This window comes from Felis catus, chromosome A2 (genome assembly GCF_018350175.1).
Source record: "Felis catus isolate Fca126 chromosome A2, F.catus_Fca126_mat1.0, whole genome shotgun sequence".
Lineage (NCBI taxonomy): Eukaryota > Metazoa > Chordata > Mammalia > Carnivora > Felidae > Felis > Felis catus.
The window spans coordinates 70,336,318-70,397,265 of NC_058369.1; the positions used below are offsets into that span (position 1 = coordinate 70,336,318).

Sequence of the window (60,948 nt, forward strand, 5' to 3'; positions counted from 1 at the left end):
TTGTGCTTATTAGGCATTTGTATATCTTCCTAGGGAAAGCGTCTATTCAAGTGCTTTGTCCAGCTTTTAAATTAGTTTGTTTCTTTTGAGTCTTAGGATTTCTCCATATATTCTGGATATTAATCCCTTATTATGTGTATAATGTATAAATATTTTCTGCCATTGAGTAGAGGAGTTCTATCTATTACAAATTTGTGATCTCCAAAGAGGCAGCATCAGTAAACAGTTCCTCATGTGTTGATAACTAGTAAAGATACTTCAAATGTGAAAACAGCAATGTAGTAATGCTATAGTATAGTATAGTATAGTATAGTATAGTATAGTATAGTATAGTATAGTATATAGCAATATAGTAATGTCAAAACCAGGAAAACATGGCATTGCCAAAAGCTATCAATATTTCCCCAACAACAGAAAAAAAGACAAATCTGTAATCTAACTGATAAAAAATGTAAAATAGCTCTATTGAATAAACTTGACAAGCTACAAGTAAACTCAGATAAACAGTTAAACAAAATTCACAAGAGGGTACAGGAACAAAATGAGACCTTTATCAAAGCACAGAAATGATTAAAAAGAGAGAAACAAATTCTGGAGGTAAAGAATTCGATGAGTTGGATGAAGTGAAGAATACAATAGAGAACATCTAAGGTAGAGTAAGCAGAGAGAAGAAAGGGGAAAAAATGAGTTAAAGTATGTAACCTTTGAAATCACACAGATATAAGACAATGAAGAGCCAAGAATAAATGAGTGAAGAAACCCTGAGTAGTGTAGGTAATTCAATCAAAATGTCATCTCCAAATAATCAGGATTCCAGTAGGAGAAGAGAGAGAGAAGACAGAAAATTAAGTTAAAGAAATAATAGGTAAACAGTTCTCAAGCCTAGAAAACTTGGACATCGAATTTCAAGAAGATAATAGATCACTGTATTATCTCCATACCAAATGACATTCTGTAAGGCACATTATAATGAAACTATAAAAAAATCAAAGGTAAGTAAAGAATAAATACAAAGGCAGCCAGGAGCAAAAACAGTTTAACCCACAAAGGAACTCCCACTAGACTGCCAGCATATTTCTCAGCAGAAATCCTGCAGGCCAGGGAAGACTAGAATGATATATTCAAAGTGCTGAAAGAGAAAAATTACAGACTGAGAATACAGTATCTGGCAGTTATCTTGAATATATGAAGGAGAAAGAAAGACATGTATAGACTAAAAACCTGAGGGGATTTATCACCAGTAGACCTACCTTGCAAGCAATGCTGAAAGGAGCCCAAGTTAAATCGAAAAATGCCACTTAGTAATAGGGAAGCCCATGGGAGTGTACCACACACTGGTAAAGTGAAAAATATACAGTCAGATTCAGAAAATTCTAATTCTGTAAGGATGATGGAGAAACCACTTAAGTATAGTATAAAGGTTAAGCAAATAGAGGTTTCAAAATACCTATACCTACTATAATTTGGAATTGAATATACAGCATAAGAAGAGGTAAATTGTGGCATCAAAAATATTAAAGGGAAAGAAGAAAAGTGTGAAGCTTTTACTAGAAAAATGAAGGTAAGTAGCTATCAGTAAAATCAACAAGTGGGACTACATCAAAATGAAAAGCTTTTACACAGCCAAAAGAACAATCACCAATATGAAAAGGCAACTTGCAGGATGGAAGAAAATATTTGCAAACTATATATTATGTAAGGTTTTAATATACAAAACATACAGAGAACTTACATGATTCAGTAACAACAATAACAGTAACTACTACAACAAAAATAACTATGACAACTCAATGAAAAAAAATGAGCCGAGGAACCTAATAAACATTATCCAAAAAAGGCATCCAAATGATTAACACATACATGAAAGGACGCTTAACATCACAAGTCATCAGGGATACGCAAATCAAAGTTACAGTACATATCACCTCACCTCACACATGTTAAGATGGCTATCATCAAGAAGGCAACAGGTAACACACATTGGCTAAGATGTGGGGAAAAGGAAATTCTTGGACATGTCTGCAGGAATGTAAATGTGTTCAGCCACTATAGAAGAAGAATGGACCCTTCTCAAAAAAATAAAAAATAGAATTAAAATATGATTTAATATTGACACCCACCCAAAGGATATAAAAACAGGATATCAAAGAAAATATGTACACTCATGTTTGTTGTAACATTATTCACAATAACCAAGATATGGAAATCATCTAAGTGCCTGTCGATGAATGAATGGGGAAAGAAGATGTGGTATAAGTGTATAATGGAATATTATTTAGCCATGAGAAAGAACGATACCCTGCCGTTTGTAATAGTATGGAAAGGCCTAGAGGAAATTATGCTAAGTAAGGTAAAGCAGACAGAGAAAGACAAATAGAGTATAATATAACATATGTGTGGAATCCAAAAAAAATCACATTCATAAAAACAGAGTAAATGGAGGTTATCAGAAGCTGAGGTTGGGAGAATAGGGCAGATGTTGTTTAAATGTACAGATTTGACACCAATAGACAAATAAGTCCAGGAGATCTAATTCATAGGATAGTGAAACAACAATATTGCCCTATAATAACCAAGCTTGCCAAAGACCAGATCTTAGGTATTTCCATCCCAAAAAGAAATTAAAGTTATATGATGAGATAGATGTGCTATCATTACAATGGCAATTAAATTACTGTATATAAATGTCTCAAATCAACACATTGTACACCTTACATGTGCACAGCTTTTTATGTCAAATACATTTCAATAAAAAAGAGAAATGCTAAGTATAGTCAATTAAGGTGAAATGAAAGAAATAGACAGTAGCTTAAAGCCACATGATGGAATGAAATATTAATAAAAGTAAATGCACAGGTAATTGTTGTGAAATGTCATCAAAAAGATGTGGTTTTCAGTTGACCTGTGAGCCAGACTTCAGGCCCTCAGAGGTTTCGCACTTTTCTCCTCTCCTTGTGGTGTGTATTCTAACGGCCTTTCCCATTCCCAGACGCTACTCCAAGGACATAGCCGTGAGATGGTGATTTGGTGTTGAAAACACCTACATGGTACATGTGACTGGGCCCAGTTCCGTTTCTTTAGAAACTTGTAGGGTTTAGTGAGTGGGTGCAGGGATCCATCTGTCTTGCTACCACCTAAGAGAAATCTCAAATGTAAGTTCCTTTTGCTTATTAAAACTGCCACCTACCAACCTGAAGTGGCCTGCCTCTTCCTTTGCTTTCTCTCTGCCTTCTGTATATGAAGACCAGTGTCAGGTGATACCTGGAAACTTCTCAGAGGGTTATGAACCAACAATTGGTAAGTTAGGCAGGAGACCGAAGAATGGGCCTTGAGAAGGAGACATCTGGAGGGGAAATCCCAAGTGGGCCATTGACCTGTCTGTGGGGAGGGAGGACCCTATGTCAGATACTTGTAGATGGCCACACAAAGATGGGATGGCCTCAGAACACCACTGGGTCTAATGTGCTTGTTAAAGGAACTACACCTTGTGCAGTGTGTCAGAGAAAGGAAGCTCATGGTAGCCCCAGTGGGCTGGCCTCTACTGTGGACACTTTGGCCAGCCGCAATGTCCAACTGGAGGCTAAAGCCATGTTAGGAAGTTAAAAGATGAGCTACGATTGGAAGAGGACATGAGAGTGCCCACCACCATGACAGCTTCGGGGCTGGCAGACAAAATCGTAGAGCAGGATGATAGTAGGAGACTTTAGCATGCCATTTTGCAATGCAATCTGCCATGGACTAAAGATCTAGGCACTAATGACAAGGTCATTAGTCATTGACCTTGACTAATGACTAATTAGTCATCCACCTTTTAGTGGAATCTCTATAAAGGTGGAATCTCTATAAAGGTGGAATCTCTATAAAGAAGTGACGAAAGTAAAGAAGAGGATGTTGTGGTAATTGATGAAGAAACAGAATCTCTAATACAAAGGAAAATTTTAAATAACAAGTATCCCCCAAACCTTTAGGAGAAAACTTCTTTCTTTCCAGGTCCTTTGAAGTTGTAAATCTTAACATGTCTTTGAAATGTAAACACCCCAGCAGATAATCAAAACACTGCCCACAGAGACTGAAGAAAATACAAGTGGGGCGGGGGAAGACTCTAACATACAGACCACTATAGCAGCTAGCTTTTCAACTGCATTATAATGACCTCTCAAAAAAAACTTTAATTCTGGCCATTTTTAAGTCTTTTGTTATTTGTGATTTGCAGATAGTAGCTGTTTTACTCTAATGCTTTGTCAAAAAAAAAAATTGTCCTTGCAAAAGTCGTTTAGGAAATTCATTTTTTAAAAAAAAGGCTTTGGTGAGTAAAGGTTTCTGGTAACTAAGGTTAACTTGGCTTCATGTGGAAGGGACAATGATGAACTTTCAAACCCCCCCCCCCCCAAGGCTACCTGAATAGGCAGTCCCGCCATATGTCATGGATGGTAGCTGGGGACCTATTTCTTCTGTTCTCTTTCCCACATAGGTGAGATAGGATCATTATATTGATGATATAATTTTAACACGTAAAGATTTGCCTCTACTCCAGGACACCTTGCGGGCTTTGCTGGAACATCTGCAAAAGAAAGGATATACAACAAACCCATAGAAAATTCAGGCAACAGGCACTCACATAAGGTTTGAGTTATCATCTAGTCAGATAAGACTCATATTGTTCCAGAAGCTGTGATTTATAAGATGCAAGTCCACCCAAACTCTAAGAATGTGAAAGAGGCACAAGGTTATGTAGGGGATTGGGGGTTTTTGAGGACTTTTATTCTCTACCTGGCACAGTGCCTCTATACTTTAACGCATCTGATGAAAAAAGGACATATATGGGATAGGGGATCAGAACAGCAAGCCACCTTTGAGAAAGTAAAAATAATAGTAAGGCATGGGGCGCCTGGGTGGCTCAGTCAGTTGAGCTTCTGACTTCAGCTCAGGCCATGATCTCATGGTTCGTGGTATAAGCCCCTCATTGGGCTCTGTGCTGACAGCTCAGAACCTGGAGCCTGTTTGCCATTCTGTCTCCCTCTCTCTCTGCCCTTCCCCACCTCACGCTCTTCCCCCCACCCCCACTCTCTCAAAAATAAATACACATTTTTAAAGAAATGAATGTTTAAAATGGTACATTAAAAAATAATAGTAAGGCAGATTAAAGCTCTGGGCATTTGTCCAACAGGGCTCCTTTTTGGATTAGACGTGTCTTTGACTCCAGAGGCATGGGTTGGCACTGTGGCAGGGACAGTAAGAGGAGAGAGTACCTCTAGCATTTTGGTCAAAATCTGACATACCCTCAAGAGAACAATGGTTTTTAGCCAATGTACACAGCTCTCCTCCAGGTGGAGCCTCTCACTGTAGAACACACTGGGATGAGAACTTCCATGACTGTGCAGGAGAAGATGAAAACTATTTTTCATCGACCCATCTCTGCTATGGCTCAAACCCCTACTTTGATTAAGTGGCATGCCTGTTTTCAGCAGAGGAGTCCCTGTCCACTGCCCAGTGTCTCTAGATGTGCAGGCACTACCAGGCCCTGTATAGAACCTCCAGATGCCCCACACCTATTCCTAATGGTGGCCCCTGCAGCCGAGAAAGAGTGGGTAGGAGTGATTCCCACTGATACCTGGTATACTGAGGACATCTACTCACATGGTCTGTGATCAGTATTCAGCCCAACATCGGCACCATCTGGATGAGAACAGGAACAAACCATAGCAGCCAGTGGGTTGAAAGCAGCAGTCAGGCTGTTAACCCTTTGCACTGACAGCTAGGCTTTTCTAAAGGTATTAACCAGAGGGCTCAGACAATGGAAAGCCAAGTGCTTTGATGATTATGAATAAGCCCTTATGGAGTCAAAATATGTGGAAAGACATTTGGGTCTGTCTGCCAGAGCCTAAGGCGGACCTCACTGTTTTCACTGTACCAGCGTATAAGACACTGACACCTCCTGGCAGTCAGAAAGCTCACGCTTTAACTACTTGTACTAAAGTACAAGCTTTAACTACTGAACTCCATTAGAATGGGTGCGTAGAAAGAGTGGCCACTGCAATGCCCAGATGGAATGGCATATTGCTAGGAATGCTGAATTACCTTGAAGTACATTGACGTGGGTAACGCAGTAACAGCCTGTCCTGTGAGTTCTAAACAATGTCCAAGGAAACTGCCAAAAGCATCTGGAGCCATTCACTGGAATTCCTAACGAGGAAGACATTGGCCGGTTGATTCGATCAGCCCTCTTCCTCTGAGTGAATGTTCTAAATACACCCTGGTTTCTGTGGTCACTGCATCTGGCCTAACCCAAGCTTTCCCTTGCTGCCATGCAAACCAGGCCGCCACCATTAGGGGATTTGAGAAACTGGAAACTATGTATGGATGCCTTCATAAAATATACACCTTTCAAAAGTGGGAGTCACCTTTCAAAAGTATAATATGCAAAACTGGGCAAAAGAACATGACTCTGAATGGAGGTTTTACCTACCCTATAACTCACAAACGGCAGAGCTGGTAAAAAGAAAAAAAAAGAATATTAAACTAACAAATTAAATTAAATATGAAAGTAACAAGCAAAACCATCTTGGCTAGTGGCCTAAAATACTGCTCCAACCTTAACACATTCGAATGATCAACCAGCAGGGCCTATTAATCCCTATGATAGACTAGAGCCCCCCACCGAGATATCCAGCACCCTAATAAAAGTAAAAGCTGTGGGAAACAGCCTTTACCGTGACCGTACATAAGATTAACTTGCTCTCCTGCTGACAACACCAAGTCCTATGACAACAAAAAAAGGAATTATCTCCTGAAATTTAGAATGGGACATTCCCCTGGGATAGGAAAGTTGCTTTGCACCTTGAGTGCCATCTCTGCTTGGATCTCTGCTTGGATTCCATCGCCCTGCTTCAAGCTGGACTTGATGAAATACACTATGCTTGAAATTGAATATACCTCGAGAGAGGGGAAGTGTGGGCATCTTGGACTGTATATCTCATTCACGATTTACCTTCTCATGCTTGCCGCTGTGTTCCCCCTGGCCGACGTCTATGGTATCCTACAACCAAGCCAAGGTTTTAAAGCTGCCAACTCCATCTCCTCGAGGCCAGGAAGACACTGTGCTTCATTAGTATGATCATTTGGCCACCACTTTTTTCCCTCCACGGGAACAAAGAGGATGTTTGCATATTTTCCAAACTCCTCTTCCCAGGTGTCCCTGTTGGCCTGACCATCCTTCCACACCTTCTCCAAGTCTGGCACATGATCACGATGAGCAGGGGGATTTTTAGCCACAGGGATATGGGGCTCATGGCATTATGTCTGCTGTTCTGCACTTTGGTTGCCAAGGAACACGCCCCTGGGGCCCCTCCAGATCAGGAGCAAGGGCCTTACCACCTAGACAACATTCTGGAAATGAGACCACTCACCTCCTCACCCATTCAGCCCTTCACAAATGTGGGACTGTGACATGATTCCCTTCTCTTGCCATGTCACAGTGCTGCACTGAACATCCTACATGTTCTATTATCCTGATCCAACCTTTGCCAGGTAAAGTCCCTGTCTTCGGATCCCCAGAATGGACTGTGCTGTTAGAAATCACAGGGACACTGCTGTTAATGCGGGGAGGTGCTGTGCATACTCATCTAACAATCTGACCTGAGATCCTAATGTGTTCAGGCATTTCCCACCTCAAATTCTCGTGTGAATGCCAGGATCCTTTTTCCTACTCTGGGCACCCAGGTCTCAGGCTTGCCACAAGTCACTGGGGTCTGGGGATTTGGTCTGCATTCTGGACTCCAACCCTCCTGTTGGCCATAGTGCTCTGTCTGATTCTATGTCCTTCCTGTGTTCTACCTCAGGGTACAAAGGTCACACCCAGGAATGAGAATGAGAACTGTGTGGGGTGGAACATCGATGCAGGCCTGCTGAAGCAGCGAGTGGAGCACCTCGTACCCGCCTTCCTGGGGAGAGATCCCACGTACGTCTCCACCTTCTTGGGCACGTACCCAACTTTTACTACCACCCAGCAGGTCCTGGAAGTGTTGTTTATGAGGTGAGCACCCTGCTCTTCACAGCCCAGTGTGATTCAGTCCTTGAGGTTTTGAGTCTAGGGAAAGTCACCAACTCCCTGAGTCTCACTTTGTTCCTCTGATCGGGGTAGAAACACTCCAGGTCCTCAGTGGGGGCACTGCAGGGAAAGTCACCCTGGCCTGTGAAAGCTCTGCTGGCAGGGCTGTGTCTCTGCTGGGTCATCTTTGTCCTCTTGCCCATGATCAACTTTCTGCCTCATCCCTCACTGTCGCCAGGTGTTGACTTGGGCTGTTTTCCCATTGGAAAAGGAGACTGGAGGCTCTATCTGTGTGTCTGAGTCCTGGCTCAAACCAGTCAACGATACCCAGGATGAGCAGGATGCCCAGACCCACACCAATATGTGTGATGGAGCTGACTGGGGCCCTATCATTCTTCAAACACGCACGAAGCCCCACTAGGTGCAGGCACTTCTGTAGGAGCTGACTGGGATCCAATGCGCAGAGCAGACAGTACCCTCCCCTCCAGAGCTCCATTCTAGTCAGCAGTCAGGGACTCTGGATAGGACAAGATGTAGCATCCACAGGACAGCTCATATGCTGTCCTTCTGGCCTCCTCCAGATACGGATGCTTCCATTCGGAGGCTGAGGAGGATGGCGGACCCCGGGAGCAGGAGAAACTGTGAGTAGGCTGAGCTCAGGCTGGAGGGCCTTCCTTCTCCAAGAGGGCAGTGCTGAGACTGTGCGTGGGAGGGGCTGCAGGACCCAGCATCCCACACGTCTGAGAGTCCTGTGAGAGGGCAAAGTTCTGAGGGCTTTCTCTTGGAAGCAAGGAAAGGGATTCTGTCCTGTCTGGTAGAGGATGGGCTGTGGGCACAGGGAGACAGCAGAGGGCGCCAGAGGACAGCATCAGCTCCTTAGAGAGTCCAACCCCATCCCTTCCCAACCACAGCCTTGCTTCCACCCCCATCAGGGGACCCAGAATAATGGTTTTGGGGAGCATCACGCTCACCACCTTGGGGAACATCCACAGTGTGTGCTTAGCAAGGGTACAGGAGACACAGTGAGGGCTCAAGGAGCACATATCACCCACACGATAGGAGAACGGTGTCAGTGGGAGGACACCCACATGTGCACTGAATGAATGAGGCAGCATAGAGGCACAGGTCGTCACGTTGAAGGCATCAGGAGGGTCCCAGCAAGCCCAGGTAAGAGACAGAGTCCTCTTGTCCCATGTTTGTCCAGATTTTCATGGAGCGCTAGGGTATGCAGTGAAGGCATTGACTCACCCCGACACCACCCCTCCACTCACACACGGACTTGAATTCTAGTGGGAGGTAGGCGTGACACCATGGGTCACACGGAGGAGTCTGGCTGGCTTCCCCAAGATGGACAGACTTTGCCACATCATTGGATAAGGGGTCCCAGTCAAAAAGACTTTGGCCAGTCCCTCTTCAGTGACTAAACTATCTCAAGCAGGACTCCTAAATCACAGGTGGGCAAGGTGTAGGAACAGTCTCTGGACATCCAGGAGCAGGAGGCATAGAGGCCAGGTCCCACAGGCCTGTCCTGAGACATCAGTGGGGGGAACACCCCATGGTGATTGTTCTGGCTACTTTTGTATCCCCAGGGCCATCTCCTCCATCCTGGGCACCTGGCTGGACTACTACCCCGAGTACTTTTTCCAGCCCTCAGATTTCATCAGTCTGAAGGCACTGCAGGAATATGTAGGGGTCCACATGCCGGGCTCTGAGCTGCAGCGCCGCGCCCGCCTTCTCTACTCATGGCGGAAACACCGTGAGCCCAATGAGCCAGAGTCTCTGGGCGAGGAGGACTCTGGGTGGGAGATGTGGGCATGTGGAGGGGACGGGGTATGCCACAGAGAACGTGTTTCCTGAGACTGCAGGTGGGCCAGGCGTAGGGACTAGTCTCAGATCACTGTTCCATTAGCCTGCCGTCTGGGAGATTTCCTCCTGGTGGGTTCTTTGACTCAGATGACAATGTCTGCGGGAGAGGTTTCCTGCCATGGAATGGCAATCACAGTGATGACACTTTCTATTCTTGAAGCCATGGCACCAGCTCCAGAGCCACGTTCAGACGTCCCTCAGGAGCGATCCCCTGCTATCTCTGTGGTGCCCACTGCAGCCTCGCAGCCCAGGCTGCCTGAAGCCACTAGTTCTCCTGGAGCTCAGCGCATACGAGAATCGGAGACCCTCACTGCAGTGTCCCCACTGGGGCAGGAGGTACTCCCAGCTCTGGCTGACAGTCAGGAGCTGGAAGAGCCACCTGCCCCTTTGGTGGCCCCAGAGCATGAGCAGCCCCCAGCCCCAGCCGGCGGGGTCACGGAAGGGCTGGAGCAACCACCTGCTGCAGCTGAGCAACCAGCCTCAGCTCCCCAACAGCGGCTCATGTCAGCTGCAGCCCCAAACAGTAAATTCCCTGACCCTGTCATTTCGTTCTTTGTAATTTTTGTGGTTTGTATAGAGATATTTACTGTCCTTATGTATTGTTTTATAAGTAAAACATAAATAAACTTCAAAATAATTTACTCTGATCCTTTGAAAGTACACATTGAAGTTCCATTATGTACATTCACAGAATTATACATCCGTGACTACTATGTTCTCCTAGAATATTTCCATCACAGACACATGTATACTACCCATCAGCCATGGCTCAACCCTCACCCCGGTCTCTGCAACCACTGACCTCGGTTTCTGCTGCTTTAGCTCCTCTGGGGTTTTCAGGTGTGTGCAATCACACACCATGGCTTATTGTGTCTGGCTACATAACATGAGCGTGATTAATAATTGGTTAAATGTTCAATCAAACTAATATTTTTAGGACAGAGGAATATTCCCCAAAGAACAAAGATTATGGAAGCCTCCTACTTGAAATATCTTCATTATCTGGGATAGGGATCCCATTTAGAAGTTTGACTCAAGAGCTAAAAGCCACAAGAGAAATGTCTGGAGCAGACTGGGTGGCTCAGTCGGTTGAGCGGCCGACTTCGGCTCAGGTCATGATCTCGCAGTCCATGGGTTCGAGCCCCGCATCGGGCTCTGTGCTGACCGCTCAGAGCCTGGAGCCTGTTTCAGATTCTGTGTCTCCCTCTCTCAGACCCTCCCCCGTTCATGCTCTGTCTCTCTCTGCCCCAAAAATAAATAAGAACGTTAATAAAAAATTTTTTTAAAATAAATTAGTCTAAGGTGCATATTAAACAAACATCAAATTCAAATATGAAATCTTCTCATTTACTACTGATATAGGTTTTATACGGATGTTGTTTCTTAAATGAAATAAAAATCTGAATAATAAGGACAGGCGCCAAGGTGGCACAATTGGTTGAGTGTCTTGACTTGATTTTGTCTCAGGTCATGATCTCATGGTTCATGGGATCAAGCCCCAAGTCAGGCTCTACAATGACAGCACGAAGCCCTCCTCAGGATTTTTTCTCTCTCTCTCTCTGAAAATTAAGAATTAGAAAAATAAATACAAATACATATGAATAAAATGATATATACCCTTGTCAAGAAATATTTGCCATTAGACATGGGGTCCCTCCTTCCAGTCCTTTTACTTTGAGTGCAGCAAATTGTGTGTATTTGTGTGTGTGTGTGTGTGTGTGTGTGTGTATCAGTTGTGTGACAGGTTGGGCAGGAAGGGTTTCACGAGTATGCTCTTTAGTACCTGATGTCCCCATAATGCACAGGCTCAAGTTCTGTCCCCTTCTGCATCCTCAGGGGCCACACATCATCATTCACTCTGTGTCTCTACAAGTTGAATAATTGGGCCAATTCCAATATTTTGACTCTCATACTTGTACTGAAGGGTACATGTGTACCATTAATCTCTATTTCTTTAGAATGGTACACCTAGCACAATTTTGGGGACATAATTTGTACACATTTTTCAGGTGTAGCCTGCAGTTTCCAATATCTACAGACTGTTTATGACGTTAGGGCCTTCTTTTGGAAGGGAGCAACCCCTGGGACTGAGTGGATACCTGAGGAATTCAGAGGACAAGTCAGCACTGAGGTCATTGGGGTACCTGGGAGTGACCCATGGGGCAGGGAAGAGCCCACACTCCCTCATTCTGACCTCCTGCACAGCACCCCTGCCCCATGTCCTGGAACACACTCATCCAGGCCCCATCCCGTGACACACCCCAGACCCTTGTGCACCTCCTGTTCCATAGCTCAGTTTCTAAGTAGAGCAGCCATTCCCTGTTTTCAGGTCAGGGGAGGATGCAGGCTGGGCCTCTGCTGCTTGCTTGGGTAACTAACTAAGAGTGTAATTGCTGGATCATAGGGTCGTTCTATTTTCAACTTTTTCAGGCACCTCCATACAGTTTTCCAGAGTGGTTGCACCAGTTTGCATTCCCACCATCAATACAAGACGCTTCCCCTTTCCCTGAATCCTTACCAACACCTATTGTGTCTTGGGTTGTTAATGTTAACCATTCTGACAAGGGTGAGGTGGGATCTCATCATGGTTTTGATTGGTATTTCCCTGATGATGAGTGATGTTGAATATCTTTTCATGTGTCTTTGAGCCATCTGGCTGTCTTCTTTGCAAAAGTGTCTATTCATATCTTCTTCCTATTTCATTTGTAAAAGATTTATTAATTTATTGTGAGACAGAGATACAGAGAGTGTGTGGGTGTGTGTGTGTGTGTGTGTGTGTGTGTGTGTGCACGTGCACGCGCACACACATACAGGAGAGACAGAGAACAAGGGAGAGAGAGAATCCTAAGCAAGCTCCATGATGTTGGCACAGAACCAGATGAGGGGCTCAATCCCATAAGCCATGAGATCATGCCCTGAGCTGAAATCAAGAGTTGGACACAGAACTGTGCTACCCAGCATGCCTCTTCTACCCATTTGTTAACTGGATTCTTTGTTTTGGGGCCATCGAGTTGTGTAACTTCTCTATGTATTCTGGATAATAACCTTTATTGGATATGTCATTTGCAAATATCTTCTCCCATTCCATAGGCTGTCTTTTACTTTTGTTGATGGTTTCCTTCACTGAAAAGAAGTTTTTGTTTTGTTTTTGTCTGTTGTTGTTGTTGTTGGTGGTGGTGGTGGTGTTTTATGTTTTATCTCGAGGAATTCCCAATAGTTCATCTTTGGTTTTGTTTCCCTTGCTTATGGTGATGTGTGTGGTAAGAAGTTGCTATGGCCAAAGTCAAAGATTTTGCTGCCTGTGTTCTCCTCTAGGATTTTGATGGTTTCCTGTCTCACGTTTAGGTCTTGCATCCAGTCTGGATTTCTTTTTGTGTACGCTGTAAGGAAGTAGTCCAGTTTCCTTCTTCTGCATGTTGCTGTCCAGTTTTCCCAACACCATTTGTTGAAGGGACGGTCCTTTTCCCATTGGCCATTCTTCCCTGCTTTGTTGAAGATTAGAAGACCATAGAGTTGTGGATCCATTTCTGGGTTTTGTGTTCTGTTCCACTGATCTTTGTGCCTGTTTTTATGCCAGGACCATACTGTCTTGATGACCTACAGCTGTGTAATATAGCTTGAAGTCAGGTCGGCCAGTCCTGTCCATACGTAATTTTTTTCGAAAATTTGCCTTCACATGCTTCTACAACTTTCTCTTTCATTGAGATTTGGTCCTAAGTTTTTCCCTTTCCAAATAATCTGTCTTATTTCCTGGCAAAATTACATTCTTTTCTTTCCAGAAAAATGTATTCTCACTTCTCATTCCTTTTATGCATGTCTCCTAATTTCTTACATACAAGATTATTTCCTTCAGGGTGCCCTGGTGCCTCAGTTCAATAAGCATCCAACGCTTGGTTTTGGCTCAGGTCATGACCTCATGATTTGTGAGTTCAGGCCCCAGGTCAGGCTCTGCACTGACAGTACAGAGCCTGCTTGGGATTCTCTCTCTCTCTCTCTCTCTCTCTCTCTCTCTCTCTCTCTCTCTCTCTTCCCCACTCCTGCTTGCTCGCTCTCTCTCTCAAAACTAAATAAACAAAAAGAAAAAAAGAAAAGATTGTTCCTTACAATATTCAGTAGTTTCGATTCCATTTATCTGATGAAAACTAAGTAGTAACCAGTTGTGAATTACCACAGGAGAATTCTTTAGGTTAGCAAATTCATGAATATTTTGTAATTTTTAGAACCTGTTCTTTCATAGTACAACTCTTTCATAATGAATGAAACATGTTTCCAATACACCCATATTTACCTTTACATCTCTATAATAAGAAGCCAACAAATGATAAACCTCTGTTTAGCAATGAATGGTTTAGCGTTTTAGCTTCTTTGGAAAAGACTTAGACATGTAGTGACTTTAACTCAATTTACAAAACATTATGAAACCAGCGAATACTTAATAAAATAGGCAAAATCAGTCAGCACTTTCAGGAATCCTTGCTGACAGAGAGCAATAATTACAACATGAATTTAACTAATAAATTCAGGTAGAATAAAAGTGGATTATCTATATCACGTTTGACACTGATAACTCAGGAAGACGTATCTCTCTTCCTTGAAAGAACAATGTTTCGTATGGAATATGTGGCACCTGCACCCCCTGAAAGTTAATCACTTTGTTCCACACTGGCAATTTTACCTGGGGCTCCCATGGGGAAATCCCAAGTGGGCAATTTAACCCCAAAGCAGGCCTGGAGCCTTTTCATGTTGCTTTGGTAGATGCTCCACTCTGAAGCTCATAAGGCTGCGACCCAACAGCCTGGGGTACTTTTGCTCCTCAACAGTGAGGGGAGGAGAAGCAAGATCTGATAGTGGCAGAAATGCAGAGGATGGAGTCCACTGTGACAGTGGAAGCCTTGCCGGTCGTGCAGGAACTAGAAGAGGGGAAGGCAGGGGCAGAGGTGTGCTGGTAGGGATGCCACCAGCAAGGCCAGAAGCAGGTTCAAAGTTTGGACTTGCATTCCGCTGTCACCGACTCCTGTCTCTTCCTCCTGCAACACATGTCGTTTTCTCTACTTGGTTTTGAGCCCTCTGGTGGAGGCAGAGGAGCAGGAAATGGGTTGGACAGCTGGTGCTCGTGCTTGAGGAGATGGATGGAGTGTTTCCAGTGTCAGCCTGCCTTCCTTCTTCTTTTTCTCATTATTCTGACGAGTGGCAAGGGTGTCCGGTGTCGTAGATTTTCACCCGTCCTTATCTTTCTGGACCATAAATTGGGATCCTCCCCACCAGGTATCTTTATGATGGAGTCACAACAAAGCCTGAATGTAGGTGATTTCATCCCAGATCGGGTGAACTTGAAAAACACTTTGTTTAGTTTTTATTTTTCTGCGTTTTAGAAAGCAGTCTTCCTCCACAAGTGCTTGATTTTAAGCCAATTAAGTAGAGCTCATCTATAAATTATTTTTTGGAATACTATCCAGAGGTAGAAAAACTATCGGTCACACTTGTAACACATATGGGCACATACACACAATCCAGATGCAAACAAAATCTAGCCTTTGTTTCACTGATATTTGTGGAGTGAACATTAAAGATCCAACTTCCAATGATCTCCCCGTTATTAAAGCAAATCAAATGGCAAGATAGCATGTCAATTTAGGGACGTATGAATTAGCTATTTTCCAGTTTCCGACTAGAATACGACCAGTTTTGTCCAAAGATGCCAAATGCTGCAGCCACCAGCACAGCAAGTGAAGCCCAGTCTGCTTCTGTGAGCATCGGCTCCTCTCAAGAAGTCAGGGGTTTCACTGACAGGACTACATGGCTTCCTAGTCTCTGGTTGCTTAGTGTTAGAGCTGGGTTTCTCTTAACTCTGTGTAGAAGAAAACTCATTTCGACATGTCAACAGGAGCACGTCTGAGTCATCTGTGACCCAAGTTATTCTTGGTTAGTTTTCCCAGTTAAGTAAGTACTTCCAAAGAGAGGTTCCATATACATTGTATCTATATCCTGTGGAATTCCTGTGGGGGGTGGCTGCTTTTCCAGAAGCCGGTTGGCTTTGAAACACAATTCCCCATTCATTTAGTTTCAGTTTTAGAATAAAGCTTGAGCAAAATCAAAAATGGTAAGTATAGTGGGTTGGGAGGGTGCTGCCTGTGAGTGTCTCTTACAAATGGCCACAATAGACTCTCATGGGTGTCAGGTTCTCCCAGAGAGGGCTCAAACCATCGAGGGGGCTCAGAGCACTGGAAGATCAATCTGGACATGTGCGTCTCTGGATGAGCCAATCACTAATTACATTATGGAATAGGAAGCTCCTCTAGGACTGATACACATCTCAAGGAATATCCTCAGACATTTGCACTAGGCTTTCAGCCAGCAAAAGGTGACATTCAGCGGGAAGGAACAAGTCCTCCTCTTTTATTGGAGAGGAATGCCTTAGTCTCTCATAATTCTAGCCAGAAAATTGCAATCACTATGAAGTCAAATTCAAACAACCAACCCATCCAGGCCAACACCTCTATGGTATTCCCACCTAGAGAACATTAACAGTAACACTTAACACCTGGAATAAAAGTCAAGCCCACCAAGGGAAACTGGGGAGTTCCAGATGTCAGCAGAACTCATGGATACACTTTCAGATGGTGAGAAGTCAGAGGGGCACAAAGAGCCTGTGCTGGTACCAAGCACTGAGTTCCCAAAGACCTCCAGGTGTTCTCAGGCAAGTGTCTGTGATATCCTGCCCACTATGCCAAGAAATGTTGACACTAAATGAACAAATTGGGGCAAACAATGAAAAGAAAATGGGTTTTATCTGAGCTCCAGTTAGAAGAGCTGCTCGGGATACACAATTTTCTCAAAACACCTGTGCTCCACTGAAGGATCACCTGGTGTAAGGGTATATAAATATGCATACATATGTGTAAAGGGTAAGGAATACTCATGAAGAAAGACATTGCAGAAAGTTACAGACTTAATCTTAAGATTTTAGTATATGGAAGGCTATATGAATTTAGACATATGGGAACAGGGAGTTTTTTTTTTTTTCTTATTTTTATGATTGGAACGAACCTTTTTTGTCATTTTTAAAAACCTATCAGATGTACAGTATGTCCTCATGGGAGTAATAGAGCCCATGCTTTGAGGTTTTGCAGGGTTATTTTGACCTTGATCGCTGTTAAAGTATACCTTCCCTGGGAATCTCAGAACAAGGCCCACAAACATGAAAACTGGAGAATTGCTTTTATTATGCCCTTTCCCATGTTTGAATGGAGCCTGCCTATGAGCACACACTTTGAATTCCTCTGTCCCCACAAACCTGTCCCACATTTGAATCCCTTATTCACAGCCACACTTCCTGATCATCTCTTTCGCTCAGTTCTGAACAAAACAACACCTGTGTTCACCTCCCTCGTGGGAAAGAAGTCCTAGGGAGGAGTACCTTGAAGTGGGGCCCAAGCCCACCTCCTCACCCTGAAACCAGCCTCTCTCATCCCTTACCTTCAAAATTGTGCCCTTTTCCTTCCTGGATGCAGGGATGCGTGGTAACCTCTAGAGTGCATTTTAAAGTAGTCAAACAGGGGCGCCTGGGTGGCGCAGTCGGTTGAGCATCCCACTTCAGCCAGGTCATGATCTCGCGGTCCGTGAGTTCGAGCCCGGCGTCAGGCTCTGGGCTGATAGCTCAGAGCCTGGAGCCTGCTTCCGATTCCGTGTCTCCCTCTCTCTCTGCCCCTCCCCTGTTCATGCTCTGTCTCTCTCTGTCCGAAAAATAAATGAACGTTGAAGAAAAAAATTTTTAAAGTAGTCAAACAAATGAATTGTATTTTCTGTTGATTACTTTAGCTCTTAAAATGACTTAATATTGAAATTGACCTGGAACCTTTAGGGTCTCTGGTTACCTCAGGTGGTGTTTCTTGAAACATATCTCAGGAAAACATGTTCCCACTCCCCCACGTTGTTTCAGCTTCCTGCTAAATGTGGTGTTGCAGACCCTGGCACCCAGCGCTGTGCACCCTGCGGCGTGGGGGTGGGGGGATGGGGCGGCTTGGATCCTGGGCCCAAGCAGGTGTGCGGGAGCGCGCGCTCGAGTGCGCGCATGCGCATGGGCCAGGGGCGGAGCCCGGTGAGAGACACAGCTGCCGCTGAAGTGGTGCTGTGAGTCCTGGCTCCCAGCCCGCCTGCCGCCCCAAGCCCCCAAGTGTCTGGGCCAGCCAGGGACTGACGCCCACCTCAGCCCCCGACCGGGGACATGCTGCTGCCTGGCGCCTGCGACCTGGTAGCCATGACGGTCGCAGTAGTGCTCGCGGGAGCGCTGGCGGTAGTGCTGCCGGGCCCGAGTGGAGAAGATTGGGAGCCATGAGCCTCCAGCCCTGGAGGGTGGCGGCCCTGCTGCTCCTGCTGCTCCTGGAGCCAGAGGCCAGGGCGCGGGACGCGCTCCCCAGGCGCCTGGGTCTTTGGCTGCGCTGGTGGAGTGCCAGCACTGGCAGGGGCAGAGCGCCATGCGATGCACGACCCCCACCCCCCCAGCGCCCCCGAAAGACCATCTGGGAGAAGCCTAAAGGTGGAGCAGCTGAGATCCACAGCCTCCCTCCAGGACCTGCCTCAGTCGCGGTGCTGCCAAGGTAGGGATCCTAGTGACAAGGTCCCATGTGGCCTTCCCCCCTGCCCCTCTCTGTCTTCCCCTTCCATTCCCACCCCCCCCCCACCCCCCCGCCCTGTGCTCCGGGCTTCTTCCTGGGCTCCTTTGCGACTTCGGTCTGGAGGACTCAGGAGTGAGCTTTCTGGGTTGGAACCCGGTTCCCTGGAGGAGGAGGGCCCCAGATCATGTAGGGGGTTAGGCTCCGGAGTGGGGAGTGGCGCAGGTCGAGAGGGGGGGGTGTCCTGATTGCCCTTGGAGGTCTGACTGGGTTGGTGGCTGGAGGGTGGAGGTGCTAATGAAGGAAGGAAGGAACGAACGAAGGAAAGCGTGGCCCTGCGATTGTGGGAAAATGTCAAGGCAGGGCCAGGGAAGTCGCAGCCATGAGCAGGAGGAAACATTCCTGCCTGTGAAAATGAAGCACAAGGGACCTGAGATTCCAGAGAAACATTCCAGGGAGAATCAGGGTGGTGGGCCTGAGTTGATGGAGGCCAGCAAGGGACAGTGTTGAAGGGATTGAGAGTGGAAGCAGCAGGTGAACACAGGCCTCCTGCCTCCCCCCTCCACACCCGCTGCCCTGCCCCGCCAAGCTCTGCCCGTGGTGGCAGAGGTGCACCCTCTGATATGCGGGAGAGATCCCACCCTGCTTGTGGCTAAAGAGGTTCCTCTATCATGGGAGTCAATGGGACTACGGGGTAGGAGTCTGGATTAGGGCAAGTGCAACTCCCTGTTGAGCTCTTCGTTTCTGGAGGCAATTTGCATTCAATCAATGAACTCGGAGCCAGTGAGCCAGGAATAAGTGGCGCTTCTGTGTTTTAGAGGGTGGTGCAGACTCTTTCCTACTTGGAGATGTGTGCTGAAGAGAACTGGGTGTTGTGGATGGAGTCCAAAGTCATCTCTTTGGGACATGTTGGGTGGGAACGTTTTCTTCGCACTCTGGCGAGGAAGGTGGATGGAAAAGCTCCTTGTCCAAGGCAGACTTTGGGTTTTGTTGTTCCTATCCGTGGGGCGTGGTGCTTCCCGTTTCCGTGGAGCGCCTCCTGTCTTGCATTCGTTCCGTGTTTCAAGAGTTTCAGTCCTTGGCAATCACATCTCCTCTGGGACTCACCAGGCAGCACGAGGGAGAAGTGACTCGGAGCCCACCGGGTCCCTAGAAACCAGTGCGTGTGTACTGGAGCAGGCAGTGCTCCTCTCTCAGCCTCCTTTGGAAATGAGGTCTTGAGCAAACGGTCTTTCATTGCATGGGTTGTACCTCTCCCCGGTTGTTGGGGGGAGTGTGTGTGCGTGAGTGTGGTGCTGTGGCCTGTGTGGAGTCTGGACCGCGTCAGGGACCCAGTTCTTTGCAAGGAATGCGTTTTGTTGCATGGGAATATCTCATTTCACTAGAGAATTCCAATCGTGTCTCAAAGGCTGAAAACATCCTGAAGGCAGCACCTTAACTTCACTGAAAGCAAAGGCCTAAGAGTAGAGGCCTTCCCACACTTCCATATCGAGCTGACTGGTGCTTTATGTTTTCAGTAAGATGGTGTGGTGTAGGCCAGTTTCACCAGCTGCTGCTCCTAGGTGTCTGTTTTGTCCCCAGGGGTTGAGTTTTCTCTGTCAGCAATTAAGGAGATTATGATTATCGTGAATATCATTATTTTCTTGATTACCATGATTAGTATATTCTGGGTAACCCATCACATGGAGTTTGATACATGAGCTCGATTCCTGAAACCTTTTTGTCACCAAACGCTCGCTACAACAAGGAGAAAGGAAATCACTTTTGTGTGGTGGACAACGTATCTTACCTTTTGTGTACTGTTTTAGTGCTATGTACATATGTTTATTTTTTTTTAAATTTTTTTTTCAACATTTATTTATGTTTTGGGACAGAGAGAGACAGAGCATGAACGGGGGAGGGGCAGAGAGAGAGGGAGACACAGAATCGGAAACAGGCTCCAGGCTCTGAGCCATCAGCCCAGAGCCTGACGCGGGGCTTGAACTCACGGACCGTGAGATCGTGACCTGGCTGAAGTCGGACGCTTAACCGACTGCGCCACCCAGGCGCCCCTATGTTTATTTTTTTTAATTGTTTGTGTATTTTTGAAAGAGAGAAATAGAGCGTGAGCAGGGAGGGGCAGAGAGACAGGGAGACACAGAATCCGAAGCAGGCTCCAGGCTTCGAGCTGTCAGCATAGAGCCTGATGTGGGGCTTGAACTCAGGAACCATGAGATCATGACCTGAGCCAAAGTCAGACACTTAACAGACTGAGCCACCCAGGCGCCCCAGTACATATGTTTAGAGTAATGAAATTATCCACTTAGATCTAAGGAGACTTTTGTGACATAATGGTACTTCAATAAACCATAAAAATAATGGAAAATATAACTTACCTAGTAATCTAAGCACTCTGTCCTTTTTGGTATGAAATCCTAAGTAAAGAACTCATCTTTCAAAAACTGCCAATTCATGATAATTCCTTATTATTTAGGTAGGTCTATTGAATGGAATGGAATGAACTAAGGACTTTGAAATAGAGGAAGCTAGAATTTGAGGTATTGAGTCACATGTAGTCTCTATTTCCCTGTTGACATGGTCTTTTTTTATTCGCATTTATCTTTTTTTTTAAATTTTTTTTAACGTTTATTTATTTTTGAGACAGAGAGAGACAGAGCATGAACAGGGGAGGGGCAGAGAGAGAGGGAGACACAGATCTGAAACAGGCCCCAGGCTCTGAGCAGTCAGCACAGAGCCCAACGTGGGGCTCGAACTCACGGACCGTGAGATCATGATCTGAGCCAAAGTTGGACGCTTAAACAACTGAGCCACCCAGGCTCCTGTTGCATTTATCTTTTGACCTTTAACCTATTTCCCTCCTTCCTGCCCCTCACCTTTCCAATCATCTTTATGTATTGATGGGTTTGTTTCATTATGTTATAAGGATTTTTGTTTTTTGTTTTCCTAGTTTTTCTTTCAGATTCCGCATATATGTGCGAACATTCTGTTTGTGTTTTTCTCTGTGTTCTTTCACTTAGCATAATGCCCTCCAGCCTGTTATAAAGACTATGGCATAATAACAGGTGTGAAGGTATTTTGGGGAGTTAGTGATTTCATGTGTTCTGTGTAGTACCTAGGGGGGTAATTGAGGGAAGTTGCTGGATGACACGGATGTTCCCGTTTAATTTTTTGAGGAAACTTTATATTTTTCCGACTGTCTCTGCACCAAGTTCCAATGCCACCAACAGGGCACAGTGATTCGCTTTCTTCCACATTTTACCCAACAATTGTGTTTTCTTATCTTTTTGATAAGACCATTCAGACAGGTTTCAGGTGATATCTCTTTGGCTTTGGACTTTCATTTCCATAATGTGGAGTGACATGGAACTTCTCTTCATGTATGTGGTGGCCATCTGTATGTCTTCATTGGAAGAATGCCTCTTCAGGACTCTGCCATTTCCATAAATGCTCTTTGCTTTTGCATTGTTGCACTGTAGGAGTTCTTGATGTCTTTTCTGTATTAACCCTTTACCATGCATGTATGTAGTTTGCAAGTATTTTCTCCCATTCACTATGTTGCCTTCCCATTCTGTGGAAGATATTGTTGCTGTGCAGAACTTGATCTTTTAGTTTCATGTAGTCACACTTATTTAGTTTTCCTTTGTAGCTTTGGCTTTTGGTGTCAGATCCCAAAACTCATGTCAAGACTGAGATCAAAAACATTCTCGTGGGTTTGGCATTTGGCTTTGTCCAGCAAAGCCAAGGAGAGCTGAAAGGATTGCTTCAGACTCCATGCAAGTCAAGACAGGTGAGAGGGAGTTTAAGGGACGTCTCCGCGAGCTGCTCTCAGGCTCCCATATTCATTAAGCCTACAAACTATATGCAACACGTCAGCGGGCCACATGCTAGAAAGAACGTAATGAAGACATGGTGCAAACCACATCTAGACAGGAAAAAATATTCCACACGACAACACGATCCAAGGACTTGGTGAGCCCATGCAGAACCCAACCCCTAGATACACACGCACTAGATCAGCCAAGTCTCGCCTGACCCCCAGATACACACCAACTAGGTAAAGTGAGCTGCTGCTGGCTGTTTGCAGCAAGGCCAGAGAGCAGTGATCTGCTCTGCAAAGCGTTCCCTATAATCTCCCAACTCAGGACATCGTTGTGCGATTTCCCACACCTCCTGCCCAAGGTCTTATCCAGGACTTTCTGGTTTCAGATCTCAAGTCTGTAATACATTTTAACTTCGTTTCTGTGTGTGATGCTAAATAGGTGTCAGGTTGTTTTTCTGCGCCTGTTGTTTTTCTGTGCCCAGTGTTTCTGGGCACCACCTATTGAGGAGACTGCCTTTGCCTCAGGTTATATTCTTGGTTCTTTTGTTGAGAATTAATTGGTTACATATGTGTGGGTTTCTCCCTGGGCCTTCAGTTCTGTTCCAATGACCTGTGTGTCTGCTTTTACCCCAATACTGTACTGCTTGGGTTATTGTAGCTTTGATATCTAATTTCAAATCAGAAAGCATGATGCTTCCAGCTGTGGTCCTCCTTCTCAAAATGACTTTGGTATTCAGAGCCTTTTGTGCTTCTGTCCACCTTGAAGGATTATTCTATTTTTGGGAACATGCTTAAGCTTTGATAGGGATTGCACCTAGGGAATGTGTAGATGGCTCTAAGTAGTGTGGACATTTTGAGAATCTTAATTCTTGGGATCCACTAGCATAGAATGTCTTTCTGCTTATTTCTGTCTGTTCAAATTCTTTCTCCACCGATTTCTGGTTTTCAGTAAAGAGGTCTTTCATCTTCTTGGTTAAATTCATTCTTTTCTTTTTAAAATTTTTTATGTTTATTTATTCTTGACACAGAGAGATACATGAAAACACACACACATACACACATAGAAAGAGAGAGAGAGCGCGTGTATGAGTGGAGTAGAGCTGAGAGAAAGGGAGACACAGAATCTGAAGCAGGCTCCAGACTCTGAGCTGTCAGCACAGAGCCCATCAGAAGTCTCAGAACACAAATCATGAGGTCACGACCTGAGCCAAAGTCAGATGCTTCACTGAATGTGACACCCAGGTGCCTGTAGAGTGATTTATTGTCAAGGATTTTCTTCTCTTGGAGTGATTTTAAATTATTTTCTTAATTTCTCGCTCTGATAGTTTGTGATTCATCTATAGAAATGAAGCACATTATGGAAAACGACATACATATCTTAACATGACTGAAATCATTTATAAGGTCTACTGGTAATGTTGTAGAGTCACTGCGGTCTCTCTAGAGCATATCATGCACTCCCAATAAGTGAAAAAGTATCTGGGAATATAGGATGATGTGATCGAAAGTAGATGAGAGTAAGCAGATATATGGAGTGAGGGTGTGCAAATTTTGTGAAATGTTTTGTGGTTGATATAATCCAACAAGTCCATAAAGAAGGTTTGTTTGGATATATGTTTTCTTTCAACCAGACCCAGGGAGCTGTAACATAAATATATGCTTCCCAACACATTGCCACAACACGCCCTGTGCTTCTTGGGAGGTAGCCACCTTGTCTGCCTCACGTTGCCGCCAACCGTGGACATCTATCTGCAGCTGTGTACCCTCCTCGCTCGTGACCCATGACCGCAAGGGCAGCCCTAAGGGACAGGGAACTCGAGACTCCTTCCAACTCCCTTCTCCTTGAAAGGCCGGTGCTTTTCAGCTCTGCATGCCCTTCCCATGGCCCAACCTGGACTGCACCACCAGCGGTCCCATCCTCAAATCCACCCTGCCACCTCGGACTACCGCATGTCCTTCAACTCTGTGGAACCATCTTCCCACCTCCACTACCTCCCAACCCCCATGTTTTCTTCACAGTGTGCCTCAGATCCCAACTCCTCCGTGCCATTTTTCTTTTCTTGGGTTTCAATTGCTTTTCAACGCTTCTTTCTTTTGGTGAGAGAGAGAGAGGGCATCACCCATGCGATTTTGCAGCAAGCATCGACTGAACGTGCAAGGTGTACCAGACCCTGCTCTGGATGGCGAAGTGTAAGTGAACACAGATATATGGAATTCTTTCCATTTAACTGGCTAACTGGGCTGCAGTTTCAATATTTACACTATACTTGCAGTCATGTGGTTTATGAGAGTTTTCATACTTGAAAACAATCCATTTTAAGAGGCACTTCATTGACTTCTCAACCACCAGTCATTTACTTCCTACTGGCATAGATCTTAATGGAATTTCTTTAAATGTTTTTGAATGGTTATTTATTTTTGAGACAGAGGGAGACAAAGCGTGAGTGGGGGAGGGGCAGAGAGAGGGAGACACAGAATCGGAAACAGGCTGTCAGCACAGAGCCCGATGCGGGGCTCGAACCCACGAACCGTGAGATCATGTTCTGAGACGAAGGCGGACGCTCAACCCACGGAGCCACCCTGGCGCCCCGATACTCTCATATATCTTAATACTATATGTCTGTAAGCTCACTAATTACAATTTTTTACTTATTGTTTTCTGAATTCTTCTATTTAAAAGTCAATGGTCCTTCACTTCTTAAAGATATTCAGGGATAGCGATACAACGTCATATTCATTAATACGTAGAGATCGCACACAAACACACACATAGATGTTTGCTCTTCTTATTTCCTTCATACAATGTGTCCCGGAGGAAGAATATTTTCCTTCAGCTCAGGAATTACCTTTGTATGTTTTCTGGTGCATATCTAGGGATGCATTTTCTATGGTTTGTGGGACATAGGTTCTCACAGACCACTACTTAAAAATCCTTGCCTTTAAAGCAAGGAATGAGTGAAAAGGTGGATATTTTAGGCACTCTAGACCAGGCTGATAACATGCTCCCATGTGCATTTTCCTTGTTCTCTTTCCCCTTTATTGCCCCTTGTGCTGCTGGTTGTGCAAGTACCTGATATCCTCGGGAGGGAGAAGGGTAAAATGGAGGAACTCTGGGTTCCTCAGTGATCACATGAAGGACTTTAGTCTCCAATCTAAACACACACCCAGCTCTGTCATGTGAGGAAATCTATGGGGACATGCTTTTTGAAATGTGGCGCGTTCTCTGGTAATTCAGCATAACCTAATACACGTACGAAATGTTAACCCGCAAGATCACTTAGAGATCAGTCTAGTTCCATGAAAATTGGCTGTTTCAGTCAGTAGGGCATGAGACTCTTGATCTTGGAGTGTGATTTCACACCCCAAATTACGACTAGAGTGGACTCAACAGATATACGAGAAAATAAGTATTGGAAAATGACCCAGGTAAATTAGGCTACAATGACTGAGCTGCTAATTGGTGGGTGGGATCCCTTTACCTCCTCAGTCAGCCCCCGGGAATGAGCATCTGAGCATTCACATAGTGCCAGTGCTGGTAAGGCAGCCACATCTTCCCTCTAGGAGTTCAAGGACTAGCCAGGAAGATGGAAAGAACATGAAACATAAATGGGAATGACAAGAGCAAGGACTCCATAGAAAAATTCAAGGTGCGACAACTGGGTCCTGAGCTCCACCAGGGGAGGGTCTGACAAGGCTGTGCTGAGGAAACGTTACTATTTCCTGCCGCAGTGCAAGAACGAGTCAGCCCTGCTCAAGTCCGAGGGAATGTATCCCGGCAGAAGGCACAGTGGGGCACACACTCGGAGGCAGAGGTCATTTTTTCAGAGGGGACGTGTGAAAGGAGACCAGGGAGACTGGAAAGAGCTACAGAGGACAGCAGAGAGGGAGGGTGAGGAGGGCCAGGGCCTGGGGCAGGAGGGTGTTGTCACTACTCTGCTCTAGTGCCGTGGGACAATATTCCCCCACCCTTAGTGGCTTCCCCATAAACTTCCCCCCTCACAGGCCCAGGGGACCAGGAATTCAGCAGGGCTCAGCTGAGCGCTCCTGCCAGAGCCTCTCAGGAGGTTGGGGCTGCTGCCATCACTCAGACAGAACCTGCTTCACTCAACCCCTAAGCCCACTTCAGGGTGGTGGCAGGATTCAGTCCCCATCGAGTGCCTTAGTTCTTCCCTGTCTGTTGTTGTCTCTCAGGGCTAGGCTGTGTGTACCTGTCCATGTCACGACTCAACCCGGGGGTTGGTCCCCACTGTGAGGAGCTGAGAGACAACACAGAGAGTGACAGTGAGCACGTGGCCGTGCCATGCACATTTTATCACCTAAACTTGTTTGGTCTGGGTTCACGGTGCCATCTTCTTTGCAACAGAAATCAAACACTACGTCCATACCACACTCCAGGAAGGAAATCCCACAAGGATGTGTTGACAGGATGTGGGCATCCCAGGGAGCCACTGAGGGGAGGAGAAAGTGAAGACCCTGCTAGGGTCAGTGCCTTGCCCAGAATCACAGACGGGTAGAAAGTCAGAACCAGGCATGACCCCAACTTCATGTCCTCAAAATGGGGTCCTGGATTTGACCCAGGATTTCGGAGGGGGTCTGGAAAAGGGTGTGTTACTGTCACTGGGTGCAGACATGGAGGTGGCGTGGGGGTGAGGCTGAAGAGGAGCGTCACAGAAGACATCCCAGCACGTTCTTCCCTGAGGAGGACCCCCAGGCCAGGGCAACCCACTGAGTGCCACCCTGTCCCCATTGTATGTACCCAGTGGAAAGGCAGGGAATGGCTCGTGGCACACTACTGACAAAGTCTACGTAAAAGAGAGTTCTGTCCTCCTAGGCCCCAACTCCAATCCCTTCTGTAGGCATTGCTTTCGAAAGTAGAGAACCTAAGCTCCTAGGAAATGTTGGGCCATCCTTCCCTAGGTGGGGTTGTGACCTTCTGGGACCCCAGAAAACAAGCACGGGTAAACACACATACACACACACACTCACGCACCCCCTGAGCCAAATGGTCTTCTCAGTGGAGACGCAGAGCCAGGAGGGAGGCATCAGCACAATGTTCAAAATGAAAGGGAAACGTCATTCTCGTATGTATCAGTACGTGCCATGACAGGGAGACACACCTGAGAGTTCTGGTAGGACAGGAAGCTGCTCCCACGGAGAATGCAGGCAAATGGTCCCTATGGAGCCAATGGAACCCTAGTGCACTTGTGGTATGAGACTGATAAAGGAGGCCTAAAACTGGTGACCTTTCTAATGCTAGCAGAGGGCATTTGCATTTGTATAGCATGCGATCATTGAGGTTGCCCCTGGGGTGGAGAAAGGTTTTGCATCTCTATTCTCCTAGGTTTGGGGCTTAGTTTTGTCTTCCCTTGTGCACTTGAAAGAGTCCTGACAGGTCCTGGTGGTACACAGTAAGTCCAGGTCACCTGAGTCCAGAGTCCCTTGGTGGGGCTTGTGGGATGGTGTCCTTCCCATGACCATGAAGTCCACAGACCAGTCTTGTGCTTTTGCTGTAAGTCCCGTTTCTACCAGGTCCAGTCTGGGGGTGCCTCTTTGCAAGTCCTCAGGTGAGGACACGTGAGATGAAGGCTGCCCATTGGGACTGGCCTTCGATGATCCATATATCCATGACTCCCTGCTCTCCTTCCAGGGCTGCGTAGGTTCGTGCCCTTGATGCTCCTTTCGTAGAAAGCCTCGACTGCTTGGTCTCTCTACTCCTCCTCACCCTGGACGGTAGTCCTGTGGCTCCCCTTGAATCCTCAGGCATACGTTTCCTTGCCCACCTCTGCACACTGGCCCTCCAGAGCAGGGTCGGGTACGCCTTGCGCGTTCAGTCGATGCTTGCTGCACAATCGCATGGGTGATGGCCTCTCTCTCTCTCTCACCAAAAGAAAGAAAGGTTGAAAAGCAACTGAAACCCAAGAAAAGAAAAATGGCACGGAGGAGTTGGGATCTGAGGCACACTGTGAAGAAAACATGGGGGTTGGGAGGTAGTGGAGGTGGACAGGCGGTTCCACAGAGTTGAAGGACGTGCCACAGTCAGCGGTGGCAGGGTGGACTTGAGGGTGGGACCGCTGGTGGTGCATTCCAGGTAGGGCCATGGGAAGGGCATACAGAGCTGAAAAGCACCGGCATTTCAAGGAGAAGGGAGGTGGAAGGAGTCTCGTGTGCCCAGTGTGTCTCCCTGTCCCTTAGGGCTGCCCTTGCGGTCACGGGTCACGAGCGAGGAGGGTGCACGGCTGTAGATGTCCCTGGTTGGCGGGAATGTGAGGCAGAGGGAAGAAGAAACACAGAGGCCTAGGATGCAAGAGGGATCACTGGGTTCACGTCCAGCCACCTCCCTGGGAAACCAGCTATGCAACAGGTTCCTGGGTCTCTTGAGGGGTGACAGGGAGGTGTCCACCTTGGGAGGAGACACCTGCCAGTCCCTGTCCCACTGGCCTGGTCTCCGGAGCCCTCTGCCTGGCTCCCAGCTGTCAGGCTGGCGGGCAGTGGGTCAGAGCATCTGGTGGGCACAGGGAGGTGCGGTGGTGCAGACCTTGGCGCCCAGGAGCTGTGCCCCCTGCGGGGGGGGTAGGGGTGGGGGTGGGGGTGGGGGGATGGGGCGGCTTGGATCCTGGGCCCAAGCAGGTGTGCGGGAGCGCGCGCACGAGTGCGCGCATGCGCGTGGGCCAGGGCCGGAGCCCGGTGAGGGACACAGCTGAGGCTGCAGCGGTGCCGTGAGTCCTGGCTCCCAGCCGTCCTGCCGCCCCAAGCCCCCAAGTGTCTGGGCCAGCCAGGGACTGACGCCCACCTCAGCCCCCGACCGGGGACATGCTGCTGCCTGGCTCCTGCGACCCGGTAGCCATGGCATTGGCGGTAGGGGTAGCGGTAGTGCTCTCGGGAGCGCTGGCGGGAGCTCAGGCGGGTCCCGCGTCGAGAAGACTGGGAGCCACGAGCCTCCAGCCTCGGAGGGTGGCAGCCCTGCTGCTCCTGCTGCTCCTGGAGCCAGAGGCCTGGGAGCGGGACGCGCTTCCCGGGCCCCTCGGTGTTTGGCCGCGCTGGTGGAGTGCCAGCAGTGGCTGGGGCAGAGCGCTATGCGATGCCTCCCTGGCGCCCCCGAAAGACCATCTGGGAGAAGCCTAAAGGTGGAGCAGCTGAGACCCACAGCCTCCCTCCAGGACCTGCCTCGGTCGCGGTGCTGCCAAGGTAGGGACCCTAGCGACAAGGTCGCACGTGGCCTTCCCCCCTGCCCCTCACTGTCTCCCCCTTCCATGAGCACCCCCCCCCCCCGGTGCTCCGGGCTTCTTCTTGGGCTCCTTTGTGGCTGCCGTCTGGAGGCCTCAGGAGTGGGCTTTCTGGGTCGGACCCCGGTTCCCTGGAGGAGGAGGGCCCCAGATCGAGTAGGAGATTAGGCCCAGGCGGTGGGGAGGGTCTCAGGTCGAGAGGGGGGGGCTCTGAGTGCCCATGGAGGTCTGACTGGGTTGGTGGTTGGCGGGTGGAGGTGGGAACGTAGGGAGGAAAGAACGAACGAACGAAGGAAGGAAGGAAAGCGTGGACCTGCGCTTGTGGGAAAGTGTCAAGGCAGGGTCAGGGAAGTGGCAGCAGTGAGCAGGAGGAATCATTCCTGCCTGGGAAAATGAAGTACAAGGGACCTGAGATTCCAGAGAAACATTCCAGGGAGAGTCAGGGTGGTGGGCCTGAGTTGCTGGAGGCCAGCAAGGGACGGTGTTGAAGGGATTGAGAGTGGAAGCAGCAGGTGAACACAGGCCTCCTGCCTCCCCCCTCCACACCTGCTCTCCTGGCCTGCCCAGCCCCGCCGCGCCCCGCCCCGCCCCTGGTGGCAGAGTTGCACCCTCTGATGGGGAGGGGGAGATCTCACCCCGCTTGTGGCGAAAGGGGGTCCTCTATCATCGTGGGAGTCAATGGGACTAGGGGGTAGGAGTCTGGATTAGGGCAAGTGCAACTCCCTGTTGAGCTCTTCGTTTCTGAAGGCAATGTGCATTCCATCAATGAACTCGGAGCCAGGGAGGCAGGAATAAGTGGCGCTTCTGTGTTTTAGAGGGTGGTGCAGACTCTTTCCTACTTGGAGATGTGTGCTGAAGAGAACTGGGTGTTGTGGATGGAGTCCAAAGTCATCTCTTTGGGACAAGTTGGGTGGGAACGTCTTCTTCGCAGTCTGGCGAGGAAGGTGGATGGAAAAGCTCCTTGTCCAAGGAAGACTTGTGGGTTTTGTTGTTCCTATCCGTGGGGCGTGGTGCTTCCCGTGTCCGTGGAGCGCCTCCTGTCTTGCATTCGTTCCGTGTTTCAAGAGTTTCAGTCCTTGGCAATCACATCTCCTCCGGGACTCACCAGGCAGCACGAGGGAGAAGTGACTCGGAGCCCACCGGGTCCCTAGAAACCAGTGCGTGTGTACTGGAGCAGGCAGTGCTCCTCTCTCAGCCTCCTTTGGAAATGAGGTCTTGAGCAAACGGTCTTTCATTGCATGGGTTGTACCTCTCCCCGGTTGTTGGGGCGGGGGGGCGGGGGGTGGGGAGTGTGTGTGCGTGAGTGTGGTGCTGTGGCCCGTGTGGAGTCCGGACCGCGTCAGGGACCCAGTTCTTTGCAAGGAATGCGTTTTGTTGCATGGGAGTATCTCAGTTCGCTAGAGAGTTCCAATCCTGTCTCAAAGGCTGAAACCATCCTGAAGGCAGCACCTTGACCACACTGAAAACAGAGTCCTAAGAGCAGAGGCTTTCCCACACTTCCATGTCGAGCTGACTGGTGCTTTATGTTTTCAGGAAGATGGTGTGGTGTAGGCCACTTGGAGCAGCTCAGGCTCCTAAGCATCTGGTTTGTCCCCGGGGGGTGAGTTGTGTCTGTCAGTAATTCAGAAAATTATGATTATCGTGAAGATCATTATTTTCTTGATTACCATGATTACTATATTCTGCATAATCCATGGCATGGAATTTGATAAGGAGCTCGATACCCCTAACCTTTTCGTCACCAAAGCTCACTACAACAAGGAGTAAAACAATCACTGTTGTGCGATGGACAATGCACCTTACCTTTATTGTACTATTTTAGTGGTATGTCCATACGTTTAGAGTAATGAAAGTGTCCACTTAGATCTAAGGAGTTTTTTGTGACATCATGGTACTTCAAGAAACCATAAAAATAATGGAAAATCTAAGTTATCTAGTAATCTAAGCACTGTGTTCTTTTGGATATGAAATCCTAAGTAAAGAACTCATCTTGCAAAAACTGTCAAGACCTGACAATTCCTTATTATTCTAGTAGGTCTAGTGAATGGAATGGACTGAACTAAGGTCTCTGAAAAATAGGAAACTAGAATTTGAGATATTGAGTCACATTACTCTCCCTTTCCCTGTTGACATGGTCTTATTTTATTCGGGGATGTCTTTTGACCTTTACCCTATTTCCCTCCTTCCTGCCCCCCCACCTTTGCAATCATCTTTATGTATTGATGGGCTTGTTTCATTCTGTTTTGAGGATATTTGTTTTTTGTTTTCTTAGTTTTTGTTTCAGATTTCCCATATATGTGCGAGCATTTATATGTGTTTTTCTCTGTGTGAGTTCTTTCACTTGGCATAATGCCCTCCAGGCTATTATAAACACTGTGGCATGATAACAGGTGTGAAGTCATTTTTGGGAGTTAGTGATTTCATGTGTTCTGAGTAGTACCTGGGGGGGGTGGGTAATTGAGGGAAGTTGCTGGATGATATGGATGTTCTCCTCTGAATTGTGTGAGGAAACTTTACATTGTTTGCGACTGCCTCTGAACCAAGTTCCAATGCCACCAACAGGGCCCAATGATTCGCTTTCTTCCACATTGTACCCGACGCTTGTGTTTTCTTGTCTTTTTGATAAGACCGTTCAGACAGGTTTCAGGTGATATCTCTTTGGCTTTGGACTTTCATTTCCCTAATGTGGAGTGACATGGAACTTCTCTTCATGTATGTGGTGGCCACCTGTATGTCTTCATTGGAAGAATGCCCTTTCAGGACTCTGCCAGGTCCGTCATTTCTCTTTGCTTTTGCATTGTTGTGCTGTAGGAGATCTTGATATCTTTTGTGTTTTAACCCTTGACCATGTATGTAGTTTGCAAGTATTTTCTCCCATTCACTATGTTGCCTTCCCATTCTGTGGAAGATATTGTTGCTGTGCAGAACTTGTTTTTTTAGTTTCATGTAGTCCCACTTGTTTAGTTTTCCTCTGTGGCTTTGGCTTCTGGTGTCAAATCTCTAAACTCAAGTCAAGACTGAGATCCAAACATTGTCGTGGGTTTGGCATTTGGCTTTGTCCAGCAAAGCCAAGGACAGCAGAAAGGGTTGCTTCAGACTCCACGCAAGTCAAGAGAGGTGAGGGAGTTTAAGGGACGTCTCCGCAAGCTCCTCTCAGGCTCCCACATTCATTAAGCCTACAAACGATGTACAACACGTCAGCGGGCCACATGCTAGAAAGAACGTATTGAAGATATTCTGCAAGCCATATCTAGACAGGATAAAATATTCCACGCGACAACACGATCCAAGAACTTGGTGAGCCCATGCAGAACCCAACCCCTAGATACACATGGCACTAGATCGGCCAAGTCTCGCCTGCCCCCCAGATACACACCAACTAGGTAAGTGAGCTGCTGCTGGCTGTTTGCAGGAAGGCCAGAGAGCAGTGAGTGATCTGCTCTGCAAAGCGTTCCCTATAATCTCCCAACTCAGGACATCGTTGTGCGATTTCCCACACCTCCTGCCCAAGGTCTTATCCAGGACTTTCCAGTTTCAGGTCTCAAGTCTGTAATATATTTTAACTTCATTTTTGTGTGTGGGGTTAAATAGGTGTCAAGTTGTTTTTCCGCGCCTGTTGTTTTTCTGTGCCCAGTGTTTCTGGGCACCACCTGTTGAGGAGACTGCCTTTGCCTCAGGTTATATTCTTGGTTCTTTGGTTGTGAAATAATTGGTTACATATGTGTGGGTTTCTTCCTGGGCCTTCAGTTCTGGTCCAGGGACCTCTGTCTCTGCTTTTACCCCAATACTGTACTGCTTGGGTTATTGTAGCTTTGATATCTAGTTTCAAATCAGAAAGCATGGTGCTTCCAGCTGTTTTCTTCCTTCTCAAAATGACCTGGTATTCAGAGCCTTTTGTGGTTCTGTCCACCTTGAAGGATTATTCTATTTTTGGGAACGTGCTTAAGCTTTGATAGGGATTGCACCTAGGGAATGTGTAGGTGGCTTTAAGTAGTGTGGACATTTTGATAATCTTAATTCTTGTGATCCACTAGCATAGAATGTCTTTCTGCTTATTTCTGTCTTTTCAAATTCTTTCTCCAGTGATTTCTTCTTTTCAGGAAAGAGGTCTCACCCCTTCATGGTTAAAGTCATTCTTTTCTTTTTTAAGTTTTCTATCTTTTTCTTGACAGAGAGAGATACATGGAAACACACACATACACACACACACACACACACACACACAAACAGAGAAAGAGAGACAGAGAATGAGAGAGAGACAGAGAGAGCGCATATTAGTGGGGAAGAACTGAGAGAAAGGAGACACAGAATCTAAAGTAGGCTCCAGACTCTGAGTTGTCAGCACAGAGCCCCACACAGGGCTCAAAACAACATCATGAGATCACGACCTTAGCCAAAGTCAGATGCTTCACTGACTGTGCCACCCAGGTGTTTGTAGGCTAAATTTACTGTTAAGTTTTTTCTTCTCTTGCAGTGATTTTAAATTATTTTCTTAATTTCCCTCTCCGATACTTTAATATTCATGTATAGAATTGAAGGATGTTATGTACAATGACATAGATATCTTAACATGACTGAATTCATTTATTAGGTCTACCAGTAAGGTTGTGGAGTTTCTGCAGTCTCTCTAGAGCATATCATGGACTCCCAATAAGTGAAAAAGTACCTGGGAACATAGGATGATGTGATCGAATTAAGATGAGGGTAAGAAGATATATGGAGTGAGAGTATGCAAGTTTTCTGAAATGTTTTTTGGTTGATATAATCCAACAAGTCCATACACAAGGTTTGTTTGGATATATGTTTTCTTTAAACCAGAACCAGAGAGCTGTGACATTGACATATGCTTCCCAACACATTCCCACAATGTGCCCTGTGCATTTGGGAGGTAGCCCCTTGTCTCTCTTTTCTGTCCTGGAACCCAGTGCCTGACTCCACCACTCAGTGAATTCATCTCAGAATATTGCATTTGGGAAGTGACCTACGTTTGTCATAGACTTCCTGAGAGGCGCCTCAAAAACATTGGATTTTACAGAGTTGTGTCTGATCTGCCTGGAATCCTCTGAGGATGTGTCGGTTGGAATGGCACTTTCTTTGCTGGGAGATCAGGGAGCCCTGCAGTATTCCTGTGTGCCTTGTGGTGGGTCACCAGAGGGTGCTGTGTGGCTGCTCATGACAGGGACACTGCTCCCCAAAGATGGGGCTGGCAGGTGGCGGGCGTCACTGCTGGAGGAGCCTGAAGGGTGGAGGGGCTTGACTCGCTATCAGAAGCCTGACTGAGTCTCCATCCTGCAGTCTCCTTGAGTTCCTGATGTGCTGTGTAAAGGACTCTCTGGCTTGCCGAGGTCCAGGTGGTTCTTGCTGTTGCCACTCAGTCGTCAGGATGAACACATTCAGGTCATGGTCTTTAACTCATTCACCTGACCTGCACTTAAGGTGCTTTCCTGAGAGTAAGCAACCCAGCCTGGGAGGAGAGCCAGCAAGCAGACAGCAGTGGCCCAGCCTGTATCCTCCACTGGCCTGAAAGCAGGGACTGGCTGCTCTACTGAGAAGCAGAGCTATGGAACAGGAGGTGCGCAGGCAGTTGGGGTTTGTCATGGGATGGGGCCTGGATGGGTGTGTTCCAGGGCATGGGGCAGGGATGCTGTGCAGGAGGTCAGAATGAGGGAGTGTGGTTTCTTTCCTGCCCCATGGGTCACTCCTAGGTACCCTGATGGCCTCAGTGCTGGCTTGTCGTCCTGATTGTTCAGGGATCCACTCAGTCCCAGGGGTCCCTGCTTTCCACATAAGACCCCAACGGAATCAAGAGTCTGTAGATATTGGAACCTGGAGGCTACGCCCGAAAAATGCATATAAAGTATGTCCCCAAAGTTGTGCTAGGTGTACACACCTACAGAAAGGGAGAGTTTCGGTACACATGTACCTTTCTGTACAATGATGAGAGTCAAAATATTGGAATCGGCCCAGTCATTCAGCTTCTGGAGACGCAGAGTAAAGGATGATGTGTGGCCCTTGAGAATGCAGAAGGGGACAGGACTGTGCCTGTCCACTGTGGGGACATCCCATAGTACAAGACCATAGTCCTGGAGGGATGCCCAACCTGTCACACCACTCATGAACACAAACACAGACACCTGCTGCACTCAAAGCCAAAGGACTCTGAAGATGACACCGTATCTTCTGGGCCAATATTTCTTGAAAGAGTATACATTTTTTTCGGCGTATGTACTTGTTGTTTCCTATTTATTTATTTATTTCGAGAGAGCGAGAAGAAGAATCCTGACCAGGGCTTCAAGCTGTCATTGTAGAGCCTGACTTGGGACTTGATCTCAAGTACCGTGCGATCATGACCCGAGCCAAATTGGACTCGGAAACTTGCCCATTGAGCCACCTTGGTGCCTGTCCTCATTATTAAATCTTCATTTTACTGAATACATGTCACCTGTAGGAAACCTTTCAGAACTTTATACTTTATTGCCTAATAGATTAGCATAAATGGAATATTGACGGTTTCATTTGGGTGTTTTTATAATATGCACGTTAGACCAATATCACCATGGCCAGTCGAGGAAAATGAAAGATTTTCAAGGTATTCGCTCTGGTCCAGACATTTCTCTTCTGGCTTCTGCTCTTGTGTCAAACCTCAGAGGGTCCCCATGCCAGATAATGAAGATATTTCAAGTGGGGGCTTCACCTAATCTTTGTTCTTTGAGGACTATTCCTCTGTCATAAAAAATATTAGTGCCATTGAATATTTAAGCAATTATTAATCAGTCTCCTGTCATGTAGCCAGACACAACAGGCCATGTTGTGTGTTTGCACACACATGGAAATCCCAGAGGACCTGAAGCAGCAGAAACCGAGATCGCTGGTTGCAGAGACTGGGGTGAGGGAATGAGCCGTGGGTGACTAGTAGTCCACGTGTCTCTGTGATGGAAATGTTCTAGGAGTACAAAGTGGTCACGGGTGTAAAATCCTGCGAATGTACGTACTGACACTTGAAGTTGTAATTTCAAAGGATTAGAGTAAATTGTTTGGAACTTAGTTTATCTTTTATTTATAGAACACTAATATATAAGGACAGTAAATACCTCTATAAGAACTACAGAAATGACAAAGAACGCAATGACAGGGTCAGGGAATTCATCCTTTGGGGCTGCAGCGGACATGAGCCGCCGTTGGGGAGCAGAGGCTGGTTGCTCACCGGCAGGAGGTAGTTGTTTCAGCCCTTCCGTGACCCCGCCGGCTGGGGCTGAGGGCTGCTCATGCTCTGGGCCAACCAAAGGGGCAGGTGGCTCTTCCAGCTCCTGACTGTCAGCCAGAGCTGGGAGTACCTCCTGCCCTGTTGGGGACGCTGCAGTGAGGGTCTCCGATTCTCGTACGCGCTGAGCTCCAAGAGAACTAGTGGCTTCAGGCAGCCTGGGCTGCGTGGCTGCAGTGGGCACCACAGAGATAGCGGGGGCTCGCTCCTGAGGGACGTCTGAACGTGGCTCTGGAGCTGGTGCCATGGCTTCAAAAATAGAAAGTGTCATCACCGTGATTGCCATTCCATGGCAGGAAACCTCTCCCGCAGACATTGTCATCTGAGTCAAAGAACCCACCAGGAGGAAATCTCCCAGACGGCAGGCTAATGGAACAGTGATCTGAGACTAGTCCCTATGCCTGGCCCACCTGCAGTCTCAGGAAACATGTTCTCTGTGGCATACCACGTCCCTTCCACATGCCCACATCTCCCACCCAGAGTCCTCCTCGCCCAGAGACTCTGGCTCATTGGGCTCACGGTGTTTCCGCCATGAGTAGAGAAGGCGGGCGCGGCGCTGCAGCTCGGAGCCCGGCATGTGGACCCCTACAAACGCCCGCAGCAGCTTCAAGCTGGTGAAATCTGGAGGCCGGAAAAAGTCCTCGGGGTAGTGATCCAGCCAGGTGCCCAGGATGGAGGAGATGGCCCTGGGGATACAAAAGTAGCCAGAACAATCACCATGGGGTGTTCCTCCCACTGATGTCTCAGGACAGGCCTGTGGGACCTGGCCTCTATGCCTCCTGCTCCTGGACGTCCAGAGGGTGGTTCTGTACGTTGTCCACCTGTGATTTGGCAGTCCCGCCTACGAGTGACCTGGTCACTGAAGAGGGACCGTCAAGATTCTGTTTGACAGGAACCCCTTAACCAATGATGTGGTCGTCTCTGTCCTTCTTGGGGAAGCCAGCCAGACTCCTCGGTGTCTCCCCCGCCTACCTCCCACCGTTATTCAAGTCCGTGCGTGAGTGGAGGGGTGGTGTCGGGGTGAGTCAGTGCCTTCACTGCATACCCTAGCGCTCCATGAAAATCTGCACAAATACGGGACAAGAGGACTCTGTCTCTTACCTGGGCTTGCTGGGACCCTCCTGATGCCCTCACGTGACGACCTGTGCCTCTGTGCTGCCTCATGCACTCAGTGCACATGTGGGTGTCCTCCCGCTGACACCGTTCTCCCATCGAGAGGGTGATATGTGCTCCTTGAGCCCTTAATGTGTCTCCTGTACCCTGGCTAAGCACGCACCGTGGATGTTCCCCAAGGTGGTGAGCGTGATGCTCCCCAAAACCGTTATTCTGGGTCCCCTGATGGGGGTCTAGGCAAGGCTGTGAGTGTGAAGGGATGGGGCTGGACTTTCTAAGGGGCTGACGCGGTCCTCTGGCGCCCTCTGCTGCCTCCCTGTGCCCACAGCCCATTCTCGACCAGACAGGACAGAACCCCTTTCCTTGCTTCCAAGAGAAAGCCCTCAGAACTTTGCCCTCTCACAGGACTCTCAGACGTGTGGGATGCTGGGTCCTGCAGCCCCTCCCACGCACAGTCTCAGCACTGCCCTCTTGGAGAAGGAAGGCCCTCCAGCCTGAGCTCAGCCTACTCACAGTTTCTCCTGCTCCCGGGGTCCGCCATCCTCCTCAGCCTCCGAATGGAAGCATCCGTATCTGGAGGAGGCCAGAAGGACATCATATGAGCTGTCCTGTGGATGCTACGTCTTGTCCTATCCAGAGTCCCTGACTGCTGACTAGAATGGAGCTCTGGAGGGGAAGGTACTGTCCGCTCTGCGCATTGGATCCCAGTCAGCTCCTACAGAAGTGCCTGCACCTAGTGGGGCTTCGTGCGTGTTTGAAGAATGATAGGGCCCCAGTCAGCTCCATCACACATATTGGTGTGGGTCTGGGCGTCCTGCTCATCCTGGGCATCATTGACTGGTTTGAGCCAGGACTCAGACACACAGATAGAGCCTGCTATTCCTTTTCCAATGGGAAAACAGCCCAAGTCAACACCTGGCGACAGTGAGGGATGAGGCAGAAAGTTGATCATGGGCAAGAGGACAAAGATGACCCAGCAGAGACACAGCCCTGCCAGCAGAGCTTTCCGCAGGCCAGGGTGACTTTCCCTGCAGTGCCCCCACTGAGGACCTGGAGTGTTTCCACCCGGATCGGAGGAACAAAGTGAGAAGCCAGGACGTTTGGTGACTTTCCTGAGACTCAGAGCTTTCAGGGGCTGAATCACACTGGGCTGTGAAGGGCAGGGTGCTCACCTCATAAACAGTATGTCTAGGACCTGCTCGGTGGTAGCAAAAGCTCTGTACGTGCTCAAGAATGTGAAGAGGTAGGAGGGGTCTCTACCCAGGAAAGCAGGTACCAGGTGCTCCACTCGCTGTTCCAGTAGCATCCAGCCTCCTTCGATGGTCCCTTCCTCACGGTTCTCATTGTCAGGCATGGGTGAGATGTTCATACCCTGAGGTAGAACACAGGAGGGACACAGAGTCAGACACAGCACCATGGACATCAGGAGGCTTGGGGTCCAGAATGCAGACCAAACCCCCAAGCCGTCCGTGACTTGTGGCAAGAGTGAGACCTGGGTGCCCAGAGTCCGAAGAAGGATGTTGGCATTCACACGAGAATTTGAGGTGGGAAATGGCTGAACACGTTAGGATCTCCGATCAGACATCCCCACAGGCGAGGGAATGAAAAGCAAGAATGAACTACTGGGACCTCATGAAGATAAAAAGCTTCTGCACAGCAAAGGAAACAACCAACAAAACCCAAAGACAATCAATGGATTGGGAAAAGATATTTGCAAATGACATATCGGACAAAGGGCTAGTATCCAAAATGTATAAAGAGCTCACCAAACTCCACACCTGAAAAACAAACAATCCATTGAAGAAGCGGGCAGAAAACATGAATAGACACTTCTCTAAAGGAGACATCCGGATGGCCAACAGGCACATGAAAAGATGCTCAACGTCGCTCTCCATCAGGGAAATACAAATCAAAACCACACTCAGCTATCACGTCACGCCAGTCAGAGTGGCCAAAATGAGCAAATCAGGAGACTATAGATGCTGGAGAGGATGTGGAGAAACGGGAACCCTCTTGCACTGTTGGTGGGAATGCAAACTGCTGCAGCCGCTCTGGAAAACAGTGTGGAGGTTCCAAACAATCAAAAATAGACCTACCCTATGACCCAGCAGTAGCACTGCTAGGAATTTATCTAAGGGATACAGGAGTGCTGATGCAGAGGGACACTTGTGCCCCAATGTTTATAGCAGCACTCTCAACAATAGCCAAATTATGGAAAGAGCCTAAATGTCCATCAACTGATAAGTGGATAAAGAAATTGTGGCTTATATACACAATGGAGTCCTACGTGGCAATGAGAAAGAATGAAATATGGCCCTTTGTAGCAACGTGGATGGAACTGGAGAGTGTTATGCTAAGTGAAATAAGCCATACAAGGAAAGACAGATACCATATGTGTCCACTCTTTTGTGGATCCTGAGAAACTTAGGTAGGCAGGCAGGCAGGAGTCCTCAAAGCCGTGTCTGCTTGCTTTCGCTTGTCCTCAGACCCATATGAATTCATTCCAGATATGACACCACAGTGTGCACTCACCTCGCCCACGGAGGAGAAGCAAGGTGGCTTGAGGGCCTTGGATTCAACCTGTTACAGGTTAGAGGCACCTCAGAGATCCCTTTTCCCTCCTTCCCAGCATGACATGTGCATGGCCATGATGGGTCCACCAGGTGGTCCACTGCCATCGAACCTGCTCCGGTCCCGGGGAGGACCGGCCCCCATGTCCCCCTTTCCCCGAAACTGAACATGAGGGGATGGGGGTGCCCAGGGAAGGCTCCGAGCTGTGACCTGACCTGACCTGGCCTGCTCTAGGCTGCTCTGTGTTACCTTATGTGACCTCCTGGAAAACATCCTGAGGCATCGCCAGCGTGGGTTAAGGAAACCTCTCCAACATCTGAGTAATCCTGCGCACTGGGGTTTCTGGCATCCAGAGCCCCGGTACCTGGGAAAACAACAAGAGAACATCCTAAAGTCTCTGTGTCTGGAGGCAAGTGAGCCTGGTATGGGACCTTCCTAGAACATGGGTGCCAGGTTACAGGAGTTCCAAGCTTTCCTGGGGCCTATTGTGAGCAAAGTGATGTCACTGCCTAGGATCCACCTCCTGAGTCCCCCTCTGGGATAACACCTTTGCCAATAGTCCTCTCTTTGCTGACTGCTCACCCCCATTCTCCATGAAATGTCACATCGGTACACAGTTCCACCAATGCACCCCTCTCCACAGTCCCCTGGGAAGGTCTGGGGCAGGCAGGGTCCCAGCTGTGAGACCTATCTGGGTTGAGACAGAACTCTTCTTTCTTACCTCTTTCTGGTCCCAGATTCGCGACTGTGCTTCTCAGGGATGGTCTGTGTATTTTCCGCCCAATGGAGATCATTCTAGCATGTCCTCAGGATGTCCTCAGGATGTCCTCAGGCATATGTGGGATGATACCTGTGAAATTGGAGCAGCGGTGTCACCTGTTGGAAGTTTATCCAACCACATTGACTTCAACTTCTCACCTCCTCTGATTCTGCTGCTCCTCTGATCCCAGCCCACAGTCCTTCCAGGTGTGCGTACGTGCGTGAGTGTGTGTGTGTGTGTGTGTGTGTTTAACAGTTCTTGTTTTCTGGGGTCCCAGAAGGTCACATCCCACCTAGGGAAGGATGGCCAAACATTTCCTAGGAGCTTAGGTTCTCTACTTTCGAAAGCAATGCCTACAGAAGGGATTGGAGTTGGGGCCTAGGAGGACAGAACTCTCTTTTACGTAGACTTTGTCAGTAGTGTGCCACGAGCCATTCCCTGCCTTTCCACTGGGTACATACAATGGGGACAGGGTGGCACTCAGTGGGTTGCCCTGGCCTGGGGGTCCTCCTCAGGGAAGAACGTGCTGGGATGTCTTCTGTGACGCTCCTCTTCAGCCTCACCCCCACGCCACCTCCATGTCTGCACCCAGTGACAGTAACACACCCTTTTCCAGACCCCCTCCGAAATCCTGGGTCAAATCCAGGACCCCATTTTGAGGACATGAAGTTGGGGTCATGCCTGGTTCTGACTTTCTACCTGTCTGTGATTCTGGGCAAAGCACTGACCCTGACAGGGTCTTCACTTTCTCCTCCCCTCAGTGGCTCCCTGGGATGCCCTCATCCTGTCAACACATCCTTGTGGGATTTCCTTCCTGGAGTGTGGTATGGACGTAGTGTTTGATTTCTGTTGCAAAGAAGATGGCACTGTGAACCCAGACCAAACAAGTTTAGGTGATAAAATGTGCATGTCACAGCCACGTGCTCACTGTCACTCTCTGTGTTGTCTCTCAGCTCCTCACAGTAGGGACCAACCCTCATGTCGAGTCGTGACATGGACAGGTACACACAGCCTAGCCCTGAGAGACAACAACAGACTGGGAAGAACTATGGCACTCGATGTTGACTGAATCCTGCCACCACCCTGAAGTGGGCTCAGGGGTTAGTGAAGCAGGTTCTGTCTGAGTGATGGCAGCATCCCCAACCTCCTGAGAGGCTCTGGCAGGAGCGCTCAGCTGAGCCCTGCTGAATTCCTGGTCCCCTGGGCCTGTGAGGGGGGAAGTTTATGGGGAAGCCACTAAGGGTGGGGGAATATTGTCCCACGGCACTAGAGCAGAGTAGTGACAACGTCCTCCTGCCCCAGGCCCTGGCCCTCCTCACCCTCCCTCTCTGCTGTCCTCCGTAGCTCTTTCCGGTCTCCCTGGTGTCCTTTCACACGTCCCCTGTGAAACAACGACCCCTGCCTCCGAGTGTCCGCCGCACTGTGCCTTCTGTCAGGCTACATACCCTCGGACTAGTGCAGGGCTGACTCGTTCTTGCACTGCGGCAGGAAATAGTAACGTTTCCTCAGCACAGCCTTGTCAGACCCTTCCCTGGTGGAGCTCAGGACCCAGTTGTCGCACCTTGAATTTTTCTATGGAGTCCTTGCTCATGTCATTCCCATTTTTGTTTCCTGTTCTTTCCATCTTCCTGGCTAGTCCTTGAACTCCTAGAGGGAAGATGTGGCTGCCTTACCAGCACTGGCACTATGTGAATGCTCAGATGCTCATTCCCGGGGGCTGACTGAGGAGGTAAAGGGATCCCACCCACCAATTAGCAGCTCAGTCATTGTAGCCTAATTTACCTGGGTCATTTTCCAATACTTATTTTCTCGTATATCTGTTGAGTCTACTCTAGTCGTAATTTGGGGTGTGAAATCACACTCCAAGATCAAGAGTCTCATGCCCTACTGACTGAAACAGCCAATTTTCATGGAACTAGACTGATCTCTAAGTGATCTTGCGGGTTAACATTTCGTACGTGTATTAGGTTATGCTGAATTACCAGAGAACGCGCCACATTTCAAAAAGCATGTCCCCATAGATTTCCTCACATGACAGAGCTGGGTGTGTGTTTAGATTGGAGACTAAAGTCCTTCATGTGGTCATTGAGGACCCCAGAGTTCCTCCATTTTGTCCCTTCTCCCTCCCGAGGATATCAGGTACTTGCACAACCAGCAGCACAAGGGGCGATAAAGGGGAAAGAGAACAAGGAAATGCACCTGGGAGCATGTTATCAGCCTGGTCTAGAGTGCCTAAAATATCCACCTTTTCACTCATTCCTTGCTTTAAAGGCAAGGATTTTTAAGTAGTGGTCTGTGAGAACCTATGTCCCACAAACCATAGAAAATGCATCCCTAGATATGCACCAGAAAACATACGAAGGTAATTCCTGAGCTGAAGGAAAATATTCTTCCTCCGGGACACATTGTATGAAGGAAATAAGAAGAGTAAACATCTATGTGTGTGTGTGTGTGCGATCTCTACGTATTAATGAATATGACGTTGTATCGCTATCCCTGAATATCTTTAAGAAGTGAAGGATCATTGACTTTTAAATAGAAGAATTAGGAAAACAACAAGTAAAAAATTGCAATTAGTGAGCTTACAGACATATACTATTAAGATGTATGAGAGTATCGGGGCGCCAGGGTGGCTCCGTGGGTTGAGCGTCCGCCTTCGTCTCAGAACATGATCTCACGGTTCGTGGGTTCGAGCCCCGCATCAGGCTCTGTGCTGACAGGCTGTTTCCGATACTGTGTGTCCCTCACTCTCTGCCCCTCCCCCACTCACGCTTTGTCTCCCTCTGTCTCAAAAATAAATAACCATTCAAAAACATTTAAACAAATTCCATTAAGATCTAGGCCAATAGGAAGTAAACGACTGGTGGTTGAGAAGTCAATGAAGTGCCTCCTACGATGGATTGTTTTCAAGTACGAAAATGCTCATAATATGACCACATGACTGCAAGTATAATGTGAATATTGAAACTGCAGCCCAGTTAGCCAGTTAAATGGAAAGAATTCCAAATATCTGTGTTCACTTACACTTCTCCGTTTAGAGCAGGGTCTGGTACACCTTGCACGTTCAGTCGATGCTTGTTGCACAATCGCATGGGTGATGGCCTCTCTCTCTCTCTCTCTCTCTCTCTCTCTCTCACTCACTCACCAAAAGAAAGAAATTTTGAAAAGCAATTGAAACCCAAGAAAAGAAAAATGGCACAGAGTAGTTGTGATCTGAGGCACACTGTGAAGAAAACATGGGGGTTGGGAGGTAGTGGAGGTGGACAGGCGGTTCCACAGAGTTGAAGGACGTGCCACAGTCAGCGGTGGCAGGGTGGACTTGAGGGTGGGCCGCTGGTGGTGCAGTCCAGGTAGGGCCATGGGAAGGGCATGCAGAGCTGAAAAGCACCGGCCTTTCAAGGAGAAGGGAGGTGGAAGGAGTCTCGAGTTCCCAGTGTGTCTCCCTGTCCCTTAGGGCTGCCCTTGCGGTCACGGGTTACGAGCGAGGAGGGTGCACAGCTGCAGATAGATGTCCACGGTTGGCGGCAACGTGAGGCAGAGTGAAGAACAAACACAGAGGCCTAGGATGAAAGAGGGAGCACTGGGTTCACGTTGAGCCACCTCCCTGGGAAACCAGCTTTGCAGAAGCCTCCTGGGTCTCTTGAGGGGAGAAAGGGAGTAGTCCACCTTTGGAGGAGACTCCTGCCAGTCCCTGTCCCACTGACCTGGTCTCTGGAGCCCTCTGCCTGGCTCCTGGGTGTCAGGCTGGCGGGTAGGCGGTCAGAGCATCTGGTGGGCGCAGCGAGGTGCAGTGGTGCAGACCCTTTCACCCAGGAGCTGTGCCCCCTGAGGGGGGCGGGGGTGGGGGGATGGGGGGATGGGGCGGCCTGGTTGCGGGACCAAGCAGGTGTGCGGGAGGGCGCGCACAAGTGTACACATGCGCTTGGGCCAGGGGCGGAGCCCGTTGAGGGGCACAGGTGAGGCTGTAGTGGTGTTCTGTGTCCTGGCTCCCAGCCTGTCTGCCGCCCCGGGCCCCCAAGTGTCTGGGCCAGTCAGGGCCTGACGCCCCGCACCCCCCCTCCCCCGACCGGGGACATGCTGCTGCCTGTCGCCTGTGACCCGGTAACCTTGGCGGTTGCCCTAGGGGAGCCCTAGCGCTAACGGTAGTGCTCGCGCCCCCCACGCGATTAAGACTGGGAGCCATGAGCCTCCAGCCTAGGAGGGTGGTGGCCCTGCTGCTCCTGCTGCTCCTGGACCAGAGGCCAGGGCACGTGACACGCTCCCGGGTCGCCTTGGTTTTGGTTGCTCTGCTGGAGTGCCAGCCCTTGCAGGGACAGAGCGCGATGCGATGCCCCCCGGCGCCCCCGAAAGACCATCTGGGAGAAGCCTAAAGGTGGAGCAGCTGAGACCCACAGCCTCCCTCCAGGACCTGCCTCAGTCGCGGTGCTGCCAAGGTAGGGATCCTAGTGACAAGGTCCCATGTGGCCTTCCACCCTGCCCCTCTCTGTCTTCCCCTTCCATGACCACTCCCCCTCACTCGTGCTCCGGGTTCTTCTTGGGCTCCTTTGCGGCTGCGGTCTGGAGGACTCAGGAGTGAGCTTTCTGGGTTGGACCCGGGTTCCCTGGAGGAGGAGGGCCCAGATCCATTAGGGGGTTAGGCTCCGGCGGTGGGTCGTGGCTCAGGTCGGGTGGGGGGCACCCTGAGTGCCCATGGAGGTCTGACTGGCTTGGTGGTTGGAGGGTGGAGGTGGGAAGGAACGAACGAAAGAACGAACAAACGATGGAAGGAAAGCGTGGACCTGCGGTTGTGGGAAAATATCAAGGCAGGGCCAGGGAAGTCGCATCCATGAGCAGGAGGAAACATTCCTGCCTGTGAAAATGAAGCACAAGGGACCTGAGATTCCAGAGAAACATTCCACGGAGAGTCAGGGTGGTGGGCCTGAGTTGCTGGAGGCCAGCAGGGGACGGTGTTGAAGGGATTGAGAGTGGAAGGAGCAGGTGAACACAGGCCTCCTGCCTCCCACCTCCACACCTGCTGCCCTGCCCCGCCCAGCCCCGCCACCCCCCTGGTGGCAGAGTTGCACCCTCTGATGGGGAGGGGGAGATCTCTCCCCACTTGTGGCTAAAGGGGATCCTCTATCATGGGAATCAATGGGACTACAGGATAGGGGTCTGGATTAGGGCAAGTGCAACTCCCTGTTGAGCTCTTCATTTCTGAAGGCAATTTGCATTCAATCAATGAACTCACAGCCAGTGAGCCAGGAATAAGTGGCGCTTCTGTGTTTAGAGGGTGGTGCAGACTCTTTCCTACATAGACGTGTGTGCTGAAGAGACTGGGTGTTGTGGATGGAGTCCAAAGTCATCTTTTTGGGACATGTTGGGTGGGAACGTCTTCTTCGCACTCTGGCGTGGAAGGTGGATGGAAAAGCTCCTTGTCCAAGGCAGACTGGTGGGTTTTGTTGTTCCTATCCGTGGGGCGTGGTGCTTCCCGTTTTCCATGGAGCGCCTCCTGTGTTGCATTCGTTCTGTGTTTCAAGAGTTTCAGACCTTAGGAATCACATCTCCTCCAGGATTCACCAGGCAGCATGAGGGAGAAGTGACTCAGAGTCCACCGGGTCCCTAGAAGCCAGTGCATGTGTACCTGAGCAGACGGTGCTGGTCTCTCAGCCTCCTTTGGAAATGAGGTCTTGAGCAAACGCTCTTTCATTGCATGGGTTCCACCTCTGTCAGGTTGTTGGCGTTTGTGGTTGTGCATCTGTGTAAGTGTCTGCGATGCCGTGTCCTGTATTTGTCCGGACCGCGACAGTGTCCCAGTCCTTTCCAGAGACACAGTTTTGTTGCATAGGAAATTCTCATTTCAACAGTGTGTCCCAATGCTGTTACAACAGATGAAAACTTCCTGCAGGCAGCACCATGACCTCACCGAAAGCAAAAGTCTAAGAACTGAGGCTTTCGCAAATTTACATATCAAGCTGACTGGTGCTTCATGTTTTCAGTAAGATGGTGTGGTGTAGGCCACTTTGAGCAGCTGAGGCTCCTAGGCATCGGTTTTGTCCTCGGGAGGTGAGTTGTCTCTGTCAGCATTTCAGGAGATTATGATTCTCTTGAATATCATTATTTTCTTGATGACCATGATTACTATATTGTGCATAACCCATCGCATGGAATTTGATAAGGAACTCGATACCTGAAACCTTTTGGTCACCAAACGCTCCCTACAACAAGGAGAAAAACAATCACTTTTGTGCGATGGACAATGCACCTTACCTTTATTGTACTGTTTTAGTGCTATGTACATATGTTTAGAGTAATGAAAGTGTCCACTTAGATCTAAGGAGTCTTTTGTGACAGCATAAACCATAAAAATAATGGAAAATCTAAGTTACCTAGTAATGTAAGCACTCTGTCCTTTTGGATACGAAATCTTAAGTACTCATGTTGCAAAAATTGCCAAGTCCTGATAATTCGTTACTATTCACGTAGGTCTCGTGAATGGAATGGACTGAACTAAGGTCTCTGAAATACAGGAAGCTAGAATTTGAGATATTGAGTCACCTTTACTCTGTCTTTCCCTGTTGGCAACGTCTTTTTTTATTCAGTGATGTCTCTTGACCGTTAACCTATTTCCCTCCTTCATGCTCCCCCCCCCACCTTTGCAATCATCATTATGTATTTATTGATGGGCTTGTTTCATTCTGTTTTGAGGATTTTTGTTTTTTGTTTTCTTAGTTTTTGTTTCAGATTCCCCATATACGTGCGAGCATTCTGTATGTGTTTTTCTCTGTGTGAGTTCTTTCACTTGGCATAATGCCCTCCAGACTATTATAAAACACTGTGGCATAATAACAGGTGTGAAGGTATTTTTAGGAGTTAGTGATTTCATGTGTTCCGAGTAGTACCTAGGGGGGTAATTGAGGGACGTTGCTGGATGATATGGATGTTCTCTTCTGAATTGTGTGAGGAAACTTTATATTGTTTGCAACTGCCTCTGCACCAAGTTCCAATGCCACCAACAGGGCACAATGATTCGCTTTCTTCCATATTGTACCCGACGCTTGTGTTTTCTTGTCTTTTTGATAAGACCGTTCAGACAGGTTTCAGGTGATATCTCTTTGGCTTTGGACTTTCATTTCCCTAGTGTGGAGTGACATGGAACTTCTCTTCATGTATGTGGTGGCCATCTGTATGTCTTCATTGGAAGAATGCCTCTTCAGGACTCTGCCAGTTCCATCATTGCTCTTTGCTTTTGCATTGTTGCGCTGTAGTAGATCTTGATATCTTTTGTGTTTTACCCCTTGACCATATATGTAGTTTGCAAGTATTTTCTCCCATTCACTATGTTGCCTTCCCATTCTGTGAAAGATATTGTTGCTGTGCAGAACTTTTTTTTTAGTTTCACGTAGTCCCACTTGTTTAGTTTTCCTTTGTAGCTTTGGCTTCTGGTGTCAAATCCCAAAACTCAAGTCAAGACTGAGATCCAAACATTCTCGTGGATTTGGCATTTGGCTTTGTCCAGCAAAGCCAAGGACAGCAGAAAGGATTGCTTCAGACTCCACGCAAGTCAAGAGGTGAGGGAGTTTAAGGGACGTCTCCGTGAGCTGCACTCAGGCTCCCGTAGTCATTAAGCCTACAAACGATGTGCAACACGTCAGCGGGCCACATGCTGGAAAGAACGTATTGAAGACATGGTGCGAACCACATCGAGACAGGATAAAATATTCCACGCGACAACACGGTCCATGGACTTGGTGAGACCATGCAGAACCCAACCCCTAGATACACATGGCACTAGATCGGGCAAGTCTCGCCTGCCCCCCAGATACACACCAACTAGGTAAGTGAGCTGCTGCAACTGTTTGCAGGAAGGCCAGAGAGCAGTGATCTGCTCTGCAAAGCTTTCCCTATAATCTCCCAACTCAGGACATCGTTGTGCGATTTCCCACACCTCTTGCCCAAGGTCTTATCCAGGACTTTCTGGTTTCAGATCTCAAGTCTGTAGTACATTTTAACTTCGTTTCTGTGTGTGATGCTAAATAGGTGTCACGTTGTTTTTCTGCGCCTATTGTTTTTCTGTGCCCGGTGTTTCTGGGCACCACCTATTGAGGAGACTGCCTTTGCCTCAGGTTATATTCTTGGTTCTTTTGTTGTGAATTAATTGGTTACATATGTGTGGGTTTCTCCCTGGGCCTTCAGTTCTGGTCCAGTGACCTGTGTGTCTGCTTTTACCCCAATACTGTACTGCTTGGGTTATTGTAGCTTTGATATCTAGTTTCAAATGAGAAAGCATGGTGCTTCCAGCTGTTTTCTTCCTTCTCACAATGACTTTGGTATTCAGAGCCCTTTGTGGTTCTGTCCACCTTGAAGGATTATTCTGTTTTTGGGAACGTGCTTCAAGTTTGAAAGGATTGCACCTAGGGAATGTGTAGATGGCTCTAAGTAGTGTGGACATTTTGAGAATCTTAATTCTTTGGATCCACTAGCATAGAATGTCTTTCTGCTTATTTCTGTCTGTTCAAATTCTTTCTCCACTGATTTCTGGTTTTCAGTAAAGAGGTCTTTCATCTTCTTGGTTAAATTCATTCTTTTCTTTTTTAATATTTTTATGTTTATTTATTCTTGACACAGAGAGATACTTGGAAACACACACACATACACACACAGAAAGAGAGAGAGAGAGCACGTGTAGGAGTGAGGAAGAGCTGAGAGAAAGGGAGACACAGAATCTGAAGCAGGCTCCAGACTCTGAGCTGTCAGCACAGACCCCATCAGAAGTCTCAGAACACAAATCATGAGGTCACGACCTGAGCCAAAGTCAGATGCTTCACTGACTGTGACACCCAGGTGCCTGTAGAGTGATTTATTGTCAAGGATTTTCTTCTCTTGGAGTGATTTTAAATTATTTTCTTAATTTCTCGCTCTGATAGTTTGTGATTCATGTACAGAAATGAAGCACATTATGGAAAACGACATACATATCTTAACATGACTGAAATCATTTATTAGGTCTACTGGTAATGTTGTAGAGTCACTGCGGTCTCTCTAGAGCATATCATGCACTCCCAGTAAGTGAAAAAGTATCTGGGAATATACGATGATGTGATCAAAAGTAGATGAGAGTAAGCAGGTATATGGAGTGAGAGTGTGCAAATTTTCTGAAATGTTTTGTGGTTGATATATTCCAACAAGTCCATAAAGAAGGTTTGTTTGGATATATGTTTTCTTTCAACCAGACCCAGGGAGCTGTAACATAAATATATGGTTCCCAACACATTGCCACAACACGCCCTGTGCATCTTGGGAGCTGGCCACCTTGTCTCTCTTTTCTGTCCTGGAACCCAGTGCCTGATTCTACCGCTCAGTGAATTCATCTCAGAATACTGCAGTTGGGAAGAGACCTACATTTTTCATAGACTTCCTGAAAGGCACCTCAAAAGCATTGGATTTTACAGAGTTGTGTCTGATCTGCCTGGAATCCTCTGAGGATGTGTCAGTTGGAATGGCACTTTCTTTGCTGGGAGATCAGGGAGCCCTGCAGTATTCCTGTGTGTCTTGTGGTCACCCGTGGGTGCTGTGTGGCTGCTCATGACAGGGACACTGCTCCCCAAAGATGAGGCTGGCAGGTGGCGGGCGCCAATGCTGGAGGAGCCTGAAGAGTGGAGGGGCTTGACTCGGTATCAAAGCCTGACTGAGCCTCCATCCTACAGTCTCCCTGAGCTCCTGATGTGCTTTGTAAAGGACTCTCTTGCTTGCCGAGGTGCAAGTGGTTCTTGCTTTTGCCACTGAATCCTCAGGATGAACCCATTCAGGTCATGGTCTTTAACTCATTGACCTGAGCTGCACTTAAGGTACTTTCCTGAGTGTAAGCGACCCAGCCTGGGAGGAGGGCCAGGAGGCAGACAGCAGTGGCCCAGCCTGCATCCTCCACTGACCTGAAAGCAGGGACTGGCTGCTCTTCTGAGAAGCAGAGCTATGGACCAGGAGGCACACAGGCCACTGGGGTTTGTCATGGGATGGGGCCTGGATGAGTGTGTTCTAGGGCATGGGGAGGGATGCTGTGCAGGAGGTCAGAATGAGGGAGTGTAGTTTCTTCCCTGCCCCATGGGTCACTCCTAGGTACCCTGATGGCCTCAGTGCTGGCTTGTCCTCCTATTCTTCAGGGATCCACTCAGTCCCGGGGGTCCCTGATTTTCACATAAGACCGCAACGGAGTAAAGAGTCTGTAGATATTGGAAACTGGAGGCAGTGCCCGAAAAATGCCAGAAATTATGTCCCCAAAGTTGTGCTAGGTGTACACGCCTACAGAAAGAGAGAGTTCCGGTACACATGTGCCCTTGTGTACAATGATGAGAATCAAAATATTGGAATTGGCCCAGTCATGCAGCTTCTGGAGACGCAGAGTAAAGGATGATGTGTGGCCCCTGAGAATGCAGAAGGTGACAGGACTGTGTCTGTCCACTGTGGGCACATTCCGTAATACAAGACCATAGTCCTGGATGGATGCCCAACCTGCACACCACTCGTAGACACAAACACAGACACCTGCTGCACTCAAAGCCAAAGGACTGTGAAGATGACACCATGTCTTAGGGGCTATTATTTTCAAAGAATGTATATTTTTTCTCCGTCTGTATTTGTTGTTTCCTCTTTATTTATTTGGAAAGAGGGAGAAGGAGAATCCTGACCAGGGCTTCATGCTTTCATTGCAGAGCCTGACTTGGGACTTGATCTCAAGAACCATGAGATCATGACCTGAGCCGTATTCCACTCAGACACTCGACTGTTTGAGCCACCTTCGTGCCTGTCCTCATTATTTACATCTTCCTTTTACTAAATAAACATCACCTGTAGAAAACCTTTAACAACGTTACACTTTATTGCCTAATAGATTAGCACAAATGGAATATTGACCGTTACATTTGGGTATTTTTATAATATGCACATTAGACCAATATCACCATGGCCTGTCCAGGAAAATGAAAGATTTTCAAGGTATTCGCTCTGGTCCAGACATTTCTGTTCTGGCTTCTGCTCTTGTGTCAAAGCTCAAAGGGTCCCCATGCCAGACAATGAAGATATTTCAAGAAGGGGCCTTCACCTAATCTTTGTTCTTTGATAAAATGTCCATATCATAGAAATTCCAGAAGAGTCAAGAGAAAAAGGGGCTGAGGGTGGACTTGAACAAATAATAGCTGAGAACTTCTCCAATCTGGGGAAAGAAATATACCACTTCTTCTTTATCCATTCACCTGTCTGTGGATACTTGGACTGCTTCCGTATCTTAGCTCTTGTAAATAACGCTGCAATAAACGTAGGGGTGCATGTATCCCTTTGAGTTAGTGCTTTTGTATTTTTCGGGTAAATACCCAGTGGTGTGATTCCTGCATTGTAGGGTAATTCTATTCTAATTTCTTGAAGGACCTCCATACTCTATTCCACAGTGACTCCACCCATTTGCATTCCCATCGACAGTGCACGAGGGTTCCTTTTTCTCTATATCCTCACAGACACTTGTTGTTTCTGGTGTTTTGGTTGAGGTAGGAAGAGTTTTGTTTCTGTGGGTGTGAGTGGTCTTTTCATACTATTTCATGGCCATGAAACGTTCCCAGAGAGGGGATTTATGATAGATTTATTCTCAATCTTCTTCCCATGAGTGGACGCACTCAGAAAATTTATGGCCTTTCCCAGCAGTTGCTGCTTTGAGTCACATCAGAGAAGCTCTGAGAAGATTCTTCCGTTGAATCTCCTATGTCTTTAGATCATAATAATCTCCACACCCACTCTGGGGTTCTGAGTGGTTTTCTGAGTCAGCCCCTCCCCTTTCCTTTCCTCCAACATCCTCACCTCAGTAACAGACTAGCCTCCTTACAAAGTCGACAAGTAAGGACCTTTAGGTGGTCACCCCAGCATAGACCTTAGATTCTCGTCTTGCAGTCTGTTTGCTTAAAAGTGGAAATTAGACAGCTGGAAATAGGGAAGGTGTGGCAAGGCTAAGAGTAATTCCACTCTTATTTCTGTAAGGAATAACTCCTCCAGTCTTCAAGGGAAATCAACAAAGACTAAGCACATGAGAACAGGCAAAAGCTATGGACTCGGTGCCTGGGACAGCAAGGGAGTCTGCCGCGATCTCTCGTATTTGGCAGAGACTCCAAGTCAGGCAGAGGAATAGGAAAGCTTCAAGGCAGAAAACAAGGGAAGGCTTCTAGGATGCCCCGACTTAAGTGGAGGCTGTTGTCATGGAGAAACTGTAGGTGAGGTAACTAGAGGTGGGCCATACTATGGGACGGATTAGGGGACTATAAGTGGCTTTCTCCAGTTGATTCTAAATTGAAAGCGGGGACACAATGTATACAAGCTTCTGCCAGTCTGACTTCGAGATAGTAGCCTGGCCATTGTAGATAACAGGTTGGTTTCCTGAGCAAATAATTGCCACAGATTGCGGGTCCTATTTTGTCTTTGAATTCAAGTTCTACCACAGGTAGAGGGGAGCACAGGGCCTCACTGCACTGATCCTATTTGAAAGTTCCCAGGGCCCTGGCTGCTGGTAACTTAGGGCCTTCACTTAATAGTGCCATTCAGTTGTCCTGCCTCCCTTTAAGTCTCTGCTGCTGACAATTTGCCATAGAGGCCTGGCCTGCCTCTCCTATTCCCAGTGACACCTGCCATACCTCCTAAATGTGTCATGCAATTTAGTTTTCTTCCTGGCCAGTTACAACTTGACATCCGTTTGGTTCTTTATTCTATATCCATTACTCCCCCCTCACTGGATTGAAGTTTATACTTCAATCGAGAGGGTAAGCTACTATGTCTGTTTTGTTCACTGCTATGATCCCCAAGGACACAAGAATACTCAACTGAAAGAAGGTGTAGACACATATTGGTGGAATAAATGAAATGCATGTCCATCATTCAGGCAGACTCCATGCGAGGAGAGATGAGCTTTGCACGGGGGACTCCAGGTCGAGCCCCGTCGCTCGTGTATTTGCTTCCTGTGACAACCCAAAAGCCCAGGTTCTGGGATCTTCCCTCATCAGGGGCAGCTGAGTAGGCCTGGGGCATGTCTAGTCCTGTCCCAAACAACAGATCAGAGAATTTCTTGCAACTGCAAGTCACATCCTCCTTGAGAGTTGTTGTACAAGAGTCGTCTTCACCTTGTTACTTTTTCAGAAATTTGTGCGCTCTCATGGTCTTTCCTTGGGGAAACAGCCTGGCCAGCCAGCCCTTACCCTATTACCAATTCCTGGAAGCAACCAGCCATCATCTAGAACCATGTAGAGGACACACAGGAGAGATACCAGGCTAGGAGGAAAGCATCGCAAAGTTTCACCTTTTTTGTTTTTAATTTTTCTTAATGTTTATTTATTTTTGAGAGAGACAGAGACAGGGCATGAGTGGGGGAGGGGCAGAGAGAGAGAGAGGGAGACACAGAACCCAAAGCAGGCTCCAGGCTTTAGCTGTGTCCCCCGCCTGTGCTTGGATCCCGGTGCCCGCGGGCGCGTGCCAAAGAGGGCGTGCCAGGCACGTGCGCGCTTCCAGGCGGGGGGCGGGGGGGTGGTGGCAGAACGCAGAGAGGGCTGAGGTGTAAGTGCTCTAGGTACTGGCTCTGCGACCTCAAGCCGCCCGGATACCCCAACTCCCACCACCCCGGGCCGGCTGGGAGCTAAGGCCCTCCCTGCGTTCTCGACCGTCTCACGGGGGACATGCTGCTGACTGGCGCCTGCCACCCGGTAGCGGGGCACACCCGCAGAGGACTCGGAGCCATGAATACCCTTCACTTGCTCCTTACGGTAGATGTCTTCTCACAATCCTGCATATTCTGCTTTGTGAATAGTTTGTACATTGTGTGTTGCTATTATTTATGATATCTTGGAGAAATCTAGATGGCTATGCTTATTACTTTCATTATACACATGGGAGGAGTATTTATGAGTGCATGGAGGGCCTACCGTTTGCCCAGAATCTGGTAGAGAATGAATGTGCACAAGCAAGGGAGGGCAGAAAGAGAGAGAGAGAGAATCCCAAGCAGGCCCCACACTGTCAGCACGGAGCCCAACACGGGACTCAATTTCAGGAACTATGAGATGATGACGTGTGCTGAGATCAAGAGTCGGTTGCTTAACCGACTGAGCCACCCAGGTGCCCCCACAATAACATTTTCTGAAGAGAATCTTTTCTAAAGGAACAAATGGAGGTTGATACTTTTCAAACTAGGTTTTGTTTGACTAGCTTAATGAAAAATGGTAAAAAGGTGATTAGCAAATAACTGTGAACAAAAGTAATGACCAAGGAGGCTCCAGTGAGGTTATTGAAGATCTCAGCAAAAACACCAGAAATAACATTTTGAGATCAGAGGGAGAATGGGATGGAAATAGTATCCTAACATCTGAGGGCATTGGGAGGGTGTGAAGAGGAGTGTGTTCTCCTCACAAGTTTCTTGTGAAGCTCTTCTAACTTCCCAGCTGTTTGCTGTGTCTGCTTCCTTCCGGCAAAAAAGTGATGTGTGCGTGCAGTGCCCTGATAGTCCTTAGTCGATTTTTGTGGTCTGAGAAGAGTAGATTTTTTTACAAATTCTTTTTAACTTAACCTTATTTTTCTCAACGTGAAAGAATTTTACATGATTCCAAAGTCAAACTGTGAATAAAAAAGTATACACAGAGAAATGTGCCATCACTCTCTCTCCCATCTTCTAACGCAGCCCCCATGGGGTAAGCGTTCTCATTAGTTTTTACTATACCTTTCCTGTAATTCGTTTAGTAAGAAATTAACCAAATGTAGAATTTTCCTTTTCCGTAACAAGGAGCATAGTGGATGCACACTTTTGCCTATTGTCTTTTGAGTAACACTGCATCTTAGAAATCATTTCATACTGTTTCCGAGAGACCTCGGGACAAGAGACGTCTTGTTGGCCACGTCGTGTACATTTCTCGTCGTGTATTTTACCAGCCTGCTGTATGTGTGTCATTGCCGAGATTTTGCTATTAGAAATAATGCCATGATCAATAAGCCTTTGCATATTATGTTTCATATTTGGAGAGAGATAGTCAGTGGTTAAAGAGAAATACATTCATTGTTTTCCAGGCACTGCTAGATTTCCTTCCCAGTCGTCATGTCTGATAGTGCCTGGGAGCTGTTCTGTACGTTAACAGTTTGGTGCTTTTCGATACCCTGTCGTAGTTCTGAAGTTTCACACGTACCGCCATAGGTCCCATACACACATCGGTGCATGTCACATGCCCCACCACACGGGCAGCTGAGTGTCGAGAGCAGAGAGAGCCTCCTTTCACAGAGTCTGTCAGGCTTAGAGAGAGAGCTGGGAGCAGGATCCTGATGTCTTGGTCTGGATCTCTCTCTGCCACCCTGTAGTCATGGGGCAGGATGGGGAGAGCTGAGTGTCAAGTACTAAGAAAGTGTGCCTGTCTCCAATAGTGATGGAGAATAAAGAAGGAACATTGAACATGCCACCTGGAAGAATGCCCTGGTTGCTCAGCTTATAATGGAGGACTCTAGTGAAATAAATTGTAATTTAGGGCAGACACTTGAAATTTCTCTTTCTTGCCAAAATAAATTAATTTCTTCAGCTGTCTGAATTTCCTTTCTTAAACTGGACAGGAACTAACAGAGTCTAAATTAAACTCATTTTCCATTCATACAGCTGGGTCATTTTGGGCTGCCCGAGTGTGCTTCTGGGTGTCCTAAAGCACATTTAAACCACCACCCCCCCCGACCCCGGTGTTTCACGCTGTTTTCATAACCCATCTGATTTAGCCAGTGTAACACATAATATTTGCTTTCGCCTCTCCACTCTAGAGTCAGGGTCTATTTCTGAAACGTCTTGAGAGCTATTCGGGAAGCCTGTTGTGGGAAGGCATCGCCATACACCTGCTAGCACTGGGCAAGGCAGAGGGCAGATGGCGGGGGGTCAGGCTGGGGAGTTGGGTGAGACAGACCCTGCCTTGCCCAAAGAAAGCTTTGTTTTCGTGACGCCTTTCCCTGTGTTCCCACTGGTAGCTTTGCACTACTATTTGGGAGGTATTGTTTATACATAGGGTCCAATGAACTGGATCATGAATGTAGGGAGTTGTGAATTAAAAAAAAAATGGTAGAACAAGCCGAAGAATTTTAGAAATACCTTGTTTAGGTCCAGGACAGTGTTTCTGCTTGGAGCTCTCACTGAGCACTTGGTGCCGTCGGCTTGCTCTCACTTGTTGGAGGCGTGTGAGGCAGTCTGTCCACCAGGGCAGCATTTGCACCTGCTGTGCCCCCCATAAGGTCAAGTGTGACACTTCCTTGGAAAGCACTCGGGAAGCTCTTAGTGTCTTTCCTCATCACCCTCCCTGTTTCTCATCCCTGGGAATGAGGGCAGGGGGCAGTACTGATGCTGGCAAGTGAATCCTGCTTTACACAGTCTGCCAGATGTGGATCCTCATGGGAGGAGCCATGATTTGAATATGCCTTTTGGAATATTCTGAAATAGAAAGATCTGGAAAGGTCAAAACTGTGGGAAATACCTTTCAAACACGAAAGTTGGGGAGAAATTGAAATAATTATAATATCTTAGTTCTAGCATATTTTAGATTTTGGAGTATCGTAATATGTGAATTTTAAATTTTGTTAAGTTTAATTATTTATTTTGAGAGAGACAGTGAAAGGGGGGGGCAGAGAGAGAGAGAGGGAGAGACAGACTCTCAAGTAGGCTCTGTGCTGATGTGGGGCTTGAAACCACAAAACCGTGAGATCATAACCTGAGCCAAACTCAGAAGTTGGGCACTTAACCAACTGAGCCACCCAGGTGTCCCCATACTGTGTGAATTTTTAAAAACAGATTGTCTTTAGTTTACTTCTGAATGAAATGGTCATGCCTGTGTATGTAGGGAAATAGAAAGCTAGAAAAATTACAGGCAAAGATTTGTTTTCCTATGTTTTCTTCTTCCCTTTTAAGAAATATAAAGAAATAAAAAGTCATCGTAGAGGGTGAATCTCCCTCTGATTCATGGTCTCCACCAACCCTCTTTTCCCTGCTTTCCTCTGCTTTCCCTTGGATCCTGGGCCCAAGCAGGTGTGCCCAGGGTAGGTTCTGATACGCGCATGCGCATGGCCAGGGGCGGAGCCCGGTGGGGGACACAGCTGAGGCTGCAGCGGTGCTGTGAGTCCTAGTTCCCAGCCCGCCTGCCGCCCCAAGCCCCCAAGTGTCTGGGCCAGCCAGGGGCTGACGCCCACCCCATCCCCCGACCTGGCACATGCTGCTGCCTGGCGCCTGCGACCCGGTAGCCATGGCATTGGCGGTAGGGGTAGCGGTAGTGCTCGCGGGGAGCGACGCGGGAGCGCGGGCGGGGCCCGCGTGGAGAAGACAGGGACCCAAGAGCCTCCAGCCTCAGAGGGTGGGGGCCCTACTGCTCCTGCTGCTCCTGGAGCCAGAGGCCAGGGCGCCGGACGCGCTTCCCGGGCGCCTCGGGCTTTGGCCGCGCTGGTGGAGTGCCAGCACAGGAAGGGGCAGAACTCGATGTGATGCGCACCCCGTCCCTGGGCCCCCGAAAGAGCATCTGGGAGAAGCCTAAAGGTGGAGCAGCTGAGACCCACAGCCTCCCTCCAGGACCTGCCTCAGTCGCGGTGCTGCCAAGGTAGGGATCCTAGTGACAAGGTCCCACGTGGCCTTCCCCCCTGCCCCTCTCTGTCTTCCCCTTCCATGACCACCCCTGCCTCCCTCCTGCTCCGGGCTACTTCTTGGGCTCCTTTGCGGCTGCGGTCTGGAGGACTCAGAAGTGAGATTTCTGGGTTGGACCCGGGTCCCCTGGAGGAGGAGCGCCCCAGATGGACTAGGGGGTTAGGCTCCGGCGGAGGGGAGTGGCTCAGGTCAAGAGGGAGGGCGCCCTGAGGGCCCATGGAAGTCTGACTGTGTTGGTGGTTGGAGGGTGAGGTGGGAATGAACGAACGAAGGAAGGAAAGCGTGGACATGTGGTTGTGGGAAAATGTCAAGGCAGGGCCAGGGAAGTCACAGCCATGAGCAGGAGGAATCATTCCTGCCTGTGAAAATGACGCACAGGGACCTGAGATTCCAGAGAAACATTCTAGGGAGAGTCAGGGTGGTGGGCCTGAGTTGCTGGAGGCCAGCCAGGGAACTTGTTGAAGTAATTGAGAGTGGAAGCAGCAGGTGAGCACAGGCCTCCTGCCTCCCGCCCTCCACACCCCCTGCCCTGCCCCGACCCACCCCGCCCCGCCTCTGCTGGCAAAGTTGCACCCTCTTAAGGGGGGGGGATCTCACCACGCTTTTGGCTAAAGAGGGTCCTCTATCATGGGAGTCAATGGGACTGTGGGGTGTGCAGTGTGAAGTAGGGGTAGTGCAACTCCCTGTTGAGCTCTTCATTTCTGAAGTCAATTTGCATTCAATCAATGAACTCTGAGCAAATGGGCCAGGAATAAGTGGCGCTTCTTTCTTTGAGAGGGTGGTCCAGACTATTTCCTACTTGGACGTGTGTGCTGAAGAGAACTGGGTGTTGTGGACGGAGTCCAAAGTCATCTCTTTGGGACATGTTGGGTGGGAACGTCTTCTTTGCACTCTTGCGAGAAAGGTGGATGGAAAAGCTCCTTGTCAAAGGCAGACTGGTGTGTTTTGTTGTTCCTATCCGTGGGGCGTGGTGCTTCCCGTTTCCGTGGAGCGCCTCCTGTCTTGCATTCCTTCCGTGTTTCAAGAGTTTCAGTCCTTGGCAATCACATCTCTTCCGGGACTCCCCAGGCAGCACGAGGGAGCAGTGACTCGGAGCCCACCGGGTCCTTAGAAATCAGGGCGTGTGTACTGGAGCAGGCAGTGCTCCTCTCTCAGCCTCCTTTGGAAATGAGGTCTTGAGCACACGATCTTTCATTGCATGGGTTGTACCTCTCCCTGGTTGTTGGGGAGATGTGTGTGCGTGAGTGTGGTGCTGTGGCCCTTGTGGAGTCCGGACCGCGTCAGGGACCCAGTTCTTTGCAAGGAATGCGTTTTGTTGCATGGGAATATCTCAGTTCACTAGAGAGTTCCAATCCTGTCTCAAAGGCTGAAACCATCCTGAAGGCAGCACCTTGACCTCACTGAAAGCAAAGGCCTAAGAGCAGAGGTTTCCCACACTTCCATGTCGAGCTGACTGGTGCTTTATGTTTTCAGGAAGATGGTGTGGTGTAGGCCACGTGGAGCAGCTCTAGCTCTTAAGCGTCTGTTTGGTCCCCGAGGGGTGAGTTGTGTCTCTCCGGAATGAAGGAGATTATGGTGACCTTGAGTATCATTACCTTCATGATTACCGTGATTATTCTGCCTGAGTCATCGCATGAATATTGATCCGTGAGCTCGCCATGTGAGAGGTTTCCTTGGTAAAGTAGTCGCCGTGCGTGTCCTCGAAACTTGGTTGTGGTCCCAACACCTTTGATGCTTTGCAAGTCCTGAAGCGGCTCCCCGGGTGTGCAGTCCCTGTTGCCATATAGGTGAGGAGGCAGAGTCTGTTGACCTGAAGCCCGTCCAAGTATCCGGGGAGATGTGCCAGGGCCTCTCCCTGAGGCACTGGGTTCCTAGCCGGCACCACCCAGAATCAGGCAGGGAGGTTTTCTTGATGCCAGCGGGAAGTCCTAAGGAGGGAGGGGGAGCCGGACACCGTCGGGGGAAGGAAGGGATCCCTCCCCTGCCTCACCAGCCCCAGCAGTTGCCTAGGTGCTGGCCACGAGGGAGGGGACTGCC

General features: G+C 48.3%; 1 protein-coding gene and 1 long non-coding RNA gene across 4 annotated transcripts; both read right to left on the minus strand.

Annotated features, from left to right (window-relative positions):
- Positions 1 to 11,238: 11,238 nt before the first annotated feature.
- On the minus strand, positions 11,239 to 17,546 carry LOC123383815. The gene is made up of 2 exons (XR_006594067.1): positions 17,390 to 17,546; positions 11,239 to 11,472 (listed from the first exon to the last, which is right to left on the minus strand). It is a non-coding gene; the product is annotated as an uncharacterized LOC123383815 (long non-coding RNA).
- A 19,052-nt stretch (positions 17,547 to 36,598) lies between these two features.
- Positions 36,599 to 45,467, minus strand: LOC123383816 (ral guanine nucleotide dissociation stimulator-like). 3 transcript variants are annotated; one of them, XM_045052154.1, is made up of 7 exons: positions 44,978 to 45,467; positions 41,235 to 41,363; positions 40,763 to 40,877; positions 39,115 to 39,314; positions 38,456 to 38,515; positions 37,349 to 37,515; positions 36,599 to 37,078 (listed from the first exon to the last, which is right to left on the minus strand). In XM_045052154.1, the coding sequence occupies exons 3-7, from the start codon at positions 40,784 to 40,786 to the stop codon at positions 36,636 to 36,638; spliced, it is 894 nt and encodes a 297-aa protein (XP_044908089.1). In that variant the 5' UTR covers positions 40,787 to 40,877; positions 41,235 to 41,363; positions 44,978 to 45,467; the 3' UTR covers positions 36,599 to 36,635. The 3 variants fall into 3 exon arrangements, with proteins under 3 accessions (XP_044908089.1, XP_044908087.1, XP_044908086.1); XM_045052152.1 differs by lacking the exon at positions 44,978 to 45,467 and having other exon boundaries at positions 41,235 to 43,962; XM_045052151.1 differs by lacking the exons at positions 41,235 to 41,363; positions 44,978 to 45,467 and having other exon boundaries at positions 40,763 to 41,000.
- Positions 45,468 to 60,948: the final 15,481 nt, after the last annotated feature.

Coding starts and splice junctions, on each gene's coding strand:
- LOC123383816 (XM_045052151.1), bottom strand. CDS start 40,900: ATGTTCTCTTGTTGTTTTCCCAGGTACCGGGGCTCTGGATGCCAGAAA. Junction 39,315..40,762: donor TTTCCAGGAGGTCACATAAG/GTAACACAGAGC, acceptor GTTCTACCTCAG/GGTATGAACATCTCACCCAT. Junction 37,516..38,455: donor CCCCGGGAGCAGGAGAAACT/GTGAGTAGGCTG, acceptor TTGTATCCCCAG/GGCCATCTCCTCCATCCTGG.